This window comes from Schistocerca nitens, chromosome 2, assembly GCF_023898315.1.
Source record: "Schistocerca nitens isolate TAMUIC-IGC-003100 chromosome 2, iqSchNite1.1, whole genome shotgun sequence".
Lineage (NCBI taxonomy): Eukaryota > Metazoa > Arthropoda > Insecta > Orthoptera > Acrididae > Schistocerca > Schistocerca nitens.
The window spans coordinates 1,028,003,577-1,028,071,647 of record NC_064615.1 but is presented as its reverse complement, the minus strand read 5'-3'; the positions used below and the strand labels follow the sequence as shown (position 1 = coordinate 1,028,071,647).

The window sequence follows — 68,071 nt, the reverse complement described above, 5'->3', positions numbered from 1 at the left end:
GAGAGTTTTAAAGTCGAAAGCACGTGATGAGTGGTGGCGCTATCTAAGCTCTCTATATAAGCAGGACCTCCAGCGCCTAGCAGCCAGTCGCCGACTCACCTCAGAAGATGTTACCCGCAGTAGGCAACGAAACGTCAGGAAGGAGAAGATGTTTTACATATGGACCACGGCAATTCAGCCCGGAAGTTTTAATTAATGAAGACGCTGGCCGTGAAAGCTTACATGTTATGATTATGACCACCTGTTTAATAGCTTGTTTGTCCGTCTTTGGAAAGGAATACATCACTGATTCTGCGTATCAGGGATTCGATAATTTGTTGGTACGTTCGTGTAGGTATGGGCACCAGATGCCCATGCACAAGTCATGTAATATCCTTTAACAGCGGGCCGCTGATTTGCGCACGTGGTGACGACGCCTGATACCGACCCATATGGCTTCCATCAGATTCACAACAAGCGAATTTCGTGGCCAAGACATCAACGTGACTACACTATCACGTTGCTCAAACTACTATACCACAGTTCTGGCTTTGACACACGGACAGTTATCCTGCTGGAAAAGGACATAGTCGACGGGCAAGGCATCAAGCATGAAGGGATGCAGGTGCTTCACAGCTGTCAGCATGTCTTCGATAACTACAGCAGGTCCCATGCTAGTGCAGCAGAATGTCTTCCATAGCGTAACGCTTCTCCCACCAACCTGTATCTTTTGTGCACATCTCGATCCGCCGTTCGAGTGGATGATGGGGTTTGTAAAGACGTCCATCGACCTGGCGCAGCAAAAACATGATTCGTCCGACGAGGCAACGCGTTTTCATTGATCCTACCACTTTCCATAACTGGTCATCACAATAGCATGTGAACGTTCGATCAGCTACCCCGTTTTCGAGATATTCACTCACAGGGTAGAATGATTCCCCATCCATCTTTGTTCGTAAAACACAGCTGTATTTCGACCGCCATCTTGTACACAGAACTGCTTGTGATCGTGTTTCCAAGTTACTGTTATGTTAGTGACAATTTGTGAACAGTGACCAAGAGAGCCACAGAAATGGAAACACCTCAGCGCATCACAACGAGACTGCCATGTCAGAAGAACAAAGTGAGTGACCGTTACAAAACATTTTCGTGCAAACATCATTCCAGGTTCCAAAGTGGCACTGCCTATTACTAAGTTTTCTCTTCTTCCATAGGATGACCAGAGCATTTACGAAAAGACTATGTAACAACAATGTGACCTTATTGTAAAGTTGCTTTTGTAATGCCATTTAGCCTGAAGCTGAGGTATCCCCTCGAAACATGTCGCTGAATAAATAAGTAATACAATAGTTGACAAAGTTTGTGACTGGTAGCGGTAATTTAAAAAAGAATTTTTACATATTTCTTGAGAGAGTCGAAAAATAGTCAAAATGGCTTCAAATTCTAGCTTGCATTTACCGCGAATCTCTCTCCCAGCGCAAAGTTCCAAGGCAATGGAAAAAAAGATCAGCTGCCTCCCGTGCAAAAGCAGGGTAAAAGGATGGACCCGCAAAATTACTTCCCAAATCCTAAACATCGGTTTCTTGCAGAATTCCTTATCATATTCCGAGTCCGAATATGATGAAATCCCTTGAGACAGATCAGCTTATATCAGCAAATCATCATGATTTTAGAAAGCAACGCAAGTACAACTCAGCTTGCCCTTTTGTCGCACAATATCCTGCGAACTACGGATAACGGGCAATAGGCAGAGTCATATAAACAGATTTCGGAAAACGTTTGATACAGCGTCCCATTGGAGGCTATTAACGAACGTTCAAGCATACGGAATAGCTTCCCAACTATTTTATTGGCTCGACTTCTGAACTAATAGAACCCAGCAGTTTGTCCTGGAGAGGGAATCTTTACTCCAGTTCATATGCGCACCTACATTAGCCGTAAAATTACTGAGTGCTACTTACATAACAATTTTAATAACTCTTTTTCATAACATTAAATGGAAAGTTCAATAAAACCAATACCAATCGCTGTTATATAGGTTTATTTCTAGACAACCAGTTTCGACGTAACACTACGTTATCTTCAGGCCAAAACTGCTCCAATCCAGTAACCTTCGTGTTACAAATTTAGCAGTGCCTCTAACTGGTCTCGTAATTGCTATTACGGGCATACGTGCTCGTTGGACGACAGTCAGCAACACGAAGGTTACTGGATTGGAGCAGTTTTTGCCTGAAGATGACGTAGTGTAATGTCGAAACTGGTTGCCTAGAAATAAACCTATTTAACGGCGATTGGTATTGTTTTTATTGAACACTGAACAGCCGTAGTCTCACACTCCACCAGAAGACGGAGTTACATTCATTAAATGGAAAGAATTTAAAAAGAGCTACGCATTAATTAATTGAGAAAAATCTTTGGTTATCAATTCTGAGCGGTAATGTAATTTATAATTGAAACCACATCCTCAAAGTAACGTGTGCTGCTGTGGTATAGCTTCTAAACCAGCTCTCGATGTATACTCATAACCACACAATAATCCTGATAAATCCAGACAGAAATGGTGCATCAAGTCACATAGATCCATAAGGAATGATTGTTTTAGACTCATTGGGAAACTTCTTCATAATCTTAAACATGGCCACTGTGGTGTGCGTACTGTAAGACCTTCGGTACACACACCATCAGATTATTTGACTTGTCGCTCTATGCGAGTGTCAGCAATATGTCTCGTGGTCTTATTGTGGCGTGTTTATCTTCTGCTGTCAGGTCAGACGATAGAAATGCCACTTGCACGCTTAGAGTAGCAGATTGACGGTGGCCAACTTTAAACAGAACTTGATTAATTTTCACATACATTTATTAAAATAATAACAAGCCTAAAAACTACTTAACTTGGTTCTGGATGCTATTTACAACTGACAAGTTCCTTTGGTCTTGGTACGTTAACCTTATTCTCACATATCTCTGATGCTTGGCAAAGTGTCTATTCATTTATCTTCATGGCTATGTGCAGGAATATGGTAATCTTATTAGGCGCAGACTGAAACTTGACTACAGAATAATGCAGACTGACTAATCAGAGGTCTGTACACTTGTTATAATACCTCGAGCGTTCAGGTATCCTGCACGAGTGTGATCCGCGAGGAGAAAAGGTTCTACGTTAGCAGCAATCTCATTGGCTGCGTTACATATTAATACGCGGATCGGCGGAAGCAGAATTTGGTCCGTCTCTAAGACAGCGCCATCTCGTAGTGCGGAGACGGACGAGCGCTGCGCCTGCGCTGTTGTGCTTAGCGGGGCGCGCTCTATTGGGAAAGTTGTGTACGCGCTGACTACGCGGAGCTATGTACACAACAGCCGCGAAACAGCAACTGTGTAGTTTACAATAGACTGAAAATCAGCCAAGCAGTTGCAAATAAAGGTTTTTTTGTCTCTTGACCGTAGTTTCGATGTTTGTAAAAATATCTTCTTCAGAAGCGTGAGCCCTAAAAATTCATACACCAGCTACAATTTTTTTTACAATCATAATAAAATATTAATAGAAAAATATTTGTGAAGTAAACGTACTCACATGTTACATCCCATGATGCAATAGGTGTCACAAGATAAAACATTTTCGTTAGTTACATCTACCTTATGTGAGAGACTAAGACCAACTGCTAAAAATGTACAGACTCAGGCGACCAGTAAAAATTGGGCTACAGAGGGCGCTAAACACATGCGCATTAGAACCGCGCCTTGGTTTGTTGGACAACAGCATTTTGTAAAAAAGTGTGTGTGTAAATTCATCTACAAGGCTACTAAAAATATTAAAATTTACAGTTGTACATTCCATATAAAATTAATAATACATTTTCAGACAGAGTAATTTTGTACATAAATTCAGTGTGTGGAAGATAGAGTTTTGTTTACAAAAGATCACTGTTACAAATGCAATGGAACAAGAAGACCAAATATAAGCTAAAACAACCTCGCTATAGGAAAAGAAGCCTCCGCTTAACAATCTATTCTTCTTCATAATATTTCCTCAAACTATCAGACTATTCAAATAATAAAATTATATTTTAACTTGTAAGTACTAAAGAGTAAAGCCCTATATCTTGTGCTTTGTTTAGACTTGATAAAAAAAAACTTCTCACAGATAATGATAATTTGGACTCTTTACAATCATTCTTACGTTCCTTTACCCATACAGTGCCACTAAGCCGCAAAGAAAAAGGGTATTTTAGGTAGTATGAATTGCGTCAGCGTCAATCGCAGCATACGCATGCTGTTAAAATAACTCGCCTCTGTTTTTACATTCGACGCAAATACTGACCAACACATTTACAGAAATAATTGGTATTTTCCCTTTAGGTGGTGAGAGGACGAATTGAATTCGATGTCAACGTTTACACATTTTCTACAGTCTCTTCGAGACCACATTTCGACTCTTCATAACAATGAAGCCGTTTGTTCAAAAATGGTTCAAATGGCTCTGAGCAGTATGGGACTTAACATCTGTGGTCATCAGTCCCCTAGAACATAGAACTACTTAAACCTCACTAACCTAAGGACCTCACACGCATCCATGCCCGAGGCAGGATTCGAACCTGCGACCGTAGCAATCGCGCGGTTCCGGACTGAGCGCCTAGAGGCGCGAGACCACCGCGGCCGGCAGCCGTTTGTTACCCGTTGCAGAGTCCACTGTATCTTCTCCTTATTCAATAGATACAATTTTATCGTTCATCCGAGGCTTTTTCATATTCATCTTTCTTCTTCACTCCGACGGTGTGTCAACTGTTAGACAGTTTGTTTTCATTTGCTAGGCGTTCTCTCACAACGAGCCTACCACCTTTTGCTTTGGCACCTTTGCGTCCTCTTACCTCAGAGGCACTTCCTTCTTGCTTTTTCTTACCTAACACTACGACATCTTTACTATAAATCGGTCATTTTCGATATGTAACGGAATATTCATATAATACACTGAAGCGCCAAAGAAACTGGTATAGGCATGCGTCACAGAGATATGTAAACAGGGACAACACGGCGCTGCAGTCGGCAACGCCTGCATAAGACAACAAGTGTCTGGCGCAGTTGTTAGATCGGTTACTGCTGCTACAATAGCAGGTTATCAAGATTTAAGTGAGTTTAAATGTAGTATTGTAGTCGGCACACGGGAGATGGGACACAGCATCTCCGAAGTAGCAATGAAGTGGGGATTTTCCCGTACGACCATTTCACGAGTGTACTGTGAATATAAGGAGTCCGGTAAAACATTAAATTTCCGACATCGCTGCGGCTGGAAAAAGATCCTGCAAGAACGGGATCAACGACGACTGAAGAGAATCGTTCAACGTGACAGAACCGCAACCCTTCCGCAAATTGCTGTAGATTTCAATGCTGGTCCATCAATAAGTGTCAGCGTGCGAACCATTCAACGAAAAATCATCGATATAGGCTTTTGGAGCCGAACGCCCTCTCCTGTGCCATTGATGACTGCACGACACAAAGCTTTACGCTTCGTCTGGGCCAGTCAACACCGAAATCGGACTGTTGATGACTGGAAACACGTTGCCTGGTCGGACGAGTCTCATTTCAAATTTTATCGAGCGGATGGACGGGTACGGGTATGGGGACAACTCCATGAATCTATGGACCCTTCATGATAGCACAGAACTGTTGAAGCTGGTGAATGTTCTGTAATTGTGTGGGGCGTGTGCAGTTGGAGTGATAAGGGAGCCCTGACACGTCTAGATGGGACTCTGACAGGTGACACGAATGTAAGGCCGGCCGGGGTGGCCGAGCGGTTCTAGGCGCTACTGTCTGGAACCGCGCAACCACTACGGCCGCAGGTTCGAATCCTGCCTCGGGCTTGGATGTGTGTGATGTCCTTAGGTTAGTTAGGTTTAAGTAGTTCTAAGTTCTAGGGGACTAATGACCTCAGGAGTCCCATAGTGCTCAGAGCCATTTTGAACCTAAATTATCCTAAGGACAAACGCACGCACCCATACCCGAGAAAATGCTTCTATCGGAGCACTAAAAATTCGAATACGTTCCTGTTTCTTTAAAAGACTCTAACTGAAAAGAGAGGTACCAGATACCTCATTCTACTTTCCTTAGCACCTTTTAAAATTTTGCCAAAAGTTTTGTCATGCGAACGTATTCGCGCTCTTTTCAAGATACAGCTCACCTCAAACTCTCACTGAAATTCACTGACAGCCACTAGTTCATTGTGTAAGTCCCTCATACCAATCTACTCTAACTTACCCATTGTCACTCACTCATTCATTCAGCCCAGCTCGTTGTGATTATCTCTTTGTATCTCTCTGTCATTGTCACTTGTGTCACAGCTACACCCCACACCCCACTCCGTCCTTTCCTACTACTACAGGCTCCTCTGACTGTCATTGTCTCCATGCCACTCTCTCTTACTGCTACTACCTCATTTCTTCCTTCCTTGCTACAGCTGCTGTCTCTTCGCACTGCCACTATCTCTCTCTTACTCGTCTTTTTTTCGTATGTACTGTCTCTCATTCTCACTGGCTCTCACTCACTTCCTCTTTATTTTTATCTTCATCCCCCCCTCCCCCCCCCCTGGCATTAACTCCTTCACTCTTTTCCTAGCACTATTCTGTCACTGTCGACTATGTTACACTACCACCGTGTCCCTTTCCTTCTCTCACATTGCCGTTGTCTCCTTAGCTCTTTCTATAACACAGTCACTGTCTACTCTCTTCCAGTATTTACTATTTTTCCGTCTCTTTGCCACTGATACTATCTTCTTCTCTCTCGGCGTAATAAAGTGCGAATATGTTAGCATGCTAAAATTTTTGGAAAATTTTTTAAAGTTGCTGAGAAAGGTAGTCACAGTCTTTTAAATAAACAGGAACATATTCACATTTTTTTGTGCTCCGATAGGAGCATTTTTCCGCTGTTTCCCTTCTTTTCACTGCTACAGCAGGGCATTTCACTGATACGAAAAGAAATATGTTGGTTAGTAAAATTTAGATAACTGACTTACGTGAAGTTGAATTAAAGCAAAACTAATTTTACATCTCGTATCGGATCTTAAGTGCATGTGTACGTACTTCGGTATTACAACATGGGGGCCGGCAGCTGTGGCCGAGCGGTTCTAGGCGCTTCAGTCCGGAACCACGCGTCTACTACGGTCGCAGGTTCGAATCCTGCTTCGGGCATGGATGTGAGTGATGTCCTTAGGTTAGTCAGGTTTAAGTAATTCTAAGTCTAGGGGAGTGATGACCTCAGATCTTAAGTCCCATAGTGGTTAGAGCCATTTGAACCATACAACATCGGATTCCCAAATGATAACGGAAACACCATACAGCATATTTCTCCGTACTACGACACTTATAAACTATATTTTCGCCTCACACCGGATCTTACTTATGTGTACAAGCAGGGTCATCTTGAACCTTCGAAATGTAGATAGAGATATCAAGAAAATTTTCACGGTTGTTCGAGGTCGGGACCTTGGAGACACATCGCAAAAATTACAGCCATTTGTTGTGAATAGCCGTCTCAGAGTCCGCGGCTGTGTTTTGGTACCCAAAAAAGCAAATTTTTGGGGTGTTTCTCAACAACGGTTAAAAATTGTTGAAAACGGGGAGATGGCTCTTCTAGAATAATGGCTAGAGAATATACCGTTAAAATTTGAGCAATTTCCTGCGTTTGTTTATTATTTAGATTTCGTTTCATACCGGGTTTTACTTCTAGAATGAGGGTAACATTGCCGTCCGGAGTGGCCGAACGGTTATAGGCGCTACAGTCTGGGGCCGCGCGACCGCTACGCTCGCAGTTTCGAATCATGCCTCGGGCATGGATGTGTGTAATGTCCTTAGGTTAGTTAGGTTTAAGTAGTTCTAAGTTCTAGGGGACTGATGACCTCAGCAATTAAGTCCCATAGTGCTCAGAGCCATTTGAACCATTTGAGGGTAACATTATCTTGGAAAAGGATGAAAATATGCAATGAAATTTTCGTGATTTTTGAGATCGGGATCTTAGGAATAAATAGCAAAAATTTCATCTATCTGGTGTGAATAGCCGTCTTTGAATCATCGGATGGGTTTTGGAACTCTGGTAATGGCGAAAATGTAATAAAAAACCTTTTTTTATGTTTTCCGAGGAACTGTCCATGAATTAATGGTGCCTTCAGACGTCCATCAAGCCCACAGCAGACCACGTCAAATGCAAAGATAACCAACCGATTTGCTCCATTTGCCTAAGCAGGAGGAAGTGTTTTATATTCGTACTTTGACCCTGTATTCTAGGGTAGTAACACTAAAACCATTCTTTTGATGGGTATATAAATGGTCCTTAGCCCAATGGCTATCCAAAATACTTGACCCTATCTTTTTATTACCAATAGAACTCCAGGTATGATCACCAGAAAGTCCCGTTTTTATGCGCATTGTTTTGGAACATGTTGTCGCATTCATGTCGATATAAGCTTTAACAGTCATAAAAGCTCTTATCCATACAGTTATTTACAAATTTCAATTTTATTAAAGAAAAAATATCGAAGAGAACACTGATGAGCCGAAACATTATGGTCACTGCTCATCACGAGATTACATGCCGCCTGGTAGAATTCGCGCGTGTGACGTGCTAAGGAAAGTGTGTAAGAGGAGCAGAGACGAGAGGTGAATCATTCTACTGACGATACGGATTGCAAATGGAAAAACGCACTGACGTAATCATCTTTGACAAAGCGCACATTGTTATTGCCCGGTGCCTGAGAACGAGCCCCTCGGAAACGTGGTGCTGGTCGGCTGTTGGCGAGCTACTGTAGTGAGCATCTGTGGAAAGTCGTTGAAGGACGGTGTAACCACTGGTAGCCAGCAGGCGCTCCCAGTCTACGCCTCATCACAGAACGTGAAGATCGAACTTCAGCCCACCCTGTAAAGCAGGGCAGAGTGCCAACTGTGGCAGATCTGATACATAGCACAATGCTGGTTTAGGCACAAATGTTTCGGAGCATACCGTTCTACATCTACGTATATACTCCGCAAACCACCTTACTGTGCGTGGCGCAGGGTACCCTATACGACTACTTCGCATTTCCTTTCCTGTTCCACTCGCAAATACTAGGGTTGGAACTTAGATAGTGGCAACTATTTATTCACAACCGATGCAAAAGAGTTACATGTTTGCACCTGTTACTGTCCCTCAAAGCAGTCACCAGCGTTGTGTACAACCCGTTGCCAGCGATGTGGAAGGCGTAGTATACCGTTAGTAGAGCCTGTTCTGTTGATGGTGTGAATGGAGCGGTCTACTGCCTGTCGAATCTCTGGAACAGTTCTGAAGCGAATACCACGAAGTGGTTCCTTCTTCTTCGGAATCAAATCAAACTCACAAGGACTTAAGTCCGGCGAGTAGGGTGGATGGTACAGTACTTCCCAGTCCCATCGACCGAACAAAGCAGCCACAGCTTGCGCTGTATGCGCCCGCGCATTGTCGTGCAAAATGATGGGTGGGCTGCGCAAAAATTGTCGCCGCTTCTTTCGCAAAGCTGATCGCAGGTGCCTTAAGTCCTTGTGACTCTCATTTGGTTCCGAAGATGAAGGAACCACTTCGTGGCATTCGCTTCAGAACTATTCCAGAGATTCCACAGGCAGTAGACCGCTCCATTCACACCATCAACAGAACAGGCTCTGCTAACGGTTATGCTACGTCTTCCATATCGCAGGCAACGGGTTCTACACAACACTGGTGACTACTTTGAAGGACAGTAACAGGTTCAAACATGTAACTCTTTTGTATAGGTTGGGAATAAATAGTTGCCACTATTTAAGTTCCAACCCTCGTAGAATGAGGAAAAAACGACTATCTACACTCCTGGAAATTGAAATAAGAACACCGTGAATTCATTGTCCCAGGAAGGGGAAACTTTATTGACACATTCCTGGGGTCAGATACATCACATGATCACACTGACAGAACCACAGGCACATAGGCACAGGCAACAGAGCATGCGCAATGTCGGCACTAGTACAGTGTATATCCACCTTTCGCAGCAATGCAGGCTGCTATTCTCCCATGGAGACGATCGTAGAGATGCTGGATGTAGTCCTGTGGAACGGCTTGCCATGCCATTTCCATCTGGCGCCTCAGTTGGACCAGCGTTCGTGCTGGACGTGCAGACCGCGTGAGACGACGCTTCATCCAGTCCCAAACATGCTCAATGGGGGACAGATCCGGAGATCTTGCTGGCCAGGGTAGTTGACTTACACCTTCTAGAGCACGGGATACATGCGGACGTGCATTGTCCTGTTGGAACAGCAAGTTCCCTTGCCGGTCTAGGAATGGTAGAACGATGGGTTCGATGACGGTTTGGATGTACCGTGCACTATTCAGTGTCCCCTCGACGATCACCAGTGGTGTACGGCCAGTGTAGGAGATCGCTCCCCACACCATGATGCCGGGTGTTGGCCCTGTGTGCCTCGGTCGTATGCAGTCCTGATTGTGGCGCTCACCTGCACGGCGCCAAACACGCATACGACCATCATTGGCACCAAGGCAGAAGCGACTCTCATCGCTGAAGACGACACGTCTCCATTCGTCCCTCCATTCACGCCTGTCGCGACACCACTGGAGGCGGGCTGCACGATGTTGGGGCGTGAGCGGAAGACGGTCTAACGGTGTGCGGGACCGTAGCCCAGCTTCATGGAGACGGTTGCGAATGGTCCTCGCCGATACCCCAGGAGCAACAGTGTCCCTAATTTGCTGGGAAGTGGCGGTGCGGTCCCCTACGGCACTGCGTAGGATCCTACGGTCTTGGCGTGCATCCGTGCGTCGCTGCGGTCCGGTCCCAGGTCGACGGGCACGTGCACCTTCCGCCGACCACTGGCGACAACATCGATGTACTGTGGAGACCTCACGCCCCACGTGTTGAGCAATTCGGCGGTACGTCCACCCGGCCTCCCGCATGCCCACTATACGCCCTCGCTCAAAGTCCGTCAACTGCACATACGGTTCACGTCCACGCTGTCGCGGCATGCTACCAGTGTTAAAGACTGCGATGGAGCTCCGTATGCCACGGCAAACTGGCTGACACTGACGGCGGCGGTGCACAAATGCTGCGCAGCTAGCGCCATTCGACGGCCAACACCGCGGTTCCTGGTGTGTCCGCTGTGCCGTGCGTGTGATCATTGCTTGTACAGCCCTCTCGCAGTGTCAGGAGCAAGTATGGTGGGTCTGACACACCGGTGTCAATGTGTTCTTTTTTCCATTTCCAGGAGTGTATATGGCTCCGTATGAGACCTAATTACTCGAACACATTCGTGGTCCTTACGCTCAGTGTATGTTGGCGGCATTAGAATTGTTCGGCAGTCAGCTTTAAATGTCGATTCTCTAAGTTCTCTCAGTAGTGTTTCTCGAAAAGAACGTCGCCTTCCCTCCAAGGATTCCCATTTGAGTTTCCAAAGGATCTCCGAAACACTCATGTGTTGTTTGAACCTACCGTTAACAAATCTAGCGGCTCGCCTCTGAATTGCTTCGATGTCTTCCTTCAATCCGACTCCGAAACACTCGAGCAATACTCGAGAACAGGTCGCACCAGCGTCCTATATGCGGTCTCCTTTACAGGTGAACCACCCTTTCCTAAAATTCTCCCAATAGAGAGAGCCTTCCCTTTCATAGTTCTCTATGCTCGTTCCACCTCATATCGCTTTGCAACGTTACTCCCACATACTTAAACGACTTCATTTAAACGGCTTGACACTAGTAATACTGTATCCAAACATCACAGGTTTTAACTTCCTACTCATCCGCATTTACTAACATTTTTCCACATTTAGGACTAGCTGCAATTCATAATGTGTCGAAACAAGCGCTGTATGTTTTGTGAGATACAGAGGCGAGCGGGTGCGCTAGGACTCACCCCAGTTCACTGCCAGTAGCGTCACGTCACCATAACGCGTGTGTGCGTAGCACACAAGTATTGCACCATAATTAAGAATGAAATTAAAAGTTAAAGTTGCTTTTTCAAGCTTTGTCAATATGTGCTTTAGAGTAATAACGTTTAAACTGTCAAGTATCAGACTAGCTCAATATTTCACCTAAATACATCGTTTTAAGAAAAAAATTTGTGTCGCTAAATAATAAAGCTAGGAAGCCAGAAATTGGTCATAATGTGCAGATGTATGCAAAATTAACTGTTGCAAGTCTCAACATAAATAAAGCAATATTTTGATCAGAATCGACGTTTTTAAGAAAATTTGAAGCCGCTAAATATTAGACTTAGAAATATCGAAATTTGTATGACGCTTCAGTTCAACATAAAAATAATAACTACGTCTCTAATAGTAATTTACTGAAAACTAAATCTGGAACAAAAACATCCTTATTTGTAAAAAGTTTTGGTTACAAAACGTGATGAAACCTATTAAATAATACAGTTATAACAAGTTTTAGGAGCTTGATGTTAATAACAACCAATACAAGGTCCCTGAAAGTTGTAGTTCAGAGATCATGTTCTATTGTCAATTCCGTTCTAAAAATTCTAGAAGGCAAAGGTTTAATGCAGGCGAGCTAAAACTTTTTCTCTGATTTTAACCAACTTACCTACATTCACACAAAAATTCTAAATTGATTCATAACATTGTCATTAAATATTTGTGTCTGAGAAAGCGGCCGTTTAGAAACTGCTACCGTGGGCACAGGGCGGATGACAGCAAGTGTTCCCTTGTCCGTCCGTTGTGCCACATATATAAATACAGCCCGAGAGGCAAGACGAGGCTTCACTTCACACCCAGCCAACGTAAGATCCGCGTCAGTCAAACGCCGGTATGCGCGCTGCCTCGGATAACGTCTGAGACAGGCTGTTACAAAACGTTTATTTTCAGTAATAATAGATAGTGAACGGGGGAGGACTGTATACCATCCTGAATTGCTTAGATTTCGCAAAAGTAACTGTTAGTGTACCACCTGTAACGTTAAAAAATCCACGTGGCATTTGGAGACAATTAGTTTCCACTTCTATGGCGAGCATTTATTTTGATTGTCAGTAGTCAAGTCGAAAGGGAATTTAGTAGCAACTTACCGTAGAGATCACCTCTGAACTGCTCATTGTGCTGTTTAGTGTAGAGAGATTTACTGTCGTATGAACATAATGAATATTACGATGTATGTATCAGATAGAACTCAAACTCTTGTTTTATAATCATAGTCCCGATTCTGCTGAGCAAATAGAGAATAGAAACATTTCTTTCAGCGGGCTGGACGAGAATGTGGGCTTGCAGACTGGGAACTATGGTATGTTCTCCATCGCTTTCTGGCTGACCACAGAAATTCACACATCAAAAAAGTTTTGAATCACCCCGGTTCCCAGAACTCCTGAAAATAGACGTTAACAGTGGATATTGTATTACAGATACCGTCCCTTGGACTATTCAGAGATGTCACTAAACTCGCCAAAAGATGTAAACAACCATGCATGAGCAGCGCCTATTAGATGGAGGGGGTCCGACAGCCGATCAGTTCCGGTCATTCCACCAGGAAAGAGGTAAGCGGCTCGTGTCGTCTGTAGTTCAACCATGCCTAGAAGGTCAATACCGCGTTTCGATCGCGTCCGCATTGTTACTTTGTGCCGGGAAGGGCTCTCAACAAGGGAAGTGTCCAGGCGTCTCGGCCTGAACCAAAGCGATATTGTTCGGACGTGGAGGAGGTACAGAGAGACAGGAACTGTTCATGACTTACCTCACCCAGGCCGTCCAAGGGCTGCTACTGCAGTGGATGACCACTACCTACGTATTATGGCCCGGAAGAACCCTGACAGTAACGTCACCATGTTGAATAATCCTTTTCGTGCAGTCACAAGACGTCGTGTTACGACTCAAACTGCGCAACTCCACTCCCGGACGTCGAAGGAGAGGTCCATGTTTGCAACCAAGACACCATGCAGCGCGGTACAGATGAGCCCAACAATATGCTGAATGGACCGCTCAGGATTGGCATCACGTTCCCTTCACCGATGAGTTTCGCTATGCCTTCAACCAGACAATCGTCGCAGACGTGTTTGGAAGCAACCCGGTCAGGCTGAATGCCTTAGACACACTGTCCAGTGAGTGTAGCAAGGTGGAGGTTCTTTGGTGTTTTGGGGTGGCATTATGTGGAGACGACGTACGCCGCTGGTGGTTATGGAAGGCGCCGTAACGGCTGTACAATACGTGAATGCCATCCTCCGACCGATCGTGCAAACATATCGGTAGCATATAGGCGAGGCATTCGTTTTCATGGACAACAATTCGCGCCCCCATCGTGCACATCTTGTGAATGACTTCCTTCGAGATAACGACATCGCTCGGCTCGAGTGGCCAGCATGTTCTCCAGACATGTACCCTATCGAACATGCCTGGGATAGATTGAAAAGGGCTGTTTATGGACGAAATGGTCTACCAACGACTCTGATGGATATAGGCCGAATGGCCGTTGAGGATTGGGAAAATGTGGACCAACAGTGCCTTGATGAACTTGTGGATAGTATGCCACGACGAATACAGGCATGCATCAATGCAAGAGTGCGTGATACTATTAGAGGTACCGATGTGTACAGCAATCTGGAACACCACCTCTGAATGTCTCGCTGTATGGTGGTACAACATACAATGTGTGGTTTTCATGAGCAATGAAAAGGGCGGAAATGATGTTTATGTTGATCTATATTCCAATTTTCTGTACAGGTTCCGGAACTCTCTGTGTATGTAGCTGCCAGGCTCTTGTAAAAGACGGCGAACAATATTGACAACAATTCCAATTTCCTCCTATGACTAATAATGACTAATGATTTTTAATGTGAAAACCAACCCGCCGTCCCACAATCACACCAACAAGACATTTTTTCTAAGTGCGCTATCGGGTGGAGAAATGTAGGGTCCCCCTGAATAGGTCACGCGTGCAGTACACGCAGGAAGTGGCTACAAGGATAGCAGAGTAAGCGTGGAGTGCACATGTGGGTTTCTTAGGTTAGAGAATTCCCTCACTAGGTCCGACAAGACGCCTCCTGAGACGCGACAAGGTAGTAGTAGGCAAAACGCAACAGGGAATAACAATATTAATGTGGTAATAGTAAACTGCAGGAGCGTCTATAGAAAGGTCCCAGAACTGCTACATTAATAAACGGAAAGTTGGCTGAAACCAGATATAAACAGTAATGAAATTCTAAACTCAGATTGGAATGTATACCTCAGAGACAGTGAAGGGGTAGACGTGTTTATAGCGATAAAAAGTGCAGTAGTATCGAAGGAAATTGACAGAGGTCCGAAATGTGAAATAATTTGGGTGAAGGTCACGGTTAAAGCAGGCTCAAACATGGTAATTGGATGTCTCTATAGGCCCCCTGGCTCATCAGCTGTTGTGGAAGAGCACCTGAAGAATAATTTGGAAAATATTTCGAGTAGATTTCCCGACCATGTTAAAGTTCTGGGTGGAGATTTTAATTTACCATATATAGACTGGGAGACTCAAACGTTTATAACGCGTGGCAGGGACAAAGAATACAGTGAAACTTTTGTAAGTGCATTATATTAAAACTACCTTGAGCAGTTAAACAGAGAACTGACTCGTGGCGATAACATATTAGACCTTTTCGTGACAAACAGACCCGAACTATTTGAAACAGTTAACGCAGACCAGGGAATCAGCGATCATAAAGCGGTTACTGCATCGATGATTTCAGCCGTAAACAGAAGTATTAAAAAAGGTAGGAAGATTTTTCTGTTTAGCAAAAGTGATAAAAAGCAGATTTCAGAGTACTTGAAGGCTAAACACAAAAGTTTTATCTCAAGTACAGATAGCGTTGAGGATCAATGGACAAAGTTCAAAACCATCGTACAATATGCGTTAGATGAGTATGTGCCAAGCAAGATCGTAAGAAATGGAAAAGAGCCACCGTGGTAGAACAACCGAGTTGAAATGAAATGTCGTGTGGCTAGGGCCTCCCGTCGGGTAGACCGTTCGCCTGGTGCAGGTCTTTCGATTTGACGCCACTTCGGCGGCCTGCGCGTCGATGGGGATGAAATGATAATGATTAGGACAACACAACACCCAGTCCCTGAGCGGAGAAAATCTCCGACCCAGCCGGGAATCGAAGCCGGGCCCTTTGGTTTGACAGTCTGTCACGCTGACCACTCAGCTACCGGGGGCGGACAACAACCGAGTTAGGAAACTGCTACGGAAGCAAAGGGAACTTTACAGCAAACACAACATAGCCAAAGCCTAGCAGACAAACAAAAATTACGCGAAGCGAAATGTAGTGTGAGGAGGGCTATGCGAGAGGCGTTCAATGAATTCGAAAGTAAAGTTCTATGTACTGACTTGGCAGAAAATCCTAAGAAATTTTGGTCATATGTCAAAGCGGTAGGTCGATCAAAACAAAATGACCAGAAACTATGTGAACAAAATGGTACTGAAACAGAAGATGACAGATTAAAGGCCGAAATACTAAATGTCTTTTTCCAAAGCTGTTTCACAGAGGAAGACTGCACTGTAGTTCCTTCTCTAGACTGTCGCACAGATGACCAAAAGGTAGATATCGAAATAGATGACAGAGGGATAGAAAAACAATTAAAATCGCTCAAAACAGGAAAGGCCGCTGGACGTGATGGGATACCAGTTCGATTTTACACAGAGTACACTAAGGAACTTGCTCCCCTTCTTGCAGCGGTGTACCGTAGGTCTCTAGAAGAGCGTAGCGTTCCAAACGATTGGAAAAGGGCTCAGGTCATCCCCGTTTTCAAGAAGGTACGTCGAACAGATGTGCAGAACTATAGACCTATATCTCTAACGTCGATCAGTTGTAGAATTTTGGAACACGTATTACGTTCGAGTATAATGACTTTTCTGGAGGCTAGAAATCTACTCTAGGAATCAGCATGGGTTTCGAAAAAGACGATCGTGTGAAACCCAGCTCGCGCTATTCGTCCACGAGACTAAGAGGGCGATAGACACGGGTTCCCAGGTAGATGCCTTGTTTCTTGACTTCCGCAAGGCGTTTGATACAGTTCCCCACAGTCACTTAATGAACAAAGTAAGAGAGTATGGACTATCAGACCAATTGTGAGATTGGATTGAAGAGTTCCTAGATAACAGAACGCAGCAAAAAAATGGTTCAAATGGCTCTGAGCACTATGGGACTCAACATCTTAGGTCATAAGTCCCCTAGAACTTAGAACTACTTAAACCTAACTAACCTAAGGACATCACACACACCCATGCCCGAGGCAGGATTCGAACCCGCGACCGTAGCAGTCCCGCGGCTCCGGGCTGCAGCGCCAGAACCGCTAGACCACCGCGGCCGGCCAGAACGCAGCATGTTATTCTCAATGGAGAGAAGTCTTCCGAAGTTAGAGAAATTTCAGTCGTGACGCAGGGGAGTGTCGTAGGAGCGTTGCTGTTCACAATATATACAGGGTGGCGCAGGGAAACGGGAAATTTCGAAATAACGTCATTTCCATGAATAAATTCATAAAACTAGTAATTTATTAACGAAAGTGAATGTGTTCAGTATGCCATTATTCAGTATGTCTTTAAAATCAAAATGTCCAAAAGTGTCTCTTTACTTTTTAAAGATGACATCGGAAAGATGTGCTCGCATTCGGCGTTCACACTCTAACAGCCTGTTATGAAAACTCTGGAATGCGCGGTGTAGCAAATCTTGGGGAATGGCAGTGATTTCGTTTTCAATGTTCTCCTTCAGTTCACGGATTGTTGCAGGACGTGTACGGTACACCTTGCCTTTAAGATATCCCCACAGGAAGAAGTCGCATACACTAAGATCAGTGGATCTCGCAGGCCATGCAACGTCACCGTTACGTGAAATAATGCGTCTTCCAAACAATTGACGAACTGATGCCATCGATTGTCGAGCAGTGTGTGACATGGCTCCGTCCTGCTGAAACCACATGTTTTCGACGTTAAGATTAAGCTCGTACAGTCTCGGTGCAAAGAATGTTTGAAGCATTTCAACATATCGAGCAGGTATTACTGTCACTGCACTACCATCCTCACGTTAAAAAAAAAAATAAGGGCCAATAACACCATGACATGATACAGCACACCATATTGTGATCTTGGGTCTATGTAGTGGTCGCTGGTGAAACACACAAGGATTGTCCTGTGCCCAATAACGAAAAATCTGTTTGTTCACGAATCCGTTCAGGTGGAAATAAAATCAGAGAGATTAGAGCCCACACAGAAGCATACCGACAATCTTTCTTTCCACGAACAATACGAGACTGGAATAGAAGGGAAACTCAAAGTACCCTCCGCCACACGCGGTCAGGTGGCTTGCGGAGTATGGATGTAGATGTATCTTCGTATAGTCAGTCAACTTCGATACCTTATGGTACAACACGGCATCATCAGCAAACAACCGCAGATTGATGCCCACCGTGTCCGCGAAATCATTAACGTATACAGAGAACAACATTGGTCCTATCACACTTCCCTGGGGCACTGCTGACGATACCCATGTCTGTTCAACACTCACCGTCGAGGAGAAAATACTGGGTTCTATTATTTAAGAAGTCTTCGAGCCATTCACATATCTGTGAACTTATTCCATATGCTCGTACCTTCATTAATATCTTGCCTGCAATGGAGCACCATGTCAGATGCTTTCCAGAAATCTAGAAACATGGAGTCTGCCTGTTGTCCTTCATCCATGGTTGTCAGCACGTATGTGAGAAAAGGGCAAACTGTGTTTCGCAGGAGCGGAGCTGTCCGATGATCAAACGACGGTATGTTTGTACGATTCTTCGGTGTGAAAATATTCTTAAAAGTCAAATTTAAAAATTTGGTTTTGTTTTATTATCTTCAACTGCCACACCAGACTGTTCAACAAGAGGCTAATGGAAGCCTTAGACCCTCGAAAATGTTCAAATCTGTGTGAATTCCTAAGGGATAAAACTGCTGAGTTGATCGGGACCTAGACTTACACACTACTTAAACTAACTTAAACAACCGGTTGCTAAGAACAACACACACACCCATGCCCGAGGGACGACTCGAACCTATTGCGGGAGAGGCCGTGCAATCCGTGACAAGGCGCCGAAAACCGCTCGGCCACTCTGCGCGCCCCTTAGACCTTCTTAGTGATTTTACATAAGCCAGAAATTTCTCGGAATCAGCGCATTTCGATAAATATGGGACTCTGCAGCAGATGCTCCGACATGTTTCCATATTCATCAAACGACACCGTCGTTTACGATTGGTATGAACACGGGACCATCGATAATGGGCCGCAGATCAATGGAAACGTGTTGCCTGGTAGGATGAATCACGTTTCTTATTAAACCAAGTAGATAGTCGTGTGCGGGTACATCGCCATCCAGGCAGACGTCTGCTGGAAACTGGCAGCGCGCTACGGCTGCAAGCGGCTTCGGGTAGCATTACGCTATGGGAGAACATTCACCTGGCTTCCATGGAACCTCCGGTAGAAAATGAAGCACCACAACAGCTGTGGACTAGGTGACTATTAATGAGAACTATCTGGTCCGTTTATGCTAGCTATCTTCCGCGGCAGCGATAGTATCTTCCAGCAAGACAGTTGGTCGTCTCACAAGTGTACACTCGAGCTACTTGGCTTTAGGACCATGCCAGTAGACTCTCGTTGATGTCTAGCACGTTACAAGCAAATCTTGTGACGTACATGTCATTCTTTCCTTTTTTAATAGTGCAAACGATTTGTCTCTCAAAAAGGGAAATCTCGTGCAGTATTGTCAAATGAAGTATTACTCTCTATGACTGCTAGCTTTCCGACGCATTGTCTGTGCGCTAAAACTTCATTAATTTGTCGACTGGTTCTCGGTACGCAAAACTCTCATGACAGGAATTTTCCGAAAGTTCACTTTGCTAACGAGCCACTTGTACTAGTAAGCTACTGATTCTATATTTAGGACGTTCGCCTTTGCATGTCTGCGTATACTCCAAGCCACTTCAGTGTATTCAGCAAACTCACCTATTCCGTCTGCTTTGAAAATATGTACCCAATAGTTAGGTAAAGAATGTTTGATGTAACGTATGCTAGGGGAATGCACATGTACCAATAAAAAGACTAAGTCAACAATATTATCGAATTATTTGACATGGAATGAACTAAACCTGTTAGATTCTTAAAATAACGGAAGTGGCTGCGATATAATGTTTTCCTAGTGTGTTTCTAACATTCAGAATTCTTTGGTGTCCGGACAGGTCAAATCGTAAGTTCTCCACGAGATTTCGACAAACAGACTTGGGGCCATCGCCTTCACCACTCGAAAATGGTAACAAGCCTATCTGCGAGTCTAGGGAAGTTACGACATGATCTGGGTAGACACCAGACAACTCTTCGAGACACTGAAAGTGCTGCTTAACACGAGTCTCCAAGCATCAATCTCGTAGTCATAAGTTTAAGTACATAAATAAAACATTTCGATAAGACCGACTGCAGAACAACGGCAGACCATCCTCAGAACAGTCTCTCACGTAAGTAAAAAGAAAACAAAGCTGAAACTTCCTTGCAGATTAAAACTGTGTGCCGGACCGAGGCTAGAACTCGGAACCTTTGCCTGTGGCGGTCAAGTGCTCTAGCAACTGAGCTACCCAAGCACGACTCACGTCCCTTGCTCACAGCTTTACTTCTGCCAGTACATCGTCTCCTACCTTCCAAACTTAACAAATGGTTCAAATGGCTCTGAGCACTATGGGACTTAACTTGTGAGGTCATCACTCCCCTAGAACTTAGAACTACTTAAACCTAACTAACCTAAGGACATCACACACATCCATGCCCGCGACAGGATTCGAACCTGCGACCATAGCGGTGGCGCGGTTCCAGACTGTAGCACCTAGAACCGCTCGGCCACTCCAGCCGGTCCCAAACCTAACAGAAACTCTCCTGCAGGAGAGCTTCTGTTAAGTTTGGAAGGAGGAGACGAGGTACTGGCAGAAGTATAGCTATGAGGGCTGGCCGTGAGTCGTGCTTGGGTAGCTCAGATGGCAGAGCACTTCCCCGCGAAAGGCAAAGGTCCCAAGTTCGATTCTTGGTCCAGCCCACAGTTTTAATCTGCCAGGAAGTTTCATATCAGCGCACACTCCGCTGCAGAGTGAAAATCTCATTCTGAAAATAAAGCTGCTGAGTTCCACGAAAGGTGATTACGTCATCAAGAAAATTCCCAGACTGCCTTGCAGTGGAAGCTGTTATTGTTGTAAGGTGTCAGGCAAATCCAACACCTTCCATGAAAACCCTGACATGATAGCAAATCCGGCAGTATGTAACATAGCTCCGAATAAATCGTGACATTAAATTAACCAAAGTAATACGAGTAACGAGTGAGCAAATGGAATACCACAGACTAACACAAGAACGCCTAAATGCATGTCATACCTTCCCACCGTGAAAAAGACGCAGTTCCAAGGGGAGAAACGAGAACAGAAGCCGAGAGCAGAGTAGTGTAGGCTAGAAGGCGCTACGATAAAGGACGGACACCCACATCACCGGCCGATCGCCAAGAGCATCCCCCAGCCCATGTTAAAAGATAGAGCCCTTCAGAAGAACTGTATAGATCTTATGATAACACTCAAAGGGCCACACCAGCTGCAAGTTTTAGGGCGAGACTATACGTGTCTCTGTTACGTTGCAAACATTGAAAACATTGCCCCACCACGAAAAGTATAAGGTTTCTCATTGGATAGACAGAATTTTTGTAGGCAGAGCTTAAAGTTAACTTTGAGACCCTGATTGGTCAGTTGAAAACACAGCCAGGTACCTTTTTCTTAAACCCACTTCAGTAAATTGTAGTAAAGAGGGGTTAGAGAGTTGCTTCCGAGGCGGCGAGGTGTGTGGAGCTGCGCCGACTGCCACCCCCTGACGCTGACTAACCACCGACAAGGTAATGAACGCACACGATGCCGCAGAAGAGCGCATAAGGCTTCACTCAGAACTGCAGAAGTCTCATCTTTTACATCCTCTTTTTGCGTAATACTAGTGTCGATCGTCAATTAAAGCTAATGGTATTCACATTTGCTACTTGAAGTTAAAATCTGAAATGCGATGATTTTTCTGTTATATAATTATTGAGAAGCCACATCAGACACTGCAATTTACAACAAGTTAAATAAGTAATTAAAGATAATTGATGGTCACTGTAGACCATTTTGATAGTTTTCTCTTTTATGAAACTTAATTTAAACCTAGATTATGGATGTGATATGGCATAGGTCATCCTTCGATTCATTGTAGAACTTGGAAACCCATTCACGGAACAGTAGTTCACATTTTTGTTGAACATAGTTGGTTTTTATCATCCTATATTAAAATATTTCCTTTCATCAATAGCTCAATCTATAAACAATGTTTTGTGAGTAGAATAAAAATTCCAATGGTAAACTTAACTGCTTTTTCGACGTTATTTTACCAGCTAATTAAAGATAGGAAAGCCTTGAACCCCTTCCACTAAATTTAGTTAGTATTAAGATTCTTTTACAGCGAGTGCAGTGGAGCTGATGCTGAAATCATTAAGTATTTGATTATATCATCGCTAGTCTCACTGAACTCTTCTGAACTCTACATGTCATGAGCGGTCTGGCGTCTCCTTACCAGCAACAGGTCCCAGGTTCAAACGTGTCAGTTCCCTAAAAAACGCACTCAGAGTGTTTTTGCGCGAATGTGGTAGGGAGACACGACTTAGAACAAACAGACACTACGCAGAATGTTAGATTGTGTCTCTGTACATTCATTCCCCATAAACAATGTATTTTAAAATTTCTATTACATTCCTCTAGTGGCTGTTGAAAGGGCTTGGTAGATTAATGAACTTGTGTCGTAAACCGTTCGTTCCCTTGTAACAAACAAATGGAAGTTGACTCATGCTTTTGATTCTATTGCTAATATTGACACTACTTACTTACAAATGCTTAATTACAGACAGTATTCGACATGTTAATCACAAAGTACAAATTGTATCTGTGCATAAAACTGTAGTATACTCTGTCTAAAGTATCGGGAGCAAAGCGATTATAATTGCTGCACCCATAGGCTGCGTAGCTAACAGCAATAATGTTAGTTGAACAAATTGTATCCATAGAGAAAATTTTGATACACTTAGTCAAAATTATCAAGAGCGTGAGGAATCATTAAGGCTGCACTCATATCCTCTGTAACACGACTTTTCCTCACACTGCGCTATTCTTGCACCCATAACTCCACATTTACTCGCGTGACAGGCTTAAGTAATTCCGATATGTATGGAACTTGGTGGCAAAGTATATGATCCACCTTCTTCACATATTAACGTCGAAATGGTCTTGGTCTCATGTGTGAAGTGTGTTAGCCAGGTTATTGACACCGCATTTCTTTACAAATGGGTCAGTGTCGCGTCATCCAAGATTTTGTCATATAAGCTCTCAAAGTTGCTTGACTACCGTGCGGGAAATCTATGAAAGGAAAATCGACATCTCGATAGTTGGAAACGAGAGTTGTTTTCCTTGTAACATCAAAATTAATCGTTTCGCAGCACATGCCATCAAGTAAACTTTAAGAAGTATTGAAATTTTCTCTACAAGATTATGGAACTCACTGTATGATACCCGGTCATGCATTCTACATTCAAGTGAATGCAGACTGAGCCACAGAATTTGTACTGAACAGTACATCTGAATCCACCAATAAATTAAATCTGACATTTCTCTAATTATTTTCGTGTGATCAAAATTGTGAGCAGAATAAGGGAGAAAACCACCACACTACTCTAAAAAAAAAAAAAAAAAAAAAAATAAAATGCGTGTTCTTCCCGTGGCATCGCACTTCTCCTCAGGCTTCACCACTGTGAATATGTTTTTCAATAACATATGCTACATATTTACAACTGCTTTCACTGTTTAGCAGCGTTTCATTTATAATTCCAAGACAGTGTTTCACACATAATGAAAGATTTGATTGGTTGGTTGGTTGTTGGGATGTTTAAGGGGGACTAAACAGCTAAGGTCATCAGTCCCCCATTCCAAAAACAGGCGAGACAGGGTCACGAAGCAGGTAAAACCCTAGAGGGAAGGAGACTCCCCCCAGGCACTACAAGAACACAAATGCAACTACGAACACTACAGACAAGAAGAGGACAGACAAACACCAGACACTAACAAACAGAAGAAAAGAAGATGGCTGGAAACTGGTTGACTGACCGCGAGACAAAAAAAGGGAAAGAGTCAACCAGCAGACTATACACCAAAACAGCAACAAATGTAAAGAGACGCGAGGACAAAAGACACAGAATGGGAAGGTGCAGGACCTCCCTAAATCGAACCATAAAAAGGACTACCACGGATAAAATTTAAAACATTGTCAGCCATGGAGGCATCGTCAGATAAAACCAAAGCCAAAGTGCCCGGGAGATTAAAAGATTGCCGGAGTGTGCGCAGTCGAGGACACTCCAGCAAAATGTGGCCGACCGTCAGCCGGGACCCACACCGACACAGAGGGGGATCCTCCTGACGCAACAGATGGCCGTGCGTCAGGTATGTATGGCCGATGCGCAGCCGACACAGGACCACCGAGTCCCTGCGAGAAGCCCGCAGGGAGGAACGCCACACATCGGTCGTCTCCTTGACACCCCGCAGTTTATTCGGGGCTGTCATGCCACGCCACTCAGCAGCCCACATCCCAAGCACCTTACGGCGCAACACCAGCTGCTGGTCGCGAGCCGTAAGGCCGATCTCCAAAGCTGGGGCGTCTATCGCCCCTTTGGCCAGCCTGTCAACACGTTCGTTCCCCGGGATGCCAACGTGTCCTGGCGTCCAAACAAAAACCACCGAACGACCAGAACGGGTAATGGTGGAAACAGACTCCCGAATAGAGGACACCAGAGGAGAACAGGGATAGCAGCGGTCGATGGCCTGGAGGCTGCTCAGGGAGTCACTGCAGATGACGATGGACGTACCTGAGCAGGAACGCAGATGCTCAAGAGCGCGCAAGATGGCCACCAGCTCTGCAGTAAAAACACTACAGCCAGCTGGCAAGGAGCGCTGTTCAACATGGGCAGCGTGAGCAAAAGCGTAGGCAGTGCGACCATCAACCAGGGAACCATCGGTGTAGACAGGCTCACAGCCCGGAAATGAGGCGAGGAGCGCAAGAAAACGGCGACGGAGGGCCACAGGCGGAACCGAGTCCTTGGGTCCCTGTGCCAAGTCCAGACGGACGGACGGCCGGGACAAACACCAGGGAGGCGTAGGTGCACGGACCCGGAAGGGAGGCGGAAGAGGGAATGAACCCAGTTCGGACAGCAGGGACTGGACACGGACAGCTATGGAAAGCCCAGACCGAGGTCGCCGTTTGGGCAGATGGAGGACTGTGACAGGGAAAAGCAGGCGATGATTGGGATGGCCCGGCGAGCAATGAACGCGGACAGCATAGTCGGCGAGCAGTCGATGGCGGCGAATCCGCAGCGGGGGAACCCCGGCCTCCACCAGTAGACTATCCACGGGGCTCGTACGAAATGCGCCAGTTGCAAGCCGAACCCCACAGTGATGTATGGGGTCTAACAACTTCAACACGGAGGGTGATGCAGACCCATAGGCCAGGCTCCCATAATCAAGCCTGGACTGCACAAGGGCTCTGTACAGTCGCAACAGCGTGCAGCGATCCGCACCCCAAGATGTGTGGCTGAGGCAGCGGAGGGCGTTGAGGTGTCGCCAGCATTTTTGCTTCAGCTGAGTAATATGAGGAACCCATGTGAGCCGGGCATCAAACACGAGCCCCAAGAAGCGGCAAGTGTCCACCACTTCAAGCAGGTGGCCGTCGAGGTAAAGTTCAGGATGAGGGTGGACCGTCCGACGCCTGCAGAAGTGCATAACTCGAGTCTTGGCTGCAGAGAACTGAAAACCGTGAGTCAGAGCCCATGATGCTGCCTTCCGAACGGCTACCTGCAGCCTGCGTTCGGCGACTCCCGTAGTCGTGGAGCTAAATGAGATGCAGAAGTCGTCGGCATACAAAGAAGGAGACACCGACGACCCCACGGCTGCAGCCAGACCATTAATGGCCACTAGAAATAAGGACACGCTCAACACCGAGCCCTGCGGGACCCCATTTTCCTGTGTATAAGATGAACTAGAGGCGGCACCGACTTGCACCCAGAAAGAGCGGTGCAATAGAAAGGTTTGAAGAAAAGCCGGGAGCCGACCACGAAGACCCCACGCATGCAGTGTGGCAAGAATGTGATGCCTCCATGTGGTGTCATACGCCTTCCGCAGATCAAAAAATACAGCAACGAGATGCTGACGTCGGGAAAAGGCCGTACGGATAGCAGATTCCAGCCGCACCAAACTGTCCGCTGCAGACCGGCCCCGACGGAAGCCACCCTGGGATGGAGCGAGGAGACCGCGCGATTCAAGGACCCAACACAAACGCCGCCCCACCATACGTTCGAGCAATTTGCACAAAACGTCGGTGAGGGTAATGGGACGATAGCTGTCCACCGCCAGTGGGTCCGCATCGGGCTTCAAGATGGGGACAATAAGACCCTCACGCCATTGTGACGGGAACACGCCCTCGCTCCAAATGCGGTTAAAGATGGTGAGGACGTGTCGCTGGCAGTCCCTGGAGAGATGCTTCAGCATCTGCGCGTGTATACCGTCTGGTCCTGGTGCTGTATCTGGGCAGTCGGCGAGGGCAGCAAGGAATTCCCGCTCGCTGAAAGGAGCATTGTATTTCTCAGAACGACGCGTGTGGAACGATAACGGCGTCCGCTCGGCTCGCTCCTTTAGAGAGCGAAAGGTGGGGGGATAAGTTGCAGTCGCAGAGCTCTGAGCAAAGTGCGCAGCAAGGTGTTCAGCAATGGCGGCAGCGTCCGTGCAGACAGCGCCGTCCAAGGAGATCCCAGCGACACCCATAGGGGTCTGGTGTCCATAAATCCGCCGTATCCGGGACCACACGAGCGAGGGGGAGACACGAGAGCCCAAGGATGAAACATACCGCTCCCAGCACTCCTGCTTACGCTGGGTAATAAGACGACGGGCGAAGGCACGGAGCCTCTTAAAGGCGATGAGGGTCTCGAGAGACGGGTGCCGCCGATGACGCTGGAGGGCCCGCCGACGGTCGCGAATAGCTTCAGCAATCTCCGGCGACCACCAGGGTACAGCCTTCCTCCGAGGGAGTCCAGAAGAGCGGGGGATGGCAGCCTCGGCCGCCGAAATGATGGACGTGGTTAAGTCACGGACCACATCGTCAATGTCACCCTGCGGGGGAGACTCAACGGTTGCCGCGGAAGTGAAACTCGGCCAGTCAGCCCTGTGGAGAGCCCAGCGGGGCAGGCGCCCAGAAGAATGACACTGGGGCAGTGACAAATAGATGGGAAAATGGTCACTACCACACAGGTCAGGATGCACTCTCCAGTGGAGAGATGGGACAAGACCGGGACTGCAAAGAGAGAGATCGATGGCTGAGAACGAGCCGTGGGCCACACTGAAATGTGTGGGAGCACCGGTGTTCAGGAGGCTAAGGTCGAGCTGAGCCAACAAATGCTCCACGGCACGACCGCGGTCATCGGAGACAGTCCCACCCCATAGAGGGTTGTGGGCATTGAAATCGCCCAGCAACAAGAAAGGTGGCGGCAGTTGTGCTATCAGAGCAGCCAGGACATGCTGTGCGACAGCACCATCCGGTGGAAGGTAAATACTGCAGACGGTAACAGCCTGTGGCGTCCACACCCGAACAGCGACAGCCTCTAAAGCTGTTTGTAGAGGTACAAACTCGCTGTGTAGAGAGTTAAGGACATATATGCAGACGCCACCAGACACCCTTTCATAAGCTGCCCGGTTCTTAAAATAACCCCGATAGCCACGGAGGGCGGGGGTTCGCAGTGCTGGAAACCAAGTTTCCTGCAGAGCAATGCAAAGGAAAGGATGAAGGCTGATAAGTTGGCGGAGCTCAGCTAGATGGTGGAAGAAACCGCTGCAGTTCCACTGGAGGATGGTATTAGCCATGGATGGGAAAGGCGGGAGGGACTGGGGAGGCAGATTACGCCTCCGAGGCCCCTGCTGCTACTGAGTCACCACCTGGAGAACAGCCAGCCAGTGCGTCCGAAGGACTGGCGAGATCCATGTCCTCAGCGGACGCCAGAATCTCCACCTCATCCTCCGACGCAGAGCTTGTAGGAAGCGGTGGAATGGGTGCCACCGCATTGTCGGTGGCCTTGGGGAGTTTCTTCTTCTTCTGCTTCTCGCGCTGTGCCTTTGGTGGTTCAGGCTGGGAGGGCGTCACTGGGTCAGTCTCAGGGACAGACGACGACCGTGTGTCCCGACGACCAGGGACCGACGGTTGTTTGAGCCACTTGCGGCTGTCGGCTTTGGAACCGGTCGGAACTTGTGAAGGGAGGTCCCCAAGGGACCCCTTCCGTACGAGAGTAGCCGAAGAAGTCTTACGCTTCTCCGGCTGGGAAGGGGGGACTGATGTCCCCGATGGTTGGGGGGGCGTTGCTCCTGAAGTAGATGGAGCAGGAGCAACGGGAGGTTTAGTGCCCCCCACCATCAAGGGGGCAGGTGTGGGACTTCGACTCTGAGAGCTGACTGGAGCGGATGGAATTGTAGGAGTGACAGTTGCGGCATAAGAAGCTGTCATTCGCACTGGGTGAAGCCGATCATATTTCCGCTTCGCTTCAGTGTACGTCAGGCGGTCGAGCGTCTTTATTTCCATGATCTTCCGCTCCTTCTGCAGAATCGGACAGTCTGGCGAGCAAGGCGGATGGTGCGCACCACAGTTCACACAGATCGGAGGCGGGGCACAGGGATGACCAGGATGGGATGGTCGACCGCAATCGCGACAGACGAGGTCGGAAGCACAGCGTGAAGACATGTGGCCGAACTTCCAACACTTGAAGCACCGCATCGGGGGAGGGATATACGGCTTGACATCACAACGGTACACCATCACCTTGACCTTCTCAGGTAACGTGTCACCCTCGAAGGCCAAGATGAAGGCACCGGTGGCAACTTGACGATCCCTCGGACCCCGGTGGACGCGCCGGACGAAATGGACACCTCGGCGCTCCAAGTTGGCGCGCAGCTCGTCATCGGACTGTAAAAGGAGATCCCTGTGGAAGATAATGCCCTGGACCATGTTCAGACTTTTATGGGGCGTGATAGTGACGGAGACATCCCCCAGCTTAGTACAAGCGAGCAAGGCCCGCGACTGGGCGGAGGATGCCGTTTTTATCAACACCGATCCGGACCGCATCTTGGACAAGCCCTCCACCTCCCCAAACTTGTCCTCTAAATGCTCTACAAAGAACTGAGGCTTCACGGATATAAAAGATTCCCCATCAGCTCTGGTACAGACAAGATATCTGGGCGAATACTGCTCACTTGCATTTAATGCCTTTCGTTCCTCCCATGGTGTGGCGAGGGAGGGGAACGATTTGGGGTCATAAACGTTACCTTTGAAATGGGCCCTCGAACGCTTAGAGACTGCTGGTGGCTGGCCACCAGCAAGAGAAGAAGTGCCACGCTTCATTGCGTGTCATCCACCCTGATGCCACCTACTCCGACCAAGGGCCCTCCCGACGGGCGCCACCCAGCCACAGCAAAGGCCACCTGGCAGGATGGCCATTGCCGGGAGTCCCGATGCCCCAAGGAGATGGGCATCGACTCCTTGGCATACGTGGGGAGTGAACGGCGCAGGCATCAGTAGAGCGATCCCTGTGTTGTCAGGGGGCTACAACCAAGAGGGTACATGGCGGCCCCACCACAACGGACTGGCTACCGTGCTGGATGTTAGGTGACAAGTGGTCCATGGTCGCCGTCAGTGCAGAAAATGGCCCTGCACAGTGTTTGGCAGAGAGTGTACGCAGGAGCGTATCCGTGCCCAAGCGATGGAAAGCGGGCAGGACTGCAACGCAACGACGAATAAGATGGCGAAAGTTCGGAACACAACATGGACACAAGGCACCAAGTAAGGCGCCCTTCCCCAATCGGCTCGCTCTTCGGAAGAATTTTGAAATATAAAGGTCAAACCCAACAGGGGACCAAAACATAAGGCCGAAACGTGTGAGACTCCTTTTAGTCGCCTCTTACGACAGGCAGGAATACCGCGGGCCTATTCTAACCCCCGAACCCGCAGGGGGAAAGATTTGATATCTTGGGAAAAAGTGTTCACCGTTGTAACTCACTCCGTCCTCCATCGTCAGGCCACAAGTGGCCCATCAGGACCATACGATCGCTGTGTCATCCTCAGCTGAGGATGGATAGGAGGGGCGTGTGGTCAGCACACCGCTCTCCCGGTCGTTACGATGGTTTTCTTTAACCGGAGCCGCTACTGTTCCGTCGAGTAACTTCTCATCAGTGGCATCACGGGGCTGAGTGCACCGCGAAAAATGGCAACAGCGCATGGCGGCCCGGATGCTCACCCATCCATGTGCCGGCCAGGCCCGACAGTGCTTAACTTCGGTGATCTGACGGGAACCGGTGTAGCCACTGTGGTAAGGCCGTTGCCCAATATTGGTATAGTAAATGAAAAAATAGAGGACAATATTAACTCTCGACAGGAAATGTATTCCCGACTAGAGTGGCAGCAATGTCTTTTTTGCGTCGCGAAAAGCAAGGAAGGAGATGGAAACTTCATACGTTTCGGTGCTGTCACTAATGGAAAGGTGCTCCCCTCACCACTCGAGAAGAAGACCTTTGCGCTGACTCTCAAGTTACTAAAAGAATACAGTAGGACTTTTTATTTCCTAGCTGCTCATGATGCTTCACTGGCAGTAGCGCTGCCACCCCTTTTTGCGATGATACTGCGGTGTGTGGAAGTGAAGTTTTCTTTTGCTAATTTCACAATGAAAGATAAAGGTGGCTCATTTTTTTTAGACATGTGTATAACTTGGATCACTTCATTATAATTTTCGTTATCTGTGTGGGAGAACGTCGTCCAGTAATCTCTAAATGGTTTTACCATATTATCCCTGTGGCGCATAGCGTCCATTACAGTGGACAGCTGTTGATGGTCGTTTCTTTGGCATTTTCAATCAGTCCTGAGGCTGCAAATGCACACAGTTCAGTGCAGTGGGCACTCCCTGCGGGTGTTGTGGGTTCAAATGGCTCTGAGCACTATGGGACTCAACTGCTGTGGTCATAAGTCCACTAGAACTTAGAACTACTTAAACCTAACTAACCTAAGGACAGCACACAACACCCAGCCATCACGAGGCAGAGAAAATCCCTGACCCCGCCGGGAATCGAACCCGGGAACCCGGGCGTGGGAAGCGAGAACGCTACCGCACGACCACGAGATGCGGGCGCGGGTGTTGTGTCCTGCATGCATTTTCAGCCTCATGACGGATTGAAAACGCTAGAGAATTGACCATTAAAAGTTGTCTACTGCAGTGAAATTCATGCACCACAGAGTTAAGGTTTCATTTAAAGAAATTACTCAAGAATAGGAAGTTCCTGTTTTTCGAAGTCCTGAGTAGGAAGCGTTAAGACTATCGTGTTCACGAAAAATATTATGCAAGAATTGCGGAAAGCTGCTCTGACTTGTTGTTTGGGTGACATAGTGACAGTAAAACTATACGAAGGACCGTGCGCTGTCTTACTGGCTCTGAGCACTATGGGACTTAACAGCTATGGTCATCAGTCCCCTAGAACTTAGAACTACTTAAACCTAACTAACCTAAGGACAGCACACAACACCCAGTCATCACGAGGCAGAGAAAATCCCTGACCCCGCCGGGAATCGTACCCGGGAACCCGGGTGTGGGAAGCGAGAACGCTACCGCACGACCCACTGTCTTACTGTCCGCCGCTGGGAAGAATGCGTGTGACAGGAATTTTGTGGGGAGAGGGGTGTTTTTGTGACGTATTCTGGATCAGAATAATGTATGCCACTCTAAAAACATTTTCATGAATGCAAGTATTTCATCATTGCGAACCGCGATGTAATGAGGTTCGAATGATGTAAATACAGGGTGTTACAAAAAGACACGGCAGTATTTGAGAGCGAGATTCCTAACTGGCGAGGGTGTGCAGCAGGCAGTTACGGACGTCTTCACGCAGCAGGACGCGGTGTTCCACCGAACGGGCATCTTCAAGCTGGTGCTTCGGTAGGAAGATTGTCTCAATGGTCAGGCGAGTGGTACACCGATTCTGGACTGTACGGCCATCGAACGGAAACTATTTGATTGCCCCGTGTAAGTTCTGTAATTAAGAGGGGAAACCACATTAGGAGGCTGTTTCACACTGTAAGAGGTCCGTGATTAAGGAATTTATTGCTAGTGCACTCGAGCAGATGTAATTTCGATGTACTGCTCACGCGCTGCCTGCGATATGTAAGATAAATAGAATCGCAGACCAGAGAGCAGTGTCGGCAGCAGTAGTGGTAGTAGCTCGCAGTCGGGCGGTTGGGTCAGGTCGCTCTTAGAGAGCAGTTGTCTAATTGTATAGCTCACAGAGAGCACTTGTGTCCCCTATGGAATTACCAAGGCCGGTCGTGGATAACGATGGCGGTGCCTGAGCGATGTAGTATAAGGTAAAAGCAAAAATTATTATTATTTATTGCCGCGCGCATATGTAATTTGTAACAACTTATTTTGTACTATTGTTATATAAAAAAAATGGTTCAAATGGCTCTGAGCACTATAGGACTTAACATCTGTGGTCATCAGTCCCCTAGAACTTAGAACTACTTAAACCTAACTAACCTAAGCACATCACACACATCCAAGCCCGAGGCAGGATTCGAACCTGCGACCATAGCAGTCACGCGGCTCCGGACTGAGCGCCTAGAACCGCGAGACCACCGCGGCCGGCTGTTATATCAAAGTCACATGTAAATAATTCTCAATAATTTTTCCAGTAATAATCTTTCTTATAACTTTTGACAGTCATTCATCTGAATTTAAAGTTTTTACTAATTTCTCCTGCCGATAGTCATGCCAAAGAAAAATCAGTTGGTTTTTTTATACATAACAAAATGTAGTGGCCAGCATTGCACTGGGCTGTGCCAGAAAAATTTCTTATAGGAGCAGATATATACGCTTTATCCGGCGACTTAATTCAGGTAAGAATTTTCAGTTTATTCAGCATCCAGCATTGCTGACGTATAGATTTTCCAGTTTAGATTCACAGTCAGTTAATTATTGAAAGGTTATATATGAGTCACATTTTCATTGGTAGGTTAGTCAAATTTTTATTGGGAGGTTACGGAAATAAACTGTTGGGAGGTTACAATACTGATGTTCTCAGATTTTTTCGTGTGGCAAGAATTAAGTAGAATTTAATCAAATTTTGACATTATTTCATTCATATTTCGAACAGTTTTTGTGAATTTTTTGAATAGTTTGTCAAAAATAACGAAGTCACGCTGTGATGGCTGCTGAAGGTTGTGAGTGTAGTTCTGCAACTGCATGCAGTGTAGCCATTCCGATTTTCATCTGAAATCAAAAAGGTTTTGATTTTGCATTAATAACTTATTTTCTAAGAATATTGTAAGTAGGCTGTTTAGGTTTTTTTATTGGTAACGCCACCTCAGTATGAAAATCACCGGCTGTGCCGTGTGCAGTCTGTGGCTGCTTTGCATTGTTGTAATACTCAACCATTGTAGTGTTAGGCAGCTGGCTGTGAACAGCGCGTAGCGCTGGGCAGTTGGAGGTGAGCCGCCAGCAGTGGTGGATGTGGGGAGAGAGATGGCGGAGTTTTGTAATTTGTCATGATATCAAGGTAAATACATTGTTTGTTCTCTATTAATATCTTTCATTTGCTAACTATCCCTATCAGTAGTTAGTGCCTTCCATAGTTTGAATCTTTTATTTAGCTGGCAGTAGTGGCGCTTGCTGTATTGCAGTAGTGGGAGTAACCAAGATTTTTGTGAGGTAAGTGATTTCTGAAAAGTACAGGTTAATGTTAGTCAGGGCCATTCTCTTGTAGAGAATTTTGAAAGTCAGATTGCGTTGCGTTAACAAAATATTGTGTGTGGAAAGTCAGATTGCGTTGCGCTATAAATATTGTGTGTCAGGTTAAGCACAGTCTTGTATAAATTTTTCAAAAGGGGACGTTTCATATGTCGACCCTTAGCCGAGGATACCTCACTGGAATCTTCTGATTTTTTCCTTGTAGTTTGTGTAATTAGTGTAGATTTTGTTTATTGCTAGCGCGTAATTATAGAGAGAATTTCCTTTGTAGTTGTAGTTTTTCATTGTTGTACAGTACAACAGTTGTGGCATGCATGTAGATTTGCAGCAAGTATTTCGCAGCTGCGCTTGCAATTAACTAGATATTATTTTCAGTGCTATGTTAATGTGTTTTCTTATTTTTGCTCTTCAAATTGTGTTTTTCTGTGTTGTCGTGTGAAATACTGTGACAATAATGGCGTGTGAAAAACGTAACACTAGGCTCCAAAGCAAACTGAGAAATAATAGTGACGACGAGCGTAGCTTGCCAGCACCACTGTGTAATGAATTAACAGATGTTCAAAGTAATAATTTGGTAGCTGTGCATAGGGAAATGGAGCGGGCTGCAAACAATGGTGTAGACAGCGAAACAATTAGAGAACAGGGAAGCATTATCGATCGATCGGTCGGCGACAGCTCGCCTCAGGAATCCGAAACGACAGGAAACAATCTCGCAAATGCTGTGAATTCAGGATTTGGGTCCTCACCGTTTTCTCAAATGAGTCAAGACACATTTTCTGCTTGTCAAAATGTGAATGTTTCCGGTGCAAATTCACTGCCGAAAAGCACTGAGGAACATGTTCCAGACACCAGTGCATTGTTATTACAATTAATACAACAAATGGGACAAACACAACAAAAGCTTCAAAAGTTAGACACAACGCTCGAACAAAATCAGAAACAAATGGGACAAAATCTTCAAAAATTAGACACAATCGAACAAAATCAGAAACAAATGGAACAAAATCAGAAACAAATGGAACAAAATCAGAGTCAAACACAGCAACAGCTTCAAAAGTTAGACTCATTGGAGCAAACTCTTGAACAAACACGTGAGGATTTAACTAATGAGTTACATCACATTGAATCGAAATGTCAAAAAGTCTGTAACGACGTAAAAACACAAATTTGTGAGCATTTCCAACCTATTTTTTCGCGGCATGAAAATGCACTACAGAATCACGAAGTAGCCATAAAAGAACTGCAAAATACTGTTCATGAAAATCATGAGACCTTGCAAGCTAAATTTGACTCAGTTGCATCTACCGATTCGGTTACGCAACTTGCAAAAACCCAGGAAAACTTAAAAGACACAGTAGAAAGACACATGGAGGAAATTAGTACATTATCAGAGAAAGTAGTTGAACTTTCGGATCAGCTAAATAATTTATCTACGAAGGTAGATGATAATCTGAATGACACAAAACCGGTAGTCTTTAATGACACAGAAGAGTGCGAACAAATTAGGAAATTCAAACAAAATCAGAATCAAATTAATACGCAACACCAAAGAGAAATCCGCGAAGTACAAGATCAGCTGACACAGGTAGTACAAGAATTACGTATTTCGGAGGACACTCGCGCCCCAATACGGGAAGAGGGACTTAGCAATATGGAACAGCCACAAAATAATAACACAGGACACTTCGGAAATTATGACAGAAATTGGCAAGGCACACCGAATTTTGAGATGGAACCGCCGAAACGACGTAATAATGACCGATATGCGACTCGCCGACATGATGACTTTGACTATAAGCTGTTCATTACTACACGTAAATTCAAAACGTTTAAAAATTCTGCCAACGACATTCATCCACAAGCGTGGCTCCATCAATTCTCTCATTGTTTTCCTCCCAACTGGTCATTGGAGCACAGGTTAGAATTTATGTGTGGCTACTTGGAGAATGAACCAGCTGTAAGAATGCGATCGGTCATTCACGATTGTCACAGTGAAGGAGATTTTTATCATGCCTTCCTCTCAGCATATTGGTCTCAAGCTACACAAGACCGAGTAAAACATAGCATCATAATGATGAAACATTTCGAACAATCTGAATTCTCCAGTCTTGTGAAATATTTTGAAGACATGTTGCACAAGAATCAGTACCTGTCAAACCCATACAGCCCCTCAGAACTCATCCGCATTTGCTTAATCAAACTGCCTGAACATTTGCGACATATTATTTTGGCAGGACGTTGCAAAGACGACATTGAAGCATTTCAAGGACTCTTACAAGAACTAGAAATTGACACTGACAATCGCGGAACGCACGAGCACAACAATTACAGATCACATCCGTCGCAATTCCGCGATGAAAGAAATAATAACTGGACGCGACAAGGCTATTCTCACAACACAAATCGTGACCGAAACAGACACCACCCGTATAACAACCGTTGGCAGAGTAGTATAATTACAGGGAAAGATCACCTCTCCGCGGTAATGACTATCACAGAGACAATCAGAGAAACAGACAATATGGGAACCAAAACAATTATTATTACGAGGGACAGAATAACTTTAGACGCAACGGTCCAGCGCGCAGTTACGATTCAGGGAGAAATTCTCCACCACTTAACCGACAAGAAAGAAACCACAGAAACTACCGACATGACGACAGACGATGTGGTCGTAACGACAGACCTGAATTGCATCAGAACTGGCGGGATTCAAACAGAGCTGGGCCCTCTCGGCAAGGCGAATTTGTAGAAGTTCGGTCTCCTAATCCGAATAACGACGCGCGCCAGCAAAGAAACAGACAATGACTCGCACAGCAGGCAGCCGCGTGCGCCCCTGGCTCCGAGAAAAATAACACAGACGCTAACCTTGAGAAAAATTCCAGTATTCTTTACCGACGTATACCACTTGATAATTGCGTTAAAGTTGAAACTCTGCGTACTAGGAAGAGCAAAGGTTTACACCACATTTCACATGTAACACCGTTTATTGAGAGATAATGTGCTTTTTTAACTTGAGATTTTAATGCAACATTTTAGTTTATTTGAAAATACATTCTGAATTTAAAGTGCTTTCTGAGAGATACCAGATGACACAGAGGTTAGTTTATGTGACAGCTACACGATTTTTATCACGACGCTACTAATGAGTGACAATTTACAATGTTGCTTTTGCGATGTATCTGTTTTATATCTGGCAGTTTTCTGAATTCTTCTGGAAAGAAAAACATGTTTTAGTAGTAACTTTTGTGGTATAGCAACAATGAGACAGCCTTTTTCGTGGCACAACAATACGTTACAGCACAGTACTTCCCTCATCACGGAAATAAGCGTAATAACTAAGATATCTATACGCAAAGCATTTCACTTTTGTGTATCATGAGGTAAGTACATTGACTTCTGCTGAACTTAGCTTTCGGAGGACGATAACTACGACACTTCCACAGAATTATCTTACAGCAAGACGCACATTTAGCGCTACAGGACACACATTTGAGAGATTAATTTTGTACTTAAGCCATTTATTTTTCAAGATTTTTGAATTGCAAAGAAGGTTTTCCGTGATACATTTCATTCCATTGCTATAATCTGTAACACCTGAGGGTATAATTACATTTATCCTCAGGGGGGTACACACTTACTTTGTGTACCATGTGTTTGGCAAGCACAAGGAGCCCTAGCTAATATGGTATTTGCTTATACAACTTTACACATCGGTACCATATTTCTCCAACACAGTATTACACAGCTATCTGATCATTTAACTGAGAGATAAGTTTTTTTTAATACATCAGTGACACATGTTTACGCAATTACACAGTTGGATACCTTCACACTTATGAAATTGTATTTTGTCTGTACTTTGTAAATTGTTCATATTTTTTGGAACCATTGTGATACTATGTGAGCTTTGAATGATGTGTTTGATATGGGATCATGATTTTTGAAGTACGTTTGAGGCAGATGACACTTTTGACATGAGCAGAGAATTTTTTTAGGTTTTGAAATTAGAAAGCTACGACGATTTTGAGAGTTGACTGAGGTGTTATGATGTTATTATTACGATGACTATGTGTATTATGCTGTTGCAGTATATTTATGATCAATAAGCTGATGCTATATGAGGAATTTGATTATGTGTCGACGATATGTATATGTGTAATAAGGTAAGGAGTAATGAATAGATGTTAGGGACTCTGGTTAATGAAAAAGGATGTTGGAAACCAAGAATAGTACTTTAAGAGTTATGAAATGTGTGTATATGCGTGAATGTATCACAATGCCAACGAAAATTTTTTTGGACACTGTTATATCAATAAGATTTTGTTTCTACAGATTTGCAACGCTAATTCTTTACCTGTGAAATATTTTTATGTGAGACTGCCATTGTAGCGAAAACTGTTGTCGTAAATATTTCCGTACGAAAGTTAAGTGACCACCTGCACGTAATGCGTCGCGGGCACACAGCTGTGTCAGACGCCTGGAAAGAAAAAAAAAAAAAAGCCATTATTGCGAGCGAGCCCTTTTCCAGCGGCACAGGTAGAAAAAAAAAAAGGGAGGCCATTAACCTCGCTTCTGACATTCTTTTGTAGAAAGCATCGCAAAAAACGACACGGTCGAACTTGAAAACATATGATTACATTGGATGCCTAATGAAATGACGAGAAATATTTTTATGTCTATACACCTGATTATGACTACTGTCTCTCTAGTTGAGAGATTTTTCTACTAACTTATGAAATGCCACATGACTATTGAACGATGTTCTTATGCTTTGCTTTGTACATAGTTGCTTATTTCATTTGATATCTAGTTTCTAGCTGCACTGCTGCATTGGTTCAAATATAATTTTATAGATGTACTAATATAAATATTTTCTGTCTACAGATCGAGTTAATAATAATTTTTGTCAAAAAAAAAAAAAAGGGAGTGAATGGTAATATTTTTTTTACAATAAGTTGTTGTGGTGCACCACTTTAATTACATAGTCATTAAGATGTGAATATACATTTCCCTTGTCTGCATTGTTGTCTTTACTGTAATATTTTTTCTGCTTGAGCGTTGTCATGTTTAGATATAATTTATTGCTTTTGCTTCTGCTGTTTGCCAGGCATAATGTTACTGAATTTGATTTTGTATTACGCTGTTAAGCCAGTTTTACTAATGATTATTTTATTGTTTGCTGCACATTGGCTCATATTAGTTGTAATGTTGCATTGCTTGGTAATTTAGATTTACTGTAGCTTGCTTTGACAATTTCCATTTTTTTCATTGCTGTTTGTATTAATTGTTTTATGCTGCTGCATTGCCTCGTCCCTTGGTATATATATCTGAGCTCAGTAGATTTAAGTTAGCTTAAGAGGGGGTAGACTATATAAGAAACTAACTATGATGAATTGGAAGAAATGCATTGAGAAGCCGCAAGAAACAGATAGGGCCAAAATGAGTATTGTACAATGAGCCATATTTATTTTGAAAGAATTATGGTTGGAATACAGAAAAGAGGTACAGATAGGACTTTTGGAAATAATGAGGAACGAAGGGAGATCTCCAAGAACAAAAAAAGTTTTGTTCGCAAGATACTGCAGTAAAAGAAACCCTGTCCTTTCCTTGTGTTATCCCACTATGTGTTTGTGTTCCCTTGTGTATTTGTGTACTTCCTGTCTTTAGTTGTTTATCTGATAAGACCTATGTTGTAGAATTTTTCTAATACCATGTTATTTACTTTGTAAACATGTTTAAACAGTATTTGTTCTGTTTTGTTTTAATGCTCATGTGGAAGTTGATATTCCAAAAGTTATTCTGATCTTTATGTATGTACTTATGTCATTATTTTTGTAACACTGATGTATTTGTTTATTTCTATTCTTTTGTAAAGCCCCTATTCCTACAAATGTTATCTGTATTATTATGTTTTTAATGATGTATTTTATACCGTTGTTATTGTATTCTTATGTTATAAAATTGTAATTGACACCAGGTCATCAAATTAAGTAACTTGTAAGTTACATTTCACTGCACACGTTTTTGTTGGTCATAATATATGGACAATATGTGACAAGTAGGGACTGTTAGTGTTTGCACGTGTGTTAATAATTCAGCAAGGGACTGGATAACAGCATTGCTGGTTCTAAGGACAATTCCAAAAACTTTGTGAGTGCACAAGTGGTGGTTATGGACTTGCTATATTATCCGCAAGACTCTTCAATGGTGATTGTGTACCTGCACAGTCATAACAGATGGCTGCTAGCCATCTCTACAAGGACTACAGTGGGTCTGCACCTCTGGTGGCCCACCAATACCGTAATCTCTACCAGGACTACAGTGGGTCTGCTCTGTGATGACCTACACACCAATACTCTTCAAAACTTCGACTGACTCTGTTGTGGGTTTGCTCTGTTGTGGCCCATTACCTGTCAGCATGTCAAGAGTCAGCACTGTCTTTCCGTTGGAAGGACAACACTACTTCTTCAAGACTGCATGGAAATCCACTACGTCTGTGTGCATTGTCTTTTACTGCTCAGACTTTGAGAAAAACACTGCAGTGTGATGAATGATCAAGACTGTCTTTATGGACTGTGAGAAAAAATTTTAGATTTTGACCAACATTGTATCAATAAGTGTGTGCATTTGATTTCTTTGTTATTGTAATTACGATTATGAAAAATTTTTGACAAATATGTGTTGCCCACTGCCCAACAAAATTTGTAAAATTTTTTGTGGGGAGCATGGGGGCTATGTAAGTAGGCTGTTTAGGTTTTTTTATTGGTAACGCCACCTCAGTATGAAAATCACCGGCTGTGCCGTGTGCAGTCTGTGGCTGCTTTGCATTGTTGTAATACTCAACCATTGTAGTGTTAGGCAGCTGGCTGTGAACAGCGCGTAGCGCTGGGCAGTTGGAGGTGAGCCGCCAGCAGTGGTGGATGTGGGGAGAGAGATGGCGGAGTTTTGTAATTTGTCATGATATCAAGGTAAATACATTGTTTGTTCTCTATTAATATCTTTCATTTGCTAACTATCCCTATCAGTAGTTAGTGCCTTCCATAGTTTGAATCTTTTATTTAGCTGGCAGTAGTGGCGCTTGCTGTATTGCAGTAGTGGGAGTAACCAAGATTTTTGTGAGGTAAGTGATTTCTGAAAAGTACAGGTTAATGTTAGTCAGGGCCATTCTCTTGTAGAGAATTTTGAAAGTCAGATTGCGTTGCGTTAACAAAATATTGTGTGTGGAAAGTCAGATTGCGTTGCGCTATAAATATTGTGTGTCAGGTTAAGGACAGTCGTGTATATTGTTCAAAAGGGGACGTTTCAATATGAACCTCAATGCAGGTGAAAATAATGAAAAATAGAAATTTTGCAGGCGCTGGAACAATTTACTTCGATTTTAACGATTTTTTCTCTAATTATGCAAAGAAAAACACCCTTAAAATCATGATATCGTCTCACGAGTTGGTTCATATAATTCTTAATTTCATACAGAATCATACTATCAATTTGTATAATGATTGGTTCAATACTTTTTGAGTTAGACTGCACGAAAATGTGAAAAAAGTCATTTCGAGATAAAAGCGTTTGAAAAATAAATTCTCGGAAACTAGCAATTCAAGGAAGTTAACAATAATGTAAAATGTTTACCGATTGATTCGCGATTCTAGCATCATATAGCAATCCTTCTTCTTCCTCATGGGCTTCGTTTTGCGCTTGCAGCAGTGCTTTCCGAGCTTTCCGACATTCCTTCGATCCCAATGAACTACGTAGATTCTACCGGCTTAAGCGCTGTTTATCCGTTTGTTCGGCGTAACTGAAGCTTTGCGTGCCTACTACAATTCCTGCCTCGTCCATGACCATCAGAAGCATGAATTCCCTTCATTAAATAAGCCCGCTGCTAAATACGATGCCAGTTCAACGACTTTTAGTCCGGAGTGCAAGTGCTTAGGCTAATCGCCAAATAGTGGAATTAAAACTTTCATTCGCATTTTGTGTGTGTCCACTTGAACATCTCTCCAGTAATTCATCGCTTGATAAATTTTCACATATTAGTAGAATGTCCATCTGTACGTCGGGGTGCAATGATACTTCTAGTACCTTCTACACCGTTATCTGAAAAGAAAAGTACATAGGCGGGGTTCCGTTTCAAGGCTACGTTAGTACACAAAGCGACTGCGAGGTTGAACCGGTCAGGCCTACCTGAGGTAGTGCTCCGGCCTATCTGCGCTAGAGCCTGTATCCGGTTCTATGCTCATAAAATCTAAACGAATACGAATTTCGTTTGAAATTTTGACACCGTATTCTTGGATAGTTAAACTAACGACTTTTGCAATAAAAAAATCGGATTTTTTGAACCTCCAAATGTGGTTTCCCCCCTTTAGCTTTATCTTAGCTGATCTTGTGCGGAAGGTAATTTTCTCTCGTGAAGTGCAAGTTCTCATCTGTATTTTGTATTTTAAATCTTGCAAGGTTAATTTTGATTTTAAAAATGGTTTTTAATCTCATGGAGTTCATTATCGATAAATCAAGTTTATGGTTTTCTCAGAGCTACATATATTGAGTTGGTTAAATGTTGAATTCTAATGTTATTTAAGTCGTTCCGATCTACATCTACATGGATACTCTGCAAATCACATTTAAATGCCTGGCAGAGGGTTCATCGAATTCTCTTTTATTCCAATCTCGTATAGTGCACGGGAAGAATGAACACCTATATCTTTCCGTACGAGCTCCGATTTCCCTTATTTTATCTTGGTGATCGTTCCTCCCTATGTAAGTCGGAGTGAACAAAATATTTTCGCATTCGGAGGAGAAAGTTGGTGATTGGAATTTCGTGAGAAGATTCCGTAGCAACGAAAAACGCATTTCTTTTAATGATGTCCATCTCAAATCCTGTATCATTTCTGTGACACTCTCTCTCATATTTCTTACATACTATTAGTTTTTTTTTACACTTATCCTTTATTTTATATGCGTTAACATGTCTGCGCATAAAGAACAACCGTTTTTCTCGTTGAGTGCCGTCAGGTGATATTTCCTCTTACAGTCACGCCATTTCAGGTGCCTCATTTCTGAGTTACTGATTGTTTCAAAACTAGATGTGCTCTGATATGCCTTCATAATACAGACTGACTGTTATTGAAATATATATGAAATAAGATCGTCATAGCTTCTGAACGGTTTGCGTTAGGACGTTCAAATTTCACGGTTGGCCGAGGGGCATTATGGGAATTAGCACGCGCTGATGGTTTGGTTTAGCGACGAAGCCCACTTGCATTTAGATGGGTTCGTCAAGAAGCAAAAGTGACGCATTTGGAGGACTGAGAATCCTCATTTCACCCTCAATGGGTGACTGTGTGGTGTGCAATGTCCAGTCACGGAATAATAGGTGCGATAATCCTGGATGGCACGGTGACTACCGAATGGTACGTGAAGACTCTGGAAGATGATTTCATCCGCATTATCCAAAGTGACCCTGATGTCGACAAGATAATGGTTCATGCAAGACGGAGCTCGACCCCATCGAAGCAGGAGAGTGTTCGATGTCCTAGAGGAGCACTTTGGGAACCGCATTCTGGCTCTGGGGTACACAGAGGCCACTGGCCGCCATATTCTCCGGATCTGAACACATGCGACTCCTTTTTGTGGGGCTGTATTTAAAAAAAGTGTGTGAAATCTTATGGGACTTAACTGCTAAGGTCATCAGTCCCTAAGCTTACACACTACTTAACCTAAATTATCCTAAGGACAAACACACACACACACACCCATGCCCGAGGGAGGACTCGAACCTCCGCCGGGACCAGCCGCACAGTCCATGACTGCAGCACCTTAGACCGCTCGGCTAATCCCGCGCGGCGCTGTGTTAGACAAGGTGTACAGCAGTAACCCAAAAACCATTGCTGAGCTGAAAACAGCCATTCAGGAGGTCATCGACAACATCGATGTCACGACGCTTCAGTGGGCCTTGAATAATTTCGCTATTTGTCTGCGCCACATTATTGCCAACGGTGGCAGGCGTATCGAACATGTCATAACCTAAATCCGAATTTCTTTTGTGACGTTTACACGTTACATAAAGTGTGTGCATGCCGCAGTTCGTAACTAATTTTCGTTTCTTCTCATATAGTCCGATAATTGTCACCCTGTATGTAGGAAGACGGCAGTTAAAATTGTCTTACATTTTCGTACTTTTACTTCCTCGGTTGTTAAGAGTTCTACTAAAACTAAGTAATTATGCTAATAGACGACGTACAGAGCCCATTAGCATTTTTAAAAATTTCAATTACTTTTTTCAATATCTTTTACTAAGCGCACTACTGGTGGAGCTTGGGAGAAGTTTTACAGGCACAGAAGCAACGCCCGCAATTTTTACGCTGGCAGTAAAGTTTTTTTCGTAGCAGAAACAATTAAACTGACCCAGCATCGGCGAGAGAAATGGCGATTCCTATGCAGGAGCGACTGGCGCGCAGTGGCTTGGAAAGTCGTCCCCGGAGAGCAAATTAAGTGCGTTTCAATGTTCGCACAGTCTCGCCAGCGCGCGTGACCACTCGATAGACAGTTCGATAGCTCGATAGTCCGCGCGTTAGCTGACGCTGCCTCGACCCCTATCAGAGGGCCAGGAGGGAAACACAATGTGGACAGAAGACAGCTTCTGTCTCTGACCGTTCTTCCCTCCAAAACTTTCTTTCTTTCGAACTTTAAACAAACTTGAAGGAGGTATGTTCCGTTTTCACAACTAAATGAAAGGCAGTTTGTTTTTTACCATACGCGTTTCTCTTCTTTTATTTATAAAGCATCTTCAGTGGCCTGTAATACATGTTTTTTATACATGTAATAAATATGGTACATAGTAGTTACAGTATGTTACTATGTTTCAGTTTGACATGTTTTTCTCCTGTTTGTCATATTACAAACAACTTTTGTAGCACAAATTTCATGAGGTTCACTCATCGTTTGGTGATACTTACGTTTTTTCTTAAAAAAAAAAAAAAAACCTATTTCGGTACGCACATGTAGCAGACAGCAAAGTATCAGCTAAAACCACACTTCATCATCGAGCTGTGATCTGAAATTACGAGATAAGAAAGAGATCAATTTTGTGCTCCGGTTAATTTCCTCAAAATCGTATGATAGGTATTATGACAGTAGTGAAGCAAACGCGCAAAATGAAAAAAGTAGTTTTCAAAGAAAGAAAAAAGTAGTTTTTTAAAGAAGACCCCTTACCGGAAAACTGTGTCCAGGAGTTGATGTAGCTCTGTTTCATTTAGGTACAGAATTTTTTACAGTTTAAGGAGCCTTTACTTTTTACAGCAAGAAAATCGGAAAACTTTTTTCTCATTAGCCGCTTTCTGAGAACCACTCGTAACTTTGTGGTCTTTTATGTTACTCCTGCTCATTATATTTCTTACTTTAATAATACGTCGAACAACTTTATCTATAGATAAGTATAGTAATAGTACCCGTACTATTTAGGTGGTAACCTGAGCATTCCTAGAATATTTGCAGATGATGTTGACGTTTGTCACCAGACGATCAAAACGAATTACAAGGATATCTGTATCGTGGAAATAGTGGCAATAGATTCTGAACAATAAAAAGGGCGAGGGTCTTCGAATGACTTAAATCCGGTAAATCCGTCGATTCAGCTACATACCTAGGGCTTACAAATATGAAGAACTTAAAATGGGACTATCTCAAAGGAAAAGGTGTAGGGAAAAAGAACAGAAGACTGAGTTACATTTTTAGAACACTTAGAAGATGCAACAAATATCTAAATACTCCCTATACTAAGTTTGTCCGTTCATTTAGGGAGCATTTCTCCGAAGTATGAGACGCTTACCAGATAAAATAGCACAGGACACCGAAAACGATAAACAGTACAGAAGTAGTCATAGAAGTGTAGAAAGACGTTATTGTGTCGTGTCGTGTGGAGGAATGGTGTTCTTGTATCACGGCTTTCTAAACAGTGGACTGTCTAGATCACGTAATTGACTGGTGTGACCGGTTTCGGCCAAATTAGATGGTCTTCAGACTGCAAGTAGAACCAGAAGATAGAAAGTATTGGTTACCATGTATCACCTAATTCGCAGAAGGGTACTATGTGAAGGAGACTGAGCACATGTCATTTACAAATGGGAGTGCCTAGGATTACTTGATAACCTGAATTATCGCTTTCGACTGCGAGAGCGCAGCATTGTAATAAAATCGTTGGCTTGTTAGCGTTCAGTGATTTTTTACACACTTGTGTATTCCGCGACTTGACTAATAAATTTTTTTTCTGGTAGTAGATTTGACTACGGAAGGACGTATTTTCAAAGGAGGTGTACTTCTATTGATAAAAAAGAAACGACAGCCGCCACTGCTGCGAGATATAAGAAAATATTAATTTTTGTCAGTATACGATCTTGTAAGAAGCTGAATACATACTATAACAGTTGAGCACTAAAAAGAACGTTTTTATGAAATAATAATTATTTCAAAAGTTAAAATTTTTCTCATTTTTAAATTGAATACTGTTCTTGTTGTTGTGGTCTTCAGTCCTGAGACTGGTTGATGCAGCTCTCCATGCTACTCTATCCTGTTCCAGCTTCTTCATCTCCCAGTACCTACTGCAACTTACACCCTTCTGAATTTGCTTAGTGTATTCATCTCTTGGTCTCCCTCTACGATTTTTACCCACCACGCTGCCCTCCAACAATAAATTGGTAATCCCTTGATGCCTCAGAACATGTCCTACCAACCGATCCCTTCTTCGAGTCAAGTTGTACCACAAACTCCTCTTCTCCCCAATCCTATTCAATACCTCCTCATTAGTTATGTGATCTACCCATCTAATCTTCAGCATTCTTCTGTAGCACCACATTTCGAAAGCTTCTATTCTCTTCTTGCCCAAACTATTTATCGTTCACGTTTCTCTTCCATACATAGCTACACTCCATACAAATACTTTCAGAAACGACTTCCTGCCACTTAAATCTATACTCGATGTTAACAAAGCTCTCTTCTTCAGAAACGCTTTCCTTGCCATTGCCAGTCTACATTTTATATCTTCTCTACTTCGACCATCATCAGTTATTTTGCTCCCCAAACAGCAAAACTCCTTTACTACTTTAAGTGTCTCATTTCCTAATCTAATCCCCTCAGCATCACCCGATTTAATTTGACTACATTCCATTATCCTCGTTTTGCTTTTGTTGATGTTCATCTTATATCCTCCTTTCAAGACACTGTCCATTCCGTTCAACTGCTCTTTCAAGTCCTTTGCTGTCTCTGACAGAATTACAATGTCATCGGCGAACCTCAAAGTTTTTATTTCTTCTCCACGGATTTTAATACCTTCTCCGAATTTTTCTTTTGTTTCCTTTACTGCTTGCTCAATATACAGATTGAATAACATCGGGGAGAGGCTACAACCCTGTCTCACTCCCTTCCCAACCACTGCTTCCCTTTCGTGTCCCTCGACTCTTCTGACATCTGGTTTCTGTACAAATTGTAAATAGCTTTTCGCTCCCTGTATTTTACCCCTGCCAACCTCAGAAATTGAACATTATGCTCATCTTTCCTTTTCTAGTAATTACGATACAAAGTGCAAGCAACTAGAAGACTTAGGATTTTGAATGCTAGATAGTACTGTGCGACCCCTGTTTCATATCACGGTATTTTGAACTGAACAGATTCTCTTTTGTGAAAAGCGAAAATTTGTGGATCTTGCCCCTACCGACACAGACTATCATAGTTGTTCAGAATCCGTCTGGCTTGCTCTTCAATAACAGGCCCAAGAATTTTTCAGAGCTACATTACGACGCAGACCTTGAAAAGCTGTTTCTTACGCTGGCTGCTAAGAAGAATTTTGACCTTGAGTGCGTTCGATTGTACTCCGGAGAGGCCACGCATTACTGAAAAATTAATAATTTACTCTTTTTCAACCAAGAAGACAGTAATTAAGATCCACAGCACTAAATATTTTATTTTTGATAAAAAGGTCAGTTTCAGTTTTCAAATTAAAAAGTAACACCAAAGGACAGATTTATTTAAATCATTTAATACCAGGAAGGAAAGAGGACCTGGTAAGAATAGGGAACAGTAGTTACAATTAATTTTGCAGCGGAAAGTTTAGAGTCTGCCTGTCTGTTAGTTCTTTTTGCTCTTATCAGCAATAATCTTGTCGGCAATAATTTTAATAATTTTTCTAGTGGCCAAGGAAGGGTCAGTAGAAGATATAGAGAAAAGAGCAACATTTGGTTGCCTAGAATGTTGAAATAAACATTCTGCTCCATTTTTACGGTAATTCGAACGAATATTCCTGACACGAAAAGAAATCCAGTAACATCACAGACCACTTCACTCCTTAACTACGCAGTCCTCACAATGTGAATTAAACGCTTCACTGGGGCACTGGCGCACTCGACGTACTGAATCATTCACAAAGGGAAAAGACAGTAACCCGGCGAATCAGACTCTGTGCCTTCAGTCAGTTACTGTCTTGTTTGACCAGTTCAACAGGTGCTCCTTTTTTATGTGCTTCCGTGAGCAATGGGATTCATCGAGGTCCCCATTCAAAATACATTATATGCTGTTCCCTTCACAATGTTCGCTCGGAAACTGGCTCGTTTCCCTGTGTAGTTATCTTAGCCCTTCTTGTGTGTTGTTTGTGTTTTAGCTATTTTGGTGATTTTGCGTTATCTGAAGGAACGTGAGAAATGTTACTGAGTGGGTAACAGTGAGTGAGGCTGTGAGTGAAAGAGTGTAATTCTGTAGCTTTACTCCTCATTGGCTGAGCGCACTTTAGCCACTTTACCATATCCGTTCCTACTAATTTTCGTATGTGCACTGATAACCTTGCCGTTGAGCACCCGTAAACTAAACACACACACACACGAAATATACTTTCACTCACTGACAGTGGCAGCTGCCGCTGGATTTTAAAGCGATTGTCATTCACAAGGGTTACACTCGTCTTTGGTCCAGTCTGTTAGAGTACTTTTACGACTACAATTCTTACTCGACAGTATAGAACGACTGAGCCGCGAACAAATTCTTCAGTTTGCACTTGAAGGTGCGAGAAGTACTGCTAAAATTTTTGAATTCTGGTGGTAGCATATTGAAAACGGATGCAGCAGAATACTGCACGCCTTTCTGCACTTGAGTTAATTACGGCCGATCCAAATACACATTGGAGTATTAACCGAATAAAAGCTGCTAATTCTTGGGAATTTAGCTCATGTTACCAACAAGGGACATTAAAGAAAACTCATACTGAGAGGACAATTTCAGAATTACCACACTCTTGAAAAGGGGCACGCGAACTTACAGCACATATTGCTCGAACTGCCCGATTCTGAGAGAAAAGTACCCTTTTCGATTGGGAAACGTTACCCAGAATACAATATTGTACTCCATAAGCCTTGAACAGCCCATTAACCTATATCTCGAACAGTCCCATTTGATACTTTGCCTGTCGTGCACTCACCCACTCAACATCCTTCACTATCAAGCTAGTGCCATCAGTAAACAGAAATATACATCACACGCATCCATGCCCGAGGCAGGATTCGAACCTGCGACCGTAGCAGTCGTCCGGTTCGGGACTGAAGCGCTTAGAACCGCTCGGACACCTCGACGATTGTCAGGTTGAAGGCATTTGCGACTCTCATCGGTGAAGAGAACGTGATGCCAATCCTGAACGGTCCATTCGGATGTTGTTGGGCCCATCTGTATTCCGCTGCATAGTGTCGTGGTTGCAAAGGTGGACCCCTCCATGGACGTCCTTTCCGGAGCCCCTTAAACCTAACTAACCTAAGGACATCACACACATCCATGCCCGCGACAGGATTCGAACCTGCGACCATAGCGGTGGCGCGGTTCCAGACTGTAGCACCTAGAACCGCTCGGCCACTCCAGCCGGTCCCAAACCTAACAGAAACTCTCTTGCAGGAGAGCTTCTGTTAAGTTTGGAGGGAGGAGACGAGGTACTGGCAGAAGTATAGCTGTGAGGGCTGGCCGTGAGTCGTGCTTGGGTAGCTCAGATGGCAGAGCACTTCCCCGCGAAAGGCAAAGGTCCCAAGTTCGATTCTTGGTCCAGCCCACAGTTTTAATCTGCCAGGAAGTTTCATATCAGCGCACACTCCGCTGCAGAGTGAAAATCTCATTCTGAAAATAAAGCTGCTGAGTTCCACGAAAGGTGATTACGTCATGAAGAAAATTCCCAGACTGTCTTTTAGAGGAAGCTGTTATTGTTGTAAGGTGTCAGGCAAATCCTACACCTTCCATGAAAACCCTGACATGATAGCAAATCCGGCAGTATGTCACATAGCTCCGAATAAATCCTGACATCAAATTAACCAAAGTATTATGATCAACGAGTGAGCAAATGGAATATCACAGACTAACACAAGAACGCCTAAATGCATGTCATACCTTCCCACCATGAAAAAGAGGCAGTTCCAAGGGGAGAAACGAGAACAGAAGCCGAGAGCAGAGTAGTGTAGGCTAGAAGGCGCTACGATAAAGGACGGACACCCACATCACCGGCCGATCGCCAAGAGCATCCCCCAGCCCATGTTAAAAGATAGAGCCCTCCAGAAGAACTGTATAGATCTTACGATAACACTCAAAGGGCCACACCAGCTGCAAGTTTTAGGGTGAGACTATACGTGTCTCTGTTACGTTGCAAACATTGAAAACATTGCCCCACCACGAAAAGTATAAGGTTTCTCATTGGATAGACAGAATTTTTGTAGGCAGAGCTTAAAGTTAACATTGAGACCTTGATTGGTCAGTTGAAAACACAGCCAGATACCTTTTTCTTAAACCCACTTCAGTAAATTGTAGTAAAGAGGGGTTAGAGAGTTGCTTCCGAGACGGCGAGGTGTGTGGAGCTGCGCCGACTGCCACCCCCTGACGCTGACTAACCACCGACAAGGTAATGAACGCACACGATGCCGCAGAAGAGCGCATAAGGCTTCACTCAGAACTGCAGAAGTCTCATCTGTTACATCCTCTTTTTGCGTAATACTAGTGTCGATCGTCAATTAAAGCTCATGGTATTCACATTTGCTACTTGAAGTTACAATCTGAAATGCGATGATTTTTCTGTTCTATAATTATTGAGAAGCCACATCAGACACTGTAATTTACAACAAGTTAAATAAGTAATTAAAGATAATTGATGGTCACTGTAGACCATTTTGATAGTTTTCTCTTTTATGAAACTTAATTTAAACCTAGATTATGGATGTGATATGGCATAGGTCATCCTTCGATTCATTGTAGAACTTGGAAACCCATTCAGGGAACAGTAGTTCACATTTTTGTTGAACATAGTTGGTTTTTATCATCCTATATTAAAATATTTCCTTTCATCAATAGCTCAATCTATAAACAATGTTTTGTGAGTAGAATAAAAATTCCAATGGTAAACTTAACTGCTTTTTCGACGTTATTTTACCAGCTAATTAAAGATAGGAAAGCCTTGAACCCCTTCCACTAAATTTAGTTAGTATTAAGATTGTTTTACAGCGAGTGCAGTGGAGCTGATGCTGAAATCATTAAGTATTTGATTATATCATCGCTAGTCTCACTGAACTCTTCTGAACTCTACATGTCATGAGCGGTCTGGCGTCTCCTTACCAGCAACAGGTCCCAGGTTCAAACGTGTCAGTTCCCTAAAAAACGCGCTCAAAGTGTTTTTGCGCGAATGTGGTAGGGAGACACGACTTAGAACAAACAGACACTACACAGAATGTTAGATTGTGTCTCTGTACATTCATTCCCCATAAACAATGTATTTTAAAATTTCTATTACATTCCTCTAGTGGCTGTTGAAAGGGCTTGGTAGATTAAAGAACTTGTGTCGTAAACCGTTCGTTCCCTTGTAACAAACAAATGGAAGTTGACTCATGCTTTTGATTCTATTGCTAATATTGACACTACTTACTTACAAATGCTTAATTACAGACAGTATTCGACATGTTAATCACAAAGTACAAATTGTATCTGTGCATAAAACTGTAGTATACTCTGTCTAAAGTATCAGGAGCAAAGCGATTATAATTGCTGCACCCATAGGCTGCGTAGCTAACAGCAATAATGTTAGTTGAACAAATTGTATCCATAGAGAAAATTTTGATACACTTAGTCAAAATTATCAAGAGCGTGAGGAATCATTAAGGCTGCACTCATATCCTCTGTAACACGACTTTTCCTCACACTGCGCTATTCTTGCACCCATAACTCCACATTTACTCGCGTGACAGGCTTAAGTAATTCAAATATGTATGGAACTTGGCGGCAAAGTATATGATCCACCTTCTTCACATATTAACGTCGAAATGGTCTTGGTCTCATGTGTGAAGTGTGTTAGCCAGGTTATTGACACCGCATTTCTTTACAAATGGGTCAGTGTCGCGTCATCCAAGATTTTGTCATATAAGCTCTCAAAGTTGCTTGACTACCGTGCGGGAAATCTATGAAAGAAAAATCGACATCTCGATAGTTGGAAACGAGAGTTGTTTTCCTTGTAACATCAAAATTAATCGTTTCGCAGCACATGCCATCAAGTAAACTTTAAGAAGTATTGAAATTTTCTCTACAAGATTATGGAACTCACTGTATGATACCCGGTCATGCATTCTACATTCAAGTGAATGCAGACTGAGCCACAGAATTTGTACTGAACAGTACATCTGAATCCACCAATAAATTAAATCTGACATTTCTCTAATTATTTTCGTGTGATCAAAATTGTGAGCAGAATAAGGGAGAAAACCACCACACTACTCTAAAAAAAAAATGCGTGTTCTTCCCGTGGCATCGCACTTCTCCTCAGGCTCCACCACTGTGAATATATTTTTCAATAACATATGCTACATATTTACAACTGCTTTCACTGTTTAGCAGCGTTTCATTTATAATTCCAAGACAGTGTTTCACACATAATGAAAGATTTGATATCTTGGGAAAAAGTGTTCACCGTTGTAACTCACTCCGTCCTCCATCGTCAGGCCACAAGTGGCCCATCAGGACCATACGACCGCCGTGTCATCCTCAGCTGAGGATGGATAGGAGGGGCGTGTGGTCAGCACACCGCTCTCCCGGTCGTTACGATGGTTTTCTTTAACCGGAGCCGCTACTGTTCCGTCGAGTAACTTCTCATCAGTGGCATCACGGGGCTGAGTGCACCGCGAAAAATGGCAACAGCGCATGGCGGCCCGGATGCTCACCCATCCATGTGCCGGCCAGGCCCGACAGCGCTTAACTTCGGTGATCTGACGGGAACCGGTGTAGCCACTGTGGTAAGGCCGTTGCCCAATATTGGTATAGTAAATGAAAAAAATAGAGGACAATATTAACTCTCGACAGGAAATGTATTCCCGACTAGAGTGGCAGCAATGTCTTTTTTGCGTCGCGAAAAGCAGAGGAGATGGAAACTTCATACGTTTCGGTGCTGTAACTAATGGAAAGGTGCTCCCCTCACCACTCGAGAAGAAGACCTTTGCGCTGACTCTCAAGTTACTAAAAGAATACAGTAGGACTTTTTATTTCCTAGCTGCTCATGATGCTTCACTGGCAGTAGCGCTGCCACCCCTTTTTGCGATGATACTGCGGTGTGCATTTGTGGAAGTGAAGTTTTCTTTTGCTAATTTCACAATGAAAGATAAAGGTGGCTCATTTTTTTTAGACATGTGTATAACTTGGATCACTTCATTATAATTTTCGTTATCTGTGTGGGAGAACGTCGTCCAGTAATCTCTAAATGGTTTTACCATATTATCCCTATGGCGCATAGCGTCCATTACAGTGGACAGCTGTTAATGGTCGTTTCTTTGGCATTTTCAATCAGTCCTGAGGCTGCAAATGCACACAGTTCAGTGCAGTGGGCACTCCCTGCGGGTATTGTGTCCTGCATGCATTTTCAGCCTCATGACGGATTGAAAACGCTAGAGAATTGCCATTAAAAGTTGTCTACTGCAGTGAAATTCATGCACCACAGAGTTAAGGTTTCATTTAAAGAAATTACTCAAAAATAGGAAGTTCCTGTTTTTCGAAGTCCTGAGTAGGAAGCGTTAACACTATCTTGTTCATGAAAAATACTATGCAAGAATTGCGGAAAGCTGCTCTGACTTGTTGTTTGGGTGACATAGTGACAGTAAAACTAAACGAAGGACCGTGCGCTGTCTTACTGTCCGCCGCTGGGAAGAATGCGTGTGACAGGAATTTTGTGGGGAGACGGGTGTTATTGTGACGTATTCTGGATCAGAATAATGCATGCCACTCTAAAAACATTTTCATGAATGCAAGTATTTCATCACTGCGAACCGCGATGTAATGAGGTTCGAATGATGTAAATACAGGGTGTTACAAAAAGACACGGCAGTATTTGAGAGCGAGATTCCTAACTGGCGAGGGTGTGCAGCAGGCAGTTACGGACGTCTTCACGCAGCAGGACGCGGTGTTCCACCGAACAGGCATCTTCAAGCTGGTGCTGCGGTAGGAAGATTGTCTCAATGGTCACGGCGAGTGGTACACCGATTCTGGACTGTACGGCCATCGAACGGAAACTATTTGATTGCCCCGTGTAAGTTCTGTAATTAAGAGGGGAAACCACATTAGGAGGCTGTTTCACACTGTAAGAGGTCCGTGACTAAGGAATTTGTTGCTAGTGCACTCGAGCAGATGTAATTTCGATGTACTGCTCACGCGCTGCCTGCGATATGTAAGATAAATAGAATCGCAGACCAGAGAGCAGTGTCGGCAGCAGTAGTAGTAGTAGCTCGCAGTCTGGCGGTTGGGTCAGGTCGCTCTTAGAGAGCAGTTGTCTAGTTGTATAGCTCACAGAGAGCACTTGTGTCCTCTATGGAATTACCAAGGCCGGTCGTGGATAACGATGGCGGTGCCTGAGCGATGTACGAGGGCAGTTCAATAAGTAATGCAACACATTTTTTTTCTGAAACAGGGGTTGTTTTATTCAGCATTGAAATACACCAGGTTATTCCCCAATCTTTTAGCTACACAACACTATTTTTCAACGTAATCTCCATTCAATGCTACGGCCTTACGCCACCTTGAAATGAGGGCGTGTATGCCTGCACGGTACCATTCCACTGGTCGATGTCGGAGCCAACGTCGTACTGCATCAATAACTTCTTCATCATCCGCGTAGTGCGTCCCACGGATTGCGTCCTTCATTGGGCCAAACATATGGAAATCCGACGGTGCGAGATCGGGGCTGTAGGGTGCATGAGGAAGAACAGTCCATTGAAGTTTTGTGAGCTCCTCTCGGGTGCGAAGACTTGTGTGAGGTCTTGCGTTGTCATGAAGAAGGAGAAGTTCGTTCTGATTTTTGTGCCTACGAACACGCTGAAGTCGTTTCTTCAATTTCTGAAGAGTAGCACAATACACTTCAGTGTTGATCGTTTGACCATGGGGAAGGACATCGAACAGAATAACCCCTTCAGCGTCCCAGAAGACTGTAACCATGACTTTACCGGCTGAGGGTATGGCTAAAAACTTTTTCTTGGTAGGGGAGTGGGTGTGGCGCCACTCCATTGATTCCCGTTTTGTTTCAGGTTCGAAGTGATGAACCCATGTTTCATCGCCTGTAACAATCTTTGACAAGAAATTGTCACCCTCAGCCACATGACGAGCAAGCAATTCCGCACAGATGGTTCTCCTTTGCTCTTTATGGTGTTCAGTTAGACAACGAGGGACCCAGCGGGAACAAACCTTTGAATATCCCAACTGGTGAACAATTGTGACAGCACTACCAACAGAGATGTCAAGTTGAGCACTGAGTTGTTTGATGGTGATCCGTCGATCATCTCGAACGAGTGTGTTCGCACGCTCCGCCATTGCAGGAGTCACAGCTGTGCACGGCCGGCCCGCACGCGGGAGATCAGACAGTCTTGCTTGACCTTGCGGCGATGGTGACACACGCTTTGCCCAACGACTCACCGTGCTTTTGTCCACTGCCAGATCACCGTAGACATTCTGCGAGCACCTATGAATATCTGAGATGCCCTGGTTTTCCGCCAAAAGAAACTCGATCACTGCCCGTTGTTTGCAACGCACATCCGTTACAGACGCCATTTTAACAGCTCCGTACAGGGCTGCCACCTGTCGGAAGTCAATGAAACTATACGAGACGAAGCGGGAATGTTTGAAATTATTCCACAAGAAATTTCCGGTTTTTTCAACCAAAATTGGCCGAGAAAAAAAATGTGTTGCATTACTTATTGAACTGCCCTCGTAGTATAAGGTAAAAGCAAAAATTATTATTATATATTGCCGCGCGCATATGTAATTTGCAATAACTTATTTTGTACTATTGTTATATTAAAAAAAATGGTTCAAATGGCTCTGAGCACTATGGGACTTAACATCTGTGGTCATCAGTCCCCTAGAACTTAGAACTACTTAAACCTAACTAACCTAAGGACATCACACACATCCAAGCCCGAGGCAGGATTCGAACCTGCGACCATAGCAGTCACGCGGCTCCGGACTGAGCGTCTAGAACCGCGAGACCACCGCGGCCGGCTGTTATATCAAAGTCACATGTAAATAATTCTCAATAATTTTTCAATAATAATCTTTCTTATAACTTTTGGCAGTCATTCATCTGAATTTAAAGTTTTTACTAATTTCTCCTGCCGATAGTCATGCCAAAGAAAAATCAGTTGGTTTTTTTTATGCATAACAAAATCTAGTGGCCAGCATTGCACTGGGCTGTGCCAGAAAAATTTCTTATGGGAGCAGATATATACGCTTTATCCGGCGACTTAATTCAGGTAAGAATTTTCAGTTTATTCAGCATCCAGCATTGCTGACGTATAGATTTTCCAGTTTAGATTCACAGTCAGTTAATTATTGAAAGGTTATATATGAGTCACATTTTCATTGGTAGGTTAGTCAAATTTTTATTGGGAGGTTACGGAAATAAACTGTTGGGAGGTTACAATACTGATGTTTTCAGATTTTTTTGTGTGGCAAGAATTAAGTAGAATTTAATCAAATTTTGACATTATTTCATTCATATTTCGAACAGTTTTTGTGAATTTTTTGAATAGTTTGTCAAAAATAACAAAGTCACGCTGTGATGGCTGCTGAAGGTTGTGAGTGTAGTTCTGCAACTGCATGCAGTGTAGCCATTCCGATTTTCATCTGAAATCAAAAAGGTTTTGATTTTGCATTAATAACTTTTTTCTAAGGATATGAACCTCAATGCAGGTGAAAATAATGAAAAATAGAAATTTTGCAGGCGCTGGAACAATTTACTTCGATTTTAACGATTTTTTCTCTAATTATGCAAAGAAAAACACCCTTAAAATCATGATATCGTCTCACGAGTTGGTTCATATAATTCTTAATTTCATAAAGAATCATACTATCAATTTGTATAATGATTGGTTCAATACTTTTTGAGTTAGACTGCACAAAAATGTGAAAAAAGTCATTTCGAGATAAAAGCGTTTGAAAAATAAATTCTCGGAAACTAGCAATTCAAGGAAGTTAACAATAATGTAAAATGTTTACAGATTGATCCGCGATTCTAGCATCATATAGCAATCCTTCTTCCTCATGGGCTTCGTTTTGCGCTTGCAGCAGTGCTTTCCGAGCTTTCCCACCTTCCTTCGATCCCAATGAACTAAGTCGATTCTGCCGGCTCAAGCGCTGTTTATCCGTTTGTTCGGCATAACTGAGGCTTTGCGTGCCTACTACAATTCCTGCCTCGTCCATGACCATCAGAAGGATGAATTCCCTTCATTAAATAAGCCCGCTGCTAAATACGATGCCAGTTCAACGACTTTTAGTCCGGAGTGCAAGTGCTTAGGCTAATCGCCAAATAGTGGAATTAAAACTTTCATTCGCATTTTGCGTGTGGCCACTTGAACATCTCTCCAGTAATTCATCGCTTGATAAATTTTCAAATATTAGTAGAATGTCCATCTGTACGTCGGGGTGCAATGACACTTCTAGTACCTTCTACACCGTTATCTGAAAAGAAAAGTACATAGGCGGGGTTCCGTTTCAAGGCTACGTTAGTACACAAAGCGACTGCGAGGTTGAACCGGTCAGGCCTACCTGAGGTAGTGCTCCGGCCTATCTGCGCTAGAGCCTGTATCCGGTTCTATGCTCATAAAATCTAAACGAATTTCGTTTGAAATTTTGACACCGTATTCTTGGATAGTTAAACTAACGACTTGTGCAATAAAAAAAATCGGATGTTTTGAACGTCAATTTTGGTTTCTCCCCTTTAGCTTTATCTTAGCTGATCTTGTGCGGAAGGTAATTTTCTCTCGTGAAGTGCCTCATCTGTATTTTGTATTTTAAATCTTGCAAGGTTAATTTTGATTTTAAAAATGGTTTTACTCTCATGGAGTTCATTATCGATAAATCAAGTTTATGGTTTTCTCAGAGCTACATATATTGAGTTGGTTAAATGTTGAATTCTAATGTTATTTAAGTCGTTCCGATCTACATCTACATGGATACTCTGCAAATCACATTTAAATGCCTGGCAGAGGGTTCATCGAATTCTCTTTTATTCCAATCTCGTATAGTGCACGGGAAGAATGAACACCTATATCTTTCCGTACGAGCTCCGATTTCCCTTATTTTATCTTGGTGATCGTTCCTCCCTATGTAAGTCGGAGTGAACAAAATATTTTCGCATTCGGAGGAGAAAGTTGGTGATTGGAATTTCATGAGAAGATTCCGTAGCAACGAAAAACGCATTTCTTTTAATGATGTCCATCTCAAATCCTGTATCATTTCTGTGACACTCTCTCTCATATTTCTTACATACTATTAGTTTTTTTACACTTATCCTTTATTTTATATGCGTTAACATGTCTGCGCATAAAGAACAACCGTTCTTCTCGTTGAGTGCCTTCAGGTGATATTTCCTCTTACAGTCACGCCATTTCAGGTGCCTCATTTCTGAGTTACTGATTGTTTCAAAACTAGATGTGCTCTGATATGCCTTCATAATACAGACTGACTGTTATTGAAATATATATGAAATAAGATCGTCATAGCTTCTGAACGGTTTGCGTTTCAAATTTCACGGTTGGCCAAGGGGCATTATGGGAATTAGCACGCGCTGATGGTTTGGTTTAGCGACGAAGCCCACTTGCATTTAGATGGGTTCGTCAAGAAGAAAAAGTGACGCATTTGGAGGACTGAGAATCCTCATTTCACCCTCAATGGGTGACTGTGTGGTGTGCAATGTCCTGTCACGGAATAATAGGTGCGATAATCCTGGATGGCACGGTGACTACCGAACGGTACGTGAAGACTCTGGAAGATGATTTCATCCGCATTATCCAAAGTGACCCTGATGTCGACAAGATAACGGTTCATGCAAGACGGAGCTCGACCCCATCGAAGCAGGAGAGTGTTCGATGTCCTAGAGGAGCACTTTGGGAACCGCATTCTGGCTCTGGGGTACACAGAGGCCACTGGCCGCCATATTCTCCGGATCTGAACACATGCGACTCCTTTTTGTGGGGCTGTATTGAAAAAAAGTGTGTGAAATCTTATGGGACTTAACTGCTAAGGTCATCAGTCCGTAAGCTTACACACTAAATGATTCAAATGGCTCTGAGCACTATGGGACTCAACTGCTGAGGTTATTAGTCCCCTAGAACTTAGAACTAGTTAAACCTAACTAACCTAAGGACATCACAAACATCCATGCCCGAGGCAGGATTAGAACCCGCGACCGTAGCGCTTACACACTACTTAACCTAAATTATCCTAAGGACAAACACACACACACACCCATGCCCGAGGGAGGACTCTAACCTCCGCCGGGACCAGCCGCACAGTCCATGACTGCAGCGCCTCAGACCGCTCGGCTTATCCCGCGCGGCGCTGTGTTAAAGACAAGGTGTACAGCAGGTGTGCTCCCTGCCGCCGTTGGATAAGCAGCTGCAGCAGCAAGTCGTATACTCCTAGCTCACTCATTTCTTACATAGTTTAATTCTTAATTTCTTTGCGTGTTTTTGGTACTTGCATTGTTTGATACATAAATTTCGAGCGTATTATAGTATTTGAGAGTTGTAGCATCGCGTTTTAGTACCTGAATAGTGTAAATTCGCGTAGTCGTTTGTCTTCTGTTTTTGTTTTGAACGGCCAGTGTCGGTTGGTCACAGTCAGTGTGCTCCCTGCTGCCGTTGGATAAGCAGCTGCAGCAGCAAGTCGTATACTCCTAGCTCACTCATTTCTTACATAGTTTAATTATTAATTTCTTTGCGTGTTTTTGGTACTTGCATTGTTTGATACATAAATTTCGGGCGTATTATAGTATTTGAGAGTTGTAGCATCGCGTTTTAGTACCTGAATAGTGTAAAATCGCGTAGTCTCCTTCCGCTGTCGAGCAGTGTGTCAGCAGTGCGCAAGTAGCAGCATTACTGCATTTACTAGGCAATCTTGTATTTTAATAACCGTTTAAATTTTGTCGATTTGTTTGCGCTCTCTGTAGATTAGTTCAGACGTTCTTTGCAAAACAGTTTTTAGCATGGATAGGGACTGCAACTGCTGTGTTCGGATGCAGGCTGAGTTGGCATCCCTTCGCTCCCAGCTTCAGGCAGTGTTGGCTTCGGTCACACAGCTTGAGGCTGTTGCCAATGGGCATCACTGTGGGGGTCCGGATGGGGGTTTGATGGGGATGGCCAGCTCGTCCCACGCATCCCCCGATCGGACTACGACTGTGGCTGCCCGGGATACTGCCCATATTGAGGCTAATCCCTCACCTGTGGTAGAGTGGGAGGTCGTCTTGAGGTGTGGCAGGGGGCGAAAGACATTCCGGAGGGCTGAACGGAAAGCCTCTCCAGTTTGTCTGACGAACCGGTTTCAGGCTCTGTCTCAGGCTGATACTGATCTTTGGCCAGACATGGCTGCTTGTCCTGTTCCAGAGGTTGCCCCTCAGTCTGCAAGATCCGGGCGGTCGCAGAGGGTGGGCTTACTGCCAGTTGGGAGCTCCAACATCAGCCGCATAATGGGGCCCCTTAGGGATATGGCAGCAAGAGAGGGGAAGAAAACCAATGTGCACTCCGTGTGCATGCCGGGGGGAGTCATTCCAGATGTGGAAAGCGTCCTTCCGGATACCATGAAGGGTACAGGGTGCACCCATCTGCAGGTGGTCGCTCATGTCGGCACCAATGATGTGTGTCGCTATGGATCGGAGGAAATCCTCTCTGGCTTCCGGCGGCTATCTGATTTGGTGAAGACTGCCAGTCTCGCTAGCGGGATGAAAGCAGAGCTCACCATCTGCAGCATCGTCGACAGGACTGACTGCGGACCTTTGGTACAGAGCCGAGTGGAGGGTCTGAATCAGAGGCTGAGACGGTTCTGCGACCGTGTGGGCTGCAGATTCCTCGACTTGCGCCATAGGGTGGTGGGGTTTCGGGTTCCGCTCGATAGGTCAGGAGTCCACTACACGCAACAAGCGGCTACACGGGTAGCAGGGGTTGTGTGGCGTGGGCTGGGCGGTTTTTTAGGTTAGATGGTCTTGGGCAAGTACAGAAAGGGCAACAGCCTCAACGGGTGCGGGGCAAAGTCAGGACATGCGGGGACCAAGCAGCAATCGGTATTGTAATTGTCAACTGTCGAAGCTGCGTTGGTAAAGTACCGGAACTTCAAGCGCTGATAGAAAGCACCGAAGCTGAAATCGTTATAGGTACAGAAAGCTGGCTTAAGCCAGAGATAAATTCTGCCGAAATTTTTACAAAGGTACAGACGGTGTTTAGGAAGGATAGATGGCATGCAACCGGTGGTGGAGTGTTCGTCACTGTTAGTAGTAGTTTATCCTGTAGTGAAGTAGAAGTGGATAGTTCCTGTGAATTATTATGGGTGGAGGTTACACTCAACAACCGAGCTAGGTTAATAATTGGCTCCTTTTACCGACCTCCCGACTCAGCAGCGTTAGTGGCAGAACAACTGAGAGAAAATTTGGAATACATTTCACATAAATTTCCTCAGCATGTTATAGTCTTAGGTGGAGATTTCAATTTACCAGATATAGACTGGGACACTCAGATGTTTAGGACGGGTGGTAGGGACAGAGCATCGAGTGACATTATACTGAGTGCACTATCCGAAAATTACCTCGAGCAATCAAGCAGAGAACCGACTCGTGGAGATGACATCTTGGACCTACTGATAACAAACAGACCCGAACTTTTCGACTCTGTAAGTGCAGAACAGGGAATCAGTGATCATAAGGCCGTTGCGGCATCCCTGAATATGGAAGTAAATAGGAATATAAAAAAAGGGAGGAAGGTTTATCTGTTTAGCAAGAGTAATAGAAGGCAGATTTCAGACTACCTAACAGATCAAAACGAAAATTTCTGTTCCGACACTGACAATGTTGAGTGTTTATGGAAAAAGTTCAAGGCAATCGTAAAATGCGTTTTAGACAGGCACGTGTCGAGTAAAACTGTGAGGGACGGGAAAAACCCACCGTGGTACAACAACGAAGTTAGGATACTACTGCGAAAGCAAAGAGAGCTTCACTCCAAGTTTAAACGCAGCTAAAACCTCTCAGACAAACAGAAGCTAAACGATGTCAAAGTTAGCGTAAGGAGGGCTATGCGAGAAGCGTTCAGTGAATTCGAAAGTAAAATTCTATGTACCGACTTGACAGAAAATCCTAGGAAGTTCTGGTCTTACGTTAAATCAGTAAGTGGCTCGAAACAGCATATCCAGACACTCCGGGATGATGATGGCATTGAAACAGAGGATGACACGCGGAAAGCTGAAATACTAAACACCTTTTTCCAAAGCTGTTTCACAGAGGAAGACCGCACTGCAGTTCCTTCTCTAAATCCTCGCACAAACGAAAAAATGGCTGACATCGAAATAAGTGTCCAAGGAATAGAAAAGCAACTGGAATCACTGAACAGAGGAAAGTCCACTGGACCTGACGGGATACCAATTCGATTCTACACAGAGTACGCGAAAGAACTTGCCCCCCTTCTAACAGCCGTGTACCGCAAGTCTCTAGAGGAACGGAGGGTTCCAAATGATTGGAAAAGAGCACAGGTAGTCCCAGTCTTCAAGAAGGGTCGTCGAGCAGATGCGTAAAACTATAGACCTATATCTCTGACGTCGATCTGTTGTAGAATTTTAGAACATGTTTTTTGCTCGAGTATCATGTCGTTTTTAGAAACCCAGAATCTACTCTGTAGGAATCAACATGGATTCCGGAAACAGCGATCGTGTGAGACCCAACTCGCGTTATTTGTTCATGAGACCCAGAAAATATTAGATACAGGCTCCCAGGTAGATGCTATTTTTCTTGACTTCCGGAAGGCGTTCGATACAGTTCCGCACTGTCGCCTGATAAACAAAGTAAGAGCCTACGGAATATCAGACCAGCTGTGTCGCTGGATTGAAGAGTTTTTAGCAAACAGAACACAGCATGTTGTTATCAATGGAGAGACGTCTACAGACGTTAAAGTAACCTCTGGCGTGCCACAGGGGAGTGTTATGGGACCATTGCTTTTCACAATATATATAAATGACCTAGTAGATAGTGTCGTAAGTTCCATGCGGCTTTTCGCGGATGATGCTGTAGTATACAGAGAAGTTGCAGCATTAGAAAATTGTAGCGAAATGCAGGAAGATCTGCAGCGGATAGGCACTTGGTGCAGGGAGTGGCAACTGTCCCTTAACATAGACAAATGTAATGTATTGCGAATACATAGAAAGAAGGATCCTTTATTGTATGATTATATGATAGCGGAACAAACACTGGTAGCAGTTACTTCTGTAAAATATCCGCGAGTATGCGTGCGGAACGATTTGAAGTGGAATGATCATATAAAATTAATTGTTGGTAAGGCGGGTACCAGGTTGAGATTCATTGAGAGAGTGCTTAGAAAATGTAGTCCATCAAGAAAGGAGGTGGCTTACAAAACACTCGTTCGACCTATACTTGAGTATTGCTCATCAGTGTGGGATCCGTACCAGATCGGGTTGACGGAGGAGATAGAGAAGATCCAAAGAAGAGCGGCGCGTTTCGTCACAGGGTTATTTGGTAACCGTGATAGCGTTACGGAGATGTTTAATAAACTCAAGTGGCAGACTCTGCAAGAGAGGTGCTCTGCATCGCGGTGTAGCTTGCTCGCCAGGTTTCGAGAGGGTGCGTTTCTGGATGAGGTATCGAATATATTGCTTCCCCCTACTTATACCCCCCGAGGAGATCACGAATGTAAAATTAGAGAGATTAGAGCGCGCACGGAGGCTTTCAGACAGTCGTTCTTCCCGCGAACCATACGCGACTGGAACAGGAAAGGGAGGTAATGACAGTGGCACGTAAAGTGCCCTCCGCCACACACCGTTGGGTGGCTTGCGGAGTATAAATGTAGATGTAGGTAGATGTAGAACCCCAAAACCATTGCTGAGCTGAAAACAGCCATTCAGGAGGGCATCGACAACATCGATGTCACGACACTTCAGTGGGTCTTGAATAATTTCGCTATTTGTCTGCGCCACATTATTGCCAACGGTGGCAGGCGTATCGAACATGTCATAACCTAAATCTGAATATCTTTTGTGACGTTTACACGTTACATAAAGTGTGTGCATGCCGCAGTTCGTAACTAATTTTCGTTTTTTCTCATATAGTCCGATAATTGTCACCCTGTATGTAGGAAGACGGCAGTTAAAATTCTCTTACATTTTCGTACTTTTACTTCTTCGGTTGTTAAGAGTTCTACTAAAACTAAGTAATTTTGCTAATAGACGACGTACAGAGCCCATTCCCATTTTTAAAAATTTCAATTACTTTTTTCAATATCTTTTACTAAGCGCACTACTGGTGGAGCTTGGGAGAAGTTTTACAGGCACAGAAGCAACGCCCGCAATTTTTACGCTGGCAGTAAAGTTTTTTTCGTAGCAGAAACAATTAAACTGACCCAGCATCGGCGAGAGAAATGGCGATTCCTATGCAGGAGCGACTGGCGCGCAGTGGCTTGGAAAGTCGTCCCCGGAGAGCAAATTAAGTGCGTTTCAATGTTCGCACAGTCTCGCCAGCGCGCGTGACCACTCGATAGACAGTTCGATAGCTCGATAGTCCGCGCGTTAGCTGACGCTGCCTCGACCCCTATCAGAGGGCCAGGAGGGAAACACAATGTGGACAGAAGACAGCTTCTGTATCTGACCGTTCTTCCCTCCAAAACTTTCTTTCTTTCGAACTTTAAACAAACTTGAAGGAGGTACGTTCCGTTTTCACAACTAAATGAAAGGCAGTTTGTTTTTTACCATACGCGTTTCTCTTCTTTTATTTATAAAGCATCTTTAGTGGCCTGTAATACATGTTTTTTATACATGTAATAAATATGGTACATAGTAGTTATAGTATGTTACTATGTTTCAGTTTGACATGTTTTTCTCCTGTTTGTCATATTACAAACAACTTTTGTAGCACAAATTTCATGAGGCTCACTCATCGTTTGGTGATACTTACGTTTTTTCTTAAAAAAAAAAAACCTATTTCGGTACGCACATGTAGCAGACAGCAAAGTATCAGCTAAAACCACACTTCATCATCGAGCTGTGATCTGAAATTACGAGATAAGAAAGAGATCAATTTTGTGCTCCGTTTAATTTCCTCAAAATCGTATGATAGGTATTATGACAGTAGCGAAGAAAACGCGCAAAATGAAAAAAGTAGTTTTCAAAAAAAGAAAAAAGTAGTTTTTTAAAGAAGACCCCTTACCGGAAAACTGTCTCCAGGAGTTGATGTAGCTCTGTTTCACTTAGATACAGAATTTTTTACAGTTTAAGGAGCCTTTACTTTTTACAGCAAGAAAATCGGAAAACTTTTTTATCATTAGCCGCTTTCTGAGAACCACTCGTAACTTTGTGGTCTTTTATGTTACTCCTGCTCATTATATATTTCTTACTTTAATAATACGTCGAACAACTTTATCTATAGATAAGTATAGTAATAGTACCCGTACTATTTAGGTGGTAATCTGAGCATTCCTAGAATATTTGCAGATGATGATGACGTTTGTCACCAGACGATCAAAACGAATTACAAGATGATGTAGACAGGATATCTGTATCGTGGAAATAGTGGCAATAGATCCTGATCAATAAAAAGTGCGAGGGTCTTCGAATGACTTAAATCCGGTAAATTTTGGATAGACGATAAATCACAAATATAAAGGGCGTCGATTCAGCTACATACCTAGGGCTTACAAATATGAAGAACTTAAAATGGGACTATCTCAAAGGAAAAGGTGTAGGGAAAAAGAACAGAAGACTGCGTTACATTTTTAGAACACTTAGAAGATGCAACAAATATCTAAAGACTCCCTATACTAAGTTTGTCCGTTCATTTAGGGAGCATTGCTCCGAAGTATGAGACGCTTACCAGATAAAATAGCAAGGACACCGAAAACGATAAACAGTACAGAAGTAGTCATAGAAGTGTAGAAAGACGTTATTGTGTCGTGTCGTGTGGAGGAATGGTGTTCTTGTATCACGGCTTTCTAAACAGTGGACTGTCTAGATCACGTAATTGACTGGTGTGACCGGTTTCGGCCAAATTAGATGGTCTTCAGACTGCAAGTAGAACCACAAGATAGGAAGTATTGGTTACTATGTATCACCTAATTCGCCGAAGGGTAGTATGTGAAGGAGACTGAGCACATGTCATTTCGAAACGGGAGTGCCTAGGATCACTTGATAACCTGAATTATCGCTTTCGACAGCGAGAGCGCAGCATTGTAATAAAATCGTTGGCTTGTTAGCGTTCAGTGATTTTTTACACACTTGTGTATTCCGCGACTTGACTAATGAATTTTTTTTCTGGTAGTAGATTTGACTACGGAAGGATGTATTTTCAAAAGAGGTGTACTTCTATTGATAAAAAAGAAACGACAGCCGCCACTGCTGCGAGATATAAGAAATATTAATTTTTGTCAGTATACGATCTTGTAAGAAGCTGAATACATACTATAATAGTTGAGCACTAAAAAGAACGTTTTTATGAAATAATTATTATTTCAAAAGTTAAAATTTTTCTCATTTTTAAATTGAATACTGTTCTTGTTGTTGTGGTCTTCAGCCCTGAGACTGGTTTGATGCAGCTCTCCATGCTACTCTATCCTGTGCCAGCTTCTTCATCTCCCAGTACCTACTTCAACCTACACCCTTCTGAATTTGCTTAGTGTATTCATCTCTTGGTCTCCCTCTACGATTTTTACCCACCACGCTGCCCTCCAATAATAAATTGGTAATCCCTTGATGCCTCAGAACATGTCCTACCAACCGATCCCTTCTTCGAGTCAAGTTGTACCACAAACTCCTCTTCTCCCCAATCCTATTCAATACCTCCTCATTAGTTATGTGATCTACCCATCTAATCTTCAGCATTCTTCTGTAGCACCACATTTCGAAAGCTTCTATTCTCTTCTTGCCCAAACTATTTATCGTTCACGTTTCTCTTCCATACATAGCTACACTCCATACAAATACTTTCAGACACGACTTCCTGCCACTTAAATCTATACTCGATGTTAACAAAGCTCTCTTCTTCAGAAACGCTTTCCTTGCCATTGCCAGTCTACATTTTATATCCTCTCTACTTCGACCATCATCAGTTATTTTGCTCCCCAAACAGCAAAACTCCTTTACTACTTTAAGTGTCTCATTTCCTAATCTAATTCCCTCAGCATCACCAGACTTAATTCGACTACATCCCATTATCCTCGTTTTGCTTTTGTTGATGTTAATCTTATATCCTCCTTTCAAGACACTGTCCATTCCGTTCAACTGCTCTTCCGAGTCCTTTGCTGTCTCTGACAGAATTACAATGTCATCGGCGAACCTCAAAGTTTTTATTTCTTCTCCATGGATTTTAATACCTTCTCCGAATTTTTCTTTTGTTTCCTTTACTGCTTGCTCAATATACAGATTGAATAACATCGGGGAGAGGCTACAACCCTGTCTCACTCCCTTCCCAACCACTGCTTCCCTTTCGTGCCCCTCGACTCTTCTGACATCTGGTTTCTGTACAAATTGTAAATAGCTTTTCGCTCCCTGTATTTTACCCCTGCCACCTTCAAAAATTGAACATTATGCTCATCTTTCCTTTTCTAGTAATTACGATACAAAGTGCAAGCAACTAGAAGACTTAGGATTTTGAATGCTAGGTAGTACTGTGCGACCCCTGTTTCATATCACGGTATTTTGAACTGAACAGATTCTCTTTTGTGAAAAGCGAA

At 43.8% G+C, this 68,071-nt stretch overlaps 2 pseudogenes; both read right to left on the bottom strand.

The window, feature by feature from the left end:
• Positions 1-30,315: 30,315 nt before the first annotated feature.
• Positions 30,316-30,433, bottom strand: LOC126238006 (5S ribosomal RNA; annotated as a pseudogene).
• Positions 30,434-53,015: 22,582 nt separating this feature from the next.
• Positions 53,016-53,133, bottom strand: LOC126238191 (5S ribosomal RNA; annotated as a pseudogene).
• Positions 53,134-68,071: the final 14,938 nt, after the last annotated feature.